At 36.4% G+C, this 72,089-nt stretch overlaps 3 protein-coding genes and 1 long non-coding RNA gene across 4 annotated transcripts; all 4 read left to right on the forward strand.

Annotated features, from left to right (window-relative positions):
* The first annotated feature begins 7,446 nt into the window (after positions 1-7,446).
* On the forward strand, positions 7,447-8,311 carry LOC135150800 (uncharacterized). Its single transcript, XR_010289078.1, has 3 exons — positions 7,447-7,546; positions 7,871-7,941; positions 8,126-8,311. It is a non-coding gene; the product is annotated as an uncharacterized LOC135150800 (long non-coding RNA).
* A 31,508-nt stretch (positions 8,312-39,819) lies between these two features.
* Positions 39,820-40,893, forward strand: LOC108217655 (uncharacterized). Its single transcript, XM_017390521.2, has one exon. The coding sequence runs from the start codon at positions 39,820-39,822 to the stop codon at positions 40,891-40,893; it is 1,074 nt and encodes a 357-aa protein (XP_017246010.2).
* A 1,846-nt stretch (positions 40,894-42,739) lies between these two features.
* Positions 42,740-43,813, forward strand: LOC108217656 (uncharacterized). The gene has a single exon (XM_017390526.2). It carries the CDS (start codon positions 42,740-42,742, stop codon positions 43,811-43,813), a length of 1,074 nt encoding a protein of 357 aa, XP_017246015.2.
* Positions 43,814-45,659: 1,846 nt separating this feature from the next.
* On the forward strand, positions 45,660-46,733 carry LOC135151583 (uncharacterized). The gene has a single exon (XM_064090147.1). It carries the CDS (start codon positions 45,660-45,662, stop codon positions 46,731-46,733), a length of 1,074 nt encoding a protein of 357 aa, XP_063946217.1.
* Positions 46,734-72,089: the final 25,356 nt, after the last annotated feature.

The raw sequence follows: 72,089 nt of genomic DNA on the forward strand, positions 1-72,089 counted from the left end.
AACGTGCAAGTACATCTACCGTCACTGGCATCCGGAGGACAATTTGTTCCTCCACTACCTTTGAACCCATCTCAAGGAACATTGGTAGTATATACAGGTACAGCTGGAGGTGTGAATCAAATGAGTGATGAAAAGAAAATACCGAGCGATACACATGCACGTGAGGAGAGTGAAACAGCTCTGAGTGTACGTGAGGTGAGTGCACACACTGACCCAGCTCTGTTTGAGGAAAGAATGTCAAAATTACAAGCTGAACTTGCACGGATAATTGCTGAGAATGAAAGGCTGAAAGGTGCACAATTGGTCACCTTAGAAAAGAAAGTGGAGGAGGAGCCATCTAGTACTTACAGAGATGAGCTTAAGGAGGAGATTCGTGAATTGTCTATCCAAATGAGGTCCAACCATGAGCCATATATGGCAAAGTTTGATGCAGTTGAGCAAACTCTGGCTCAAGTGCTCACTCATTTGCAATCTTCAAAGTCAACAGCTTAGGAAACTGGAGAGTATCCCTCAACTAAGGGGGAGAATAAAGACTGATTCTGATTCTGCACCTGGCAGAGATACTAAAAAGTCAAAAGGCAAGCAACCCATGCATCAACTAGAAGATAATTATGATGCTTATCCTAAAGAAATGGATGATGATGATGTGTTTGATGCCACTTACTGTCAGAATCGTGAAGATGGAGTATTTGATGAAGCTTACTTGTTCCAGACTAAAGAGGAGGCTGTAGACCCTGAACATGAAGAGCTAGTGAGAAAGTTCAAGTTGGAGTATGAAGCTAGAAAGAGAAAGCTCATGGACTTTCAGAAGCTTCTAGAGGACAAGCTCATTGCTGAAGAAGAAATCAAGAAGGAAAAGCAGAAAATATATGATGCTGCCTGTGTGCAGAAGAATCTTGATATCAAAAGAAAAGTTGGAAAGAGTTGGGACATTGCTCGAAGAATCATCAATGGACCTCATAGGGAACCCTTCGACGACAGAAAGTTCATGTCTCTCATCTACGATCTAAGGGAGGTAAACCCTGATGAGGATGTTTTTATGCATGCCCATTCTCTGAAATTATGGTACATAACAGTTGCTGTCAGGAACTTGTTAGATGAATGGGAGCTTATCATCTACACCAGGAGGAACGGAACATTCAGACTCTCAGTTGATTTTCTCAAGTCATTTACTGTAACTTAGCTCTGGGTGCTTCGTAATAAAGTCAAGAGAAGCTCTAATTTGAATGAACTCCTTCGAGACAAGCTGATGGAACATGCTGAATTCAATAGTCCTCGGGTTGTCAAGAATCCTTACTGTCTGAAGTTCATCAATGACAACATCTTAAACTCCGTGTACTTGAATGATGAAGCTTTTCCCAAGTACCCTGTGAACCAACTGATTCTTTCATCCACTCTCTTAAGAACCAAGGGATTTGCTTCTAAAGCCAAGGCTGATGCTGATAATGTTATTGCTGACTATTGTCTTCGGAATGGTATTTCTAAATACACAAGGAAAACAAAGCAAGTCAGGAAGACTCAGCTTGCTGACTTTAAGGAGGACCCATTAGATTTGGAAGTGATGCACCAGCTGGCTCTGGCTAATGAAAGAAAGAAACGTGGTGAAGCCACTACTATAGAACAGCTAACCAGGGAAGAACCTTCAACTCCTGTCGTTCACAGCTCGAATACTGAGGAAGGAGAAGTTGATAAACAGATTATAGGGTATTGTAATATATGTTCTCAATGAACACCCCTTTTGTAATCTATCATTTATGTTTGAATTCTGGTGAATGTTTAATTAAATACCAGAAACTTTTTGCTACTTATCTTTCAATGTTTAATCCTTTGTCTTATCAGTTAGTTGAGTTATCCTCTCGATAATTTGCATGTTATGTTAACAAACAAACAGGGGTAGATTTAAAGGCATATGTTAAGCCTATTTGTAATTAAGAGGTATCAAATCAACTCTGATAAGAAAGCAAGTAAACAGCAAGTACTGTTAATCAGAATCCGTACAAAGAACGTCAAATGATTTATTCAAGATTTTATGTCAGAAGAATTTCAGGATGCTGCTGCAAACCACTGGAAGAAGTTCATTAATATGTTCAAGCCTCAGTGTACAAATAATCTTTTGTAGCACGTCTAGAAGATCAGAAGGTATAAAGTTTAAATACTTTATTTATTCAGAAGATTCCATAATTGTGTCTACAAATGAAACAGAACTCAGAAGACGAACAATCGACGAACAAGCCACCGCTTAATTGTTTAATTGACAAGGAATATTTGATTCAGCTAGTTACAGATGAACTAGATTGTACATTTGTGTATCAGCTTATTAGATTAAATATTCTATGTCAAAAGAAGGTGGTCGTTCAACCAAGTCGAAGATCAGAATTGTTTAAAGAAGACTGAAGACTCTACTACAGAAGAAAAGGGATAAATGATTATCTAATTAATTATTGGATGTGTAATTTATTTATTAAATTAATTCTATCTCGAATTAATTTAATTTATGATTTATGCATGTAATATAATTAAGTGAATATTAATTGGTTAATTAAGTAAAGGGAAATTGGATTGTCTTGTTGAATTAACAAGGTAAGACAATCCAAACCTATTCCCTCTTCCATCACATGGGAAGACAATCCAAGGGATTGTCTTACTGTTTCTTCAAATTGTCTTGCCATGAATTCCTTGCAAGACAATCTTGAAGATTATCTTGCCGAGCTCTACAGATTGTCTTACCGCACTTTTAATTGTCTTTCCCATGGATTTGATTGTCTTAATAGTTGTAGACAATCTCTAAGATTGTCTTACAAGGCTTAAATCAGCAAGACAATTAGCTTAATTGTCTTAGCAAGCTATAGATTGTCTTTGCCACAATTGTCTTTGTAGTTCATGGGATTTGCCTATAAATATGGCCTTCCCCCTTTCATTTGTTCTTGTTTAAAGTATTGTAAAGCTTTCAAGTTGTGCTAAACTTGCTATTCGTTAAATCCACAATTTACTGTGCTTTGATCATTCGGTTGTTTTAAACCGCTAAGTTAGGATATTTCGTGTCGAATTTATTCTACGAACTAGTGGACTTTAAAACCGAACCATATTAATTATTTAAAATCTTATTAACAAGTTAAACTCCAATCAGATTATTCCGCCGTGATTATTTTGTGACGATTGTATTCAACCCCCCCTTCTACAATCGTTTCAGGACCTATCATGTCTAATTATGATGCTTTTACTATGTCTATAAAATCTATCACCCATATGCTGTTAACTGATGACTATTTTAATATTGGTGAATTAGTTTTGTTTGAAATAGTTTCCAAGATTGGTCCTCATGAGGGAAGGGCCAAGATTTTTTATTTTGCTAGGTTCTTGATGATTATTGCTAACCACTTAATCAAGAATTTAGCTATAGCACAGCTTGACAACAAATTGGAGTGTTGGGTTCAAAGCAAGAGGGTGTGTTGTGATTTGTTAAGGATACTTGTAAATGAGCAAGTGCCCTTGAAATTACCATTACTTATGCAGGTACAATCTTCTAACCCTATAAGATCTTCCAACCGCCAAACTTCTTCTGTTGTCTGTGCCGCTATGGAAGTTGAACACCCTGAATTTCCTAACCAAGCTGTCAAACCCAAGAAAATTGCAAAACCGAAAACTAAGAAGTCAAACTCTGGTGTCTCCCAAAAGGCACCAGTTATAAAATCTACTACTTGACAACCTGAGGGGAATGTGAAGGAAATTAGTGGTGAGGGGAGGGGTGACCATCAAAGAAGCCCCCAGAATAAGGTGGGAGGGGAAAGTGAAAACCAGCCAAGCCATCCCACATCTTCCCAAAAAGATGTGGTGATTAATATGGAAATTAGCACATCTCTGGTGGCATCTTCCCGAAAAGATGTCACTATTGAAAATAGCTCTCCACCAATGGCACAGACCAAAAGAACAAGGCACACAAGCCAAACACCACCCAAAACTTTTTTCTAGAGAACCAAGAAATGGGCACTTGAACCACACACTACAGTCAAGTCCAAAATCATAGATTTTTTGACAGTACAAACTCGAACTCCTCAAAGTCTGGTTGATATGGCTCCAGTAAATGTAGAGTCATAGTCCCTTCCATTTGAAACACAATTCTCATTAAGCTCAGACTTCCAAATGGAGGAAGTTGATTTACTATACAACTTCCCCCACCCAAATTCTCCAACTCTCAACTTGGAGAAGCCAACTTCTCAAACTGGTGATCATCTTCTAAAAGATTTGTTGGATCACCAGTCTCTTCTTCAAGATACAACTGGTGAATTTGTGAATTTTCCTATAAAATCAATCTCCACAGATTCTATGGTTGTATCCACAAACACATCGATTGCTATTCCTTCTACCTCATCGATTGATATTTCTCATCAATCGATAAGTGCAGTTCGATCAACGGCTAAGCTTAACAGCAGTCATCCGTTGATAAGTGACAGTGTACCTTCAATTGCTAACCTTCAACCATTGATGGAAGAGAACCCACTAGCAGTTTACAGCCAACTTGAACATTTTGCGTTTACAAGGGCTGTTGTTGAGGAACTCATTATTGTTACTGCACTCTTAGGATTGAGAGTTGGTGAGTTAGAGGAGAGGCTGACTAGTGAGCAGGCAAAAAGAGAGACTGAGAGTGAGGGGCTGGAAATTTCTTCCTCTCAGGCAAAAGGAGAGAATGTGGGTACCACCTTAGTAGGTGAAGGTGAGGGTGTGGTGAGCCAGGGTGAGTCCCTAATGCTAAAACAGAGAGATGAAGAGAGAAAAGCAGGTACAGGAGAAATAAGGGTGGAGCCTACTGTGGACACCTTAGATGCTGCTTTATTCTCTCATTCAATTCTAGCCTATCAAGTCATGGCTGAACAATCTAATCTCTACACAGAGGAGACTTTGGGCCTTCTTCATACATCTGAAGCTCTGGAGAAAGCTCAGCTTGCTCATGCTGCAGTTCCTAAAGGAATGCTCACAACTCAAGGTGATTCTGAATCTGATGATCCTATTGGTGATGATGATAATGCAGATATGGAGGATGATGCAGCTGGCCCTTCAAAAGTCCAAGACTAGCTGTACAATCACAATTCACTACTAGAAAAAGTAGATACAACATCGGGGCTTTAACATCAGTTGTGAAATTCACTAATGTTAAAAATATTTTTAACATCAAAAATGAAAAAAGTGATGTGAAAGAGTATATTAGACATCGGTAATTATAAAATCACCGATATCTTATCTTCATTTTAAAAAATGAAAAAACACGCGGGTTCTATTCCCCGCTTTTTCATACCAAAAACACACACCATCTCTTTACTTAACCAAAATCTTATTTTCTTCCCCTCTTTTCTATTATTCCCCCTCTTCAGATAGCCTCACTATCTCGCTCCCCTCTCTTGATTTTCTCTCTCCCCGTTATCTCTCTCGTTATCTCACACTCTCACAAACTCACAAGCTCAACTCTCTCACAACTCTCACCTTTCTCCTCTCTCATCATCTCTCGCCTTTCACCTCGTTATCTCGCAAGTTCGCATAATCGAATCTGTAGTTTCAATTGGAAACCCGGTTGTGACCCACCTCACCTTGAAGGAACGCAGCTTGGAGACCTTTGTCGAAGAAGCTAGCTCGATTTGCAGCTCAATTTATAACTCTTTGATTTTAGGGTTTTGAATAAAGTTTGGGGCTTTGATACCGCAACCTCTTTTCTCAGTTTCTTGAAGGTATATATCCTCTTCTCTCAGTTTTAGTGCTACAAATTTGGATTTCATGTTATGATTTTTGTTTTGGATTCATATTTTTGAATATTAGTTAGGGTAATTAAATTATGTAATCTGCACTTTAACTATTTGATGTCAACGGGATGCTTGCCAGTGCTAGTCTCCACGATAGCACTCAGGTTAGTTTATGTTGCTATTGGAGTTGGAGTAGCTGCTTTTGTAGGTAAGCAACTGTAAGTAAAGTCTATTTACTAATCTGTAAAGTCTAATGATGTACTAGTACTATAACTTTATGTGTTTCACAGATGAAATATGTTGGACAAGAACTGCAGAGAGACAAACATCACGAATTAGAGTCGAATATTTGAGATCAATCCTCTGTCAAGAAGCTGTTTTTTTTATGAACACGCAGGTTCTTCTCCACGACCTTTGATGTCATCTATAGCATCTGAGTCAATGCTTATTCTGTTCAAAATGTTATAGCTGAGAAAGTAACCAGATAAGGTGTAAATCCACTACTAAGTGTTTGAGAAGTCATTACAATTAAGTTATAACGTGCTTTTGTGGTTGTGTAATTCAAATACCTTTGTGCATTGCTCAATTCTCAATGTTCATCCTCTGCTTCATATGTGGTTTCATGCTGTCATGGAGACTAGCACTGGCAAGCATCCGATTGACAATTGTATTTATAATTCTTGGGGTAGGTATATACCACGCAATGCTTTTGCAAACTTATTATACAGCATTCCTATTTGGTGCCTAAATTAGTAATTTGGTTATACTAAATTCACAGTGGTCTAGTGAGTGTGCCTACTGAAGTAGGATAGCTTTTCTGATTTGATAAAACTTCATTGCAGGGGGAAGTTCAGTACAACTTTATAAGTCTGTGCATTCCCAACTGATTTTTCTAGTTTCAATCGGCTATAGATTTTTACATTGCCTAATAATACATGGGGGTGTCGTGCTCATGACTGATCAATAATGGAAAAAACAAAAGTATCTGTTGGCTAGCTTCTCATATATATTGCTATCAACTTCAAATAATCTGTACTTCTCTTTTATTATCGGTTCAATAGAAAATGTCTCTCTCTATCTTCTTGATATTTGAATTTTCTTGCTTCCACATATCAAGCCCTTAACTGGTGGGTTTAAATTCGTGCAGCCTTATTGGATCCAATTCCAACACTTGATAAAATCTTGTCTTGTGTACGTATATATAATGCAAATGAGCTATTCTCTTTTTTGCTAGATGACTTATGGTTTTTTCATATTGTGAAAGTTCTTAAAAGAAAATGAAATGTTTATGCTTATGAACATAATGATTTTGCATGACCTCGTACAAGGATTTGATCAAGAAACAGCTGTTGTAGTAATTGCAAGATTAACCTCTCATAAAATGGAGATAGAGGTATTGTTTATCTGTTTATCTCTCTCTAGCTGCTGTGAATATTGAAGTATGATTCTATTATGAGATGAATTAATTATTCTGACGTGCATATTATATGACTAGAGATTATGTCTCTGGCTTTGTATTGGTGAAATGTGAATTAACTTGGCAGAGATTTTAGATGATATGAATCTTTAAATTAGGATTTTAATGAAAGCTTTAGATTTTGAATTAGTGTCCGCGCTAGAAGTGAATAAATTGGAAGTATTATCGGGCCTTTAATATAACTAAAATTATTTCATGTCCTTTTCTTTCATATGTTTATGTTCAAAGTTTTGTTATGACAGGTTTCTTGTACATAGTAGAACTGCAGAGCATGAAGAAAAGAGGAAGCAGATTTTAGCAACAACAAGTGGAGCACTGATTCTGTAAAGCAGCTGTCTTGGTATAGAGATATGCATATTTCTCTTATATCCTTACTGTTGTGTTTTACTTATTCTTACTTTTCAGTGACAACTAAATTAATGTAAATTGGTATGACAGGATGTAATTGAGGCTGATTTATTTATGCGGTATTAATTAATTATTAATTAATGATATAAAGGAGGCAGCATGTGCAATTTCAAATGCTACTTCTCGTGGTAGCTGTCTTGGGACCAGGACATTTCTTTGTTTTATTTTTTTGTATCATGTTGAACTCTGTTATTTTTCCATCTGCATTATTTGTAAATTGAGCAGTGATGGTTTATTTGACATGAACTTGGAACAGCAGAACAGTGGCAGTACCTTTTGACCAAATTTGATGGGGGTCCTCGATCTCCTTCTAACAGCAGTAGCATGGTATGTAATTAAATTTACCTAATACTTATTTCTTTTGTCTTTTTTTCAATTTCCCTTGTTCTAACACACACATGTGGATTGTCTTCATAATCTTTTTATTATAAGAATTAAAATTTTATGGTATTTCTAACAAATTGAAATTAAATATATGAAATATTTGCACTGCTTTTTTACTCTGTAACAGACCTTGTTGTTGAAGATAGTGAACCAGCTAGCCGTGTCAGAATCTGCATGCCGTATTTGGTGCTTCTCGTAATCTTGCACAAAAAAGACACTCCCCGCACTCTTGCACATCTCATTGTAGTTTGTTGTAGTTGGCTTGTGTTGATGGTTTTATGTTGTTATAGAATTACCCCTAATTGTTTTGATATTGGACATGTATTATATTAAAATGATATATTCATTTCAATTTTGTTGGTTTTGCTTCATTTTATACATAACAGATGAAGTATTAAGCAATAAAAAGAAAATGATGTTTTAAATTTTAAACATCGGTTGCCTCTTAGCAAGGCAGCAAGCGATGTCGTAAAGAATCTTTAACATCAATTGTGCCTGAAGAAAAGGATGTCTATTAGATATTTAACAATGTTCTCAACTATCAAGATGATGTCTTTTATATTTCTAATAACACTATCTTATACTAAGATGATGTCTGAGGTATTATTAACATGAGTTCTAACCTTTTAGATGATGTTAAAAGGATATTTTATATGAGTTATTATCTTTAAAACGGTGTTAAAAATGTTATTTTACATCAGTTCTTATCTTTAATACGATGTTAAAGATGTTATTCACATCAGCCACCTTTTGTAGATGATGTCTAATTGTCTTTTTAACATCATTTTTTTTTGGAAAAACGATGCATATGGTTCATATTACCCTGTGATGCATGTGTTAAAGGGGTTCTAAATCTCGTAATAATGCATCATTCATGTTGAAACCAAGCAATATATTTGTAATATTTCAGCAAAAGACATCTAATTTTTTGTGAAAACTGATGTCTAATCATGCAATTTCCATCGGGTAAAGACTGATGTCTAAAGCCCATACATATAACATCACACGCGAAGACATCGGTCGGATTTTGCACAGACATCGGTGTTTGACCGTTGTCTAATGCAATATTTGTAGTAGTGTTATTCAGCTGGTGACAATAAAATAAAAGTTCTAAGGCAATACAAGAGGGCCATTGAGTGGGAGAAAATGAAGAGGAGTTTATCTATGTTTGTCAAGGATAATTTGAGACTTCACAAATCTCATTTTAATCAAGTCAGACAAGAAATCAATGATCTCAAACATTCTGTCATTACCATCAAAGAGGACAATCAGTAAAATCTAGAAGCTAGATTACCACTTGGCACTCTGTCCAGCATTAGATCAAAGCTTAATCAAGAATCCTCTCTTGAAAACTCCATTGCTACTTTGGATAAAAGAGTGTCTAACGTTGAAGGGTAGCTCAATCAAGTTCTCATAAATCAGTGCAATCAACAAAGACTACTTCTTTCACTTTTTGAAGCTCAAGGCATATCCAATTACCCATCTGCTTGATGCTAACAAGAAGGGGGAGAAGTCAACTAAATCTTCTACTACTCTTGCTGCAACTACTTTCACAACCACTGTTGCTATTAATGGTAATGAGTATGCTGTTACTAGTGTGGTTGTTAGAAATGTTCTTAACTTCCCTACTAATTTTACTGATAGGTTGCCTATTATCAAGGTGTTTTCTGGCAAAGTGTCTAATTATGATGCTTTTGTTAGGGTTATACTGAAATATTCGTTTGAAGTATATAACAATTATTTGAGAATCTTCAATGCATGTTTTCACATTGTCTGTATATTATATATTGTAGACAATCTAGTATCAAATGGGATAGCAGAAGATTAGATTGTCAGACTCCTTATATAATATAATAAAGGTTCACAGTGGAGGTGGTGTTAGACAAACCACTGGAACGGCTGAAGTATTATTTGGAAATAGTTTATCTTGACTATTGAATAATACTTATATACTTTGTGTATATTGAACGGGATCAAAATAGTAGAATAATTGTTTCTTTAATTCTGACAATAAAGAACTAAGATTCTATGATGTTATTAATGCTTAAGTTCTTAATCCGCCGGGTATAGTGATTGACACTTGTATTTAATGCACATGCCTTGACTCATAAATTAAGTAATTTATTTTAAATTACGAATTTATGTATTGGGCAATGACATTATATACAGAGTGGGATATTGACTATAAAAGGAAACCGTGTCCGAAAAATATATTCGGGTGATGATGTCCTCTTGAAAGCTCATAAAGATAATTATGCTTTAGTCCTGCAGGCAGATTTGTTCTTGCATAATTATAAGGTTGAGTGGATGATCAAGGATAAAAGATATTACTTAAATTAATTGTCAGAAATTAATTTAATTAATGGACATGCGATATCTTAAACATGGGGAATTTATAAGCAATTAATATGGGAGCCGAATTAAATAATTAATTTACGGAATTAGGAAAGGTATTGCAAATATTAGTTCTTTAGTGGATAGAATTAATATTTAATGACATTGGGCCTGGCCCGGAATGTCGTTGGAAGGCCTAACCTAATGATCCATGATCCCTGCTGTAGCCTATATATATTCTCGTTCTCCTAAAGCTGAAAGACACACCAAAACGAATTAATCCTAGAGTCAGAGAGAGGCAGACGTTTTTCTCAAGGAGACAGCTAGGGTTTTGGGTTTTCGGAGCTTTAAGGAGAGGCACACCTTGGGAGATCGAAGGCCACACTTCGTCCAAGGAGAATCAAGGAATACAGTAGAAGACGTGGATTTGAATCGCTTGCGCCGTAGCGATTAAGGTTAATATTCTTTTCGAACTTTTAATTAGTATCATAAAACGCAGGCCAAGGTCCGATTGTTCCTACAATGGCATCAGAGCCAGGTTGCGGTTCTGCGATTTATGATATGTTGTCCATGTCATGATTATATATGCATGTATATAGTGATTCTGTGATGCAGGTCGTTGTCCACTATTATGGCCGTGTTTTAATTATTCTGTTATGTTTGGATTCCACGTGGTTTATCGTGGCTGTTGTAAATCACGAGGGTTGATCGTGATAGTTTAATCTTGTAATTCAATTTGTAATTGTTTTAGATTATGATCTGATGTAATAGAATAGGCTGGTTCGCCTGTACAATTTGTATGTAATTGTTTGATCAACGGGGCTGCAAGAAACAGAGATCTTCCGCTGCTGCGATCTGTTGCCACTGCTATTTAGGGTAACTTTTGCATACGATGTCCGATTTGGGCGCATAATACCTTTTCGGGGACGGCAGAACTAGACGGACAGGCTTTTACTATGTCTATACAAACTATCACCCATATGCTGTTAACTGATGATTATTTTAATATTGGTGAATTAGTTTTGTTTGAAATAGTTTCCAAGATTGGTCCTCATGAGGGAAGGGCCAAGATTTTTTTATTTTGCTAGGTTCTTGATGATTATTGCTAACCACTTAATCAAGAATTTAGCTATAGCACAGCCTGACAACAAATTGGAGTGCTGGGTTCAAAGCAAGAGGGTGTGTTGTGATTTGTTAAGGATACTTGTAAATGAGCAAGTGCCCTTGAAATTACCATTACTTATGCAGGTACAATCTTTTAACCCTATAAGATCTTCCAACCCCCAAACTTCTTCTGTTGTCTGTGGAGCTATAGAAGTTGAACACCCCCAACTTCCTTCCCAAGCTGTCAAACCCAAGAAATTTGCAAAACCGAAAACTAAGAAGTCAACCTCTGGTGTCTCCCAAAAGGCACCAGTTGTAAAATCTACTACTTGACAACCTGAGGGGAATGTGAAGGAGATTAGTGGTGAGGGGAGGGGTGACCATCAAAGAAGCCCCAGAATAAGGTGGTAGAGGTAAGTGAAAACCAACCAAGCCATCCCACATCTTTCCAAAAGGATGTGGTGATTAATATGGAAATTAGCACATCACTGGTGGCATCTTCCCAAAAAAATTGTTACTATTGAAAATAGCTCTCCTCCAAGAGCACAGACCAAAGGGGCAAGGGACACAAGCTAAACACCACCCAAAACCTTTTCCAGGAGAACCAATAAAAGGGCACTTGAACCACACACTACAGTACAGTCCAGAATCACAGATTTTGTGACAGTACAAACTCGAACTTCTCAAAGTCAGGTTGATGTGGCTCCAGTAAATGTGGAGTCACAGTCCCTTCCATTTGAAACACAATTCTCATTAAGCTCAGACTTCCAAATGGAGGAAGTTGATTTACCAATACAAATTCCCCCACCCAAATTCTCCAACTCTCAACTTGGAGAAGCCAACTTCTCAAACTGGTGATCATCTTCTACAAGATTTGTTGAATCACCAGTATCTTCTTCAAGATACAACTGGTGAATTTGTGAATTTTCCTATAAAATCAATCTCCACTATTTCTATGGTTGTATCTACAAACACATCGATTGCTATTCCTTCTACCTCATCGATTGATATATCTTATTAATCAATAAGTGTAGTTCCATCAAAGGCTAAGCTTAACAGAAGTCAGCCGTTGATAGGTGACAATGTACCATCAATTGGTAATCTTTAGCCATTGATGGAAGAGAACCCAATAGTAGTTGACAGCCAACTTGAACATCTTGATGTTCCAAGTAGGGCTGGCAATTTCGGGTTTCGGGTCGGGTTCGGCTCGGGTTCACAGTCGCGGGTCAAAAATTTTACCCAACCCGAACATGACCCGAAATTTTAATGGGTCAGAATACCCAACCCGAACCCGACCCACACTACCCGCGGGTAACCCGAACCCAACCCGAAAATTAATATTTATTAATAAATATATTTTTTAGTAATAAATAAATATTATTTTAATCCAAATAAATTAATTTTTATTAAATTAAATATTTTTATTAAATTTAACTAATAAATATTATAAAAATAATATAAATATATATCATATTTATATTATATATTAATTCTCGGTTAATTTTGGGTCAATTTCGGGTAACCCGAATTTAACCCGAAAGTGACCCGTTTTTTCTGGGTTGATTTTGGGTCAACCCGAATTCGACCCGAACCCGAGAAACTCTAACCTGAATTCATATTTTACGAGTCGAATTCGTGTCGGGTTGTCGGGCCGGGTTCAATATTGCCACCCCTAGTTACAAGGGCTGTTAGTGAGGAACTCATTATTGTTACTGCACTCTTAGGATTGAGTGATGGTGAGTTAGAGGAGAGGCTGCCTAGTGAACAGGCAAAAGGAGAGACTGTGAGTGAGGGCCTAAGGGGCTGGGAATTTCTTCCTCCCAGGCAAAAGGAGAGAATGTGGGTTCCACCATAGTAGGTGAAGGTGAGGGTCTGGTGAGCCAGGGTGAGACCCTGATGTAAAAACAGAGAGATGAAGAGAGAGAAAAGCAGGTCCAGGAGAAATAAGGGAGGAGCCTGTTGTGGACACCATGGATGCTGCTGAATTCTCTCATCCAATTCCAGCCATCAAGTCATGGCTGAGCAATCTAATGTCCAGGCAGAGGAGACTTTGGGCCTTCTTCATACATCTGAAGCTCTGGAGAGAGCTCAGCTTGCTTATGCTGCAGTTCCTAAAGGATTGCTCACAACTCAAGGTGATTCTGAATCTGATGATCTTTTTGGTGATAAAGATGATACAAATATGGAGGATGATGCAGCTGGCCCTTCGGAAGTCCCAGAGTGGGTGTACAATCACAATTATTCAGCTGGTGACAATCAGATAGAAGTTCTAAGGCAATCCAAGAGTTCCATGGAGTGGGAGAATGATGAGGATACAATGAAGAAGACTTTATCTATGTTTGTCAAGGATAATTTGAGACTTCAGAAATCTCATTTTAATCAAGTCAGACAAGAAATCAATGATCTCAAGCATTCTGTCACTATCATCAAGGAGGACAATCAGAAAAATCTGGAAGCTAGATTACCACTTAGCACTCTGTCCAACATTAGATCAAAGCTTAATCAAGAATCCTCTCTTAAAAACTCCTTTGCTTCTTTGGATAAAAGAGTGTCTGATGTTGAAGGGCAGCTTAATCAAGTTCTCATAAATCAGTGCAATCAACAAAGACTACTTCTTTCACTTTTTGAAGCTCAAGGCATTCCAATTCCCCATCTGCTTGATGCTAACAAAAAGGGGGATAAGTCAACTAAATCTTCTACCACTCTTGCTACAACTACTTCCACAACCACTTCCACCATTGCTGCTATACCTACATCAATTCCATCAACCACAACATCTACTACCACAGTTGTTGCTACCACAACTGTCACTCTTTCAAGTCTTCCACTTCGATCACCAATTTCTACAGAAATGGAGGCCACAACTAAGGGGGAGCCAACAACTAAGGGGGAGCAACTTGCTCTAGTCCCAATTTCTAAAATCCCTGCAGTTGTATAGGAAAAGAAAAAGAAGAAGAAATAGATGCCATCTAAGAAAGCTTCAAAATCCATTCAAGTCAAAAGCATCAAGTCTAAAGGTGAGCCATCCTATGTGAATGAATTTAAACCCTATCTGATTGATTCTCCTTTTCCAAAGAAGCCACATGGCAAGAACAAGCTAGTTGAATATTTCCCTATGCCTAAATCTGAAAAAGATAAACTTCTCAGGCTTGCCATTCATATGGGAAAATTTGGCTAGAAATGAGATGAGGATGAGAAAGAAAAGAAATAAAGAGAAAAGGTGAGAAGGGAAGAGCTGAGCAAGAGAAGAGAGATCTTGATGAAGGAAATCCAATAAAACCCAAGTTGGTCATTGGCAAATTGACCCAAGACACTGTATAGAGATATGAATTTGCCTACATTACAAGGAATGATCAGACTATTTTTGTTCCACCTGGACACCCCTTGTATTATAAAGCAAAAGAAGAGCAAGAAAATTTAAAAGGATCTGCCACAGTCACCAATGATGAGGATTAGAAAGGTTTGTTACTGAATTTCAAGCAGAGATGGATGAAAATTTAAGTGGAGATCAAACCAACCTTGCAATTCAACAGCAAATTCTTGATGTAGCTAAGCAAAACTTGGAAAAGAAAAAGAATAAGCCAAGGAAAGCTAGAGTTGGTGTGAAGAATATAAAGACAAACTTGACAGTTAGAAAATCAAGATGCTGAGATTCAAAAAGCTCAAACTCAAGATCCACCTCCTCCTACCTCTACAATTCACCTGAGAATCTTTTTAATCCTGAAGAAATCAAAGCATAACATGTAGAGCTTGATCTATCAAAGATGATCTTCCAAAAATCTCAATCACCTAGGAAGATGAACCGGCTGATTCTTTAAGGCCAAGGATAAGCAAATCTGGAAAGAGAACAATGCACATGCATGAAAAGATCAATAAACAACATGGTCATACAAAAAGGTTTGATCTAGTTGGCCCTGCCCAAGTTAAATCCCCAACCAGAGAAGTGGTGATTCCTTTAGTGCCTGATATTGTCAAGGTTCCCATATCAACCTATGCCTATGCCTTTCATATTTGTGAAGAACCTCGAATTGAGCTGTATCTAAATGAACTTGAATGGGTAAAGTCTTTGAAAAAGACCAAAAGATATCCAGAAAGGTTGCAGTTTCACTATTCTTCCGGAGCAGGAATTACATGGCCACTACAAAGAATTATGGATCAAGACTACCATATTCTCAGGACAGTTTATATGAAGCTGGAAAACAAAAATTCATTTTCTCAAGGAGTCAGGAGTGAAGTTCCAAACAAAATTAAAGATATCAGAAGAAAATGAATGAGCCCTCTGAACTGCCTTTGAGATTGCCCCTTCCTAACATTGGCAGCTCAATCTTCAATCAGCCCTAAAGATTAATGACCTTCAGAGATGATCAAGGCATTAAAAGATTTTTTAGATTAAGAGATTATGCTAAAAATGCTGACATTGATACCTTGAGGGCAATGAAAAAGAAACTGAATGACAATATTACTGAAGAGGCTGTGTTTATTGAAGACTTGTAGAGGGAGATCGACAAGAAAGAAGATAAGCAAAAGAGGAAATAATCATGAGAAGAATAGGAGAAATGGAAAATCAAATTTTCACAGTCTAGAGGAGCACTCCATCTACTCATTGTAACATTTCTTATCTTTTGTTCTTTAGCACTTTTGGAATTCAAACTATTTCTTTTATGTGTTTTGTGTTTTGTTATCATCAAGCACCTCAAATTTATATCTTAATTTCTTACAGATATAAATAGGGTGAGATTGTTAAGAATATGTGATGCTTGAAGATACAAAGTTATTTTATTCTTACTTAGAATAAAATTGAATGTAGCTGATCAATGGCTAGCATGCTTATGCAGTATCAATTGATCAAATTCACCCATCAACGGTTGATGTGGTACTGTAACAAAGCTGGAGTACCTTAGCAATTGATAGGCTAATAATATGAGCTTTTAGATTAGCAGTTGATCTATCAATGGATGAGTAGATAGGGTGACATAATTGTAAATATTTGAAGTCATGTAATCTATCCAAGTGAAGTGAAGATCGATCGCTAGTCAAGAAGCATCAATGGCTAAATAAACATATTATCAATCGCTACATCAATTGCATTAATGGCTAAACCTGGAAGGCTATCAATCGCTAACTCAAAGAATTATCAATCGCTAACTATTTTTGCAGTTGATGGTTATCAGTTGAAAGCTACAAGACAAGAAAAGGACAAAAAGTACATGGGTTGAGGTGACAGGTGTTCCACCAGTTTTGAAAGCTAAACTAAAAGCAGTTTAGCCAAATATTGAGAACCTTGAAGCCTACCATTTCTGGCAAAGCAACAAGAATTTTAAGCTGCCAAATGCACAATCACGTCCAAGAAATTCTACGTTTGTATCAGCTAGACAAGGAATAGGAAAATACTTTTGCAGACTAGTTCTGTTTGTACACTAGTACAAAAAACACTTTTTGCAACGCACCTTTTGTGTCAGTTTTAGTAACAACCGTCGCTTAAAACTCTTTCTTGCGTCAGTTCAGCACTTGACCGACGCATAAAACACTTTTTGCTTATTTATAGCGTCGGCTCTTTAGAAAGCCGACGCCTAAAGACTGCTTTTTACGTCGGTTAACAAAAAACCGACGCTTAAAAGACATTTTTTGCGTCGGTTTTCTAAATGCCGACGCTGTAAGGTATGTTTTTGTGGCGGTTCACAAGTCACCGACGCTATAGGGTACTATTTTTAGCGTCGCCCCTTGATTTACCCGACGTAAAAGATATTTTTAAAATAAATAATTTAAAAAATCTGAATATTGGTCGCGTTTACAATCAATTGGGTTTTACTTGCCGGCCTCTTTCATTCTCAATTGCTCTCAATTAGTCCATTTGCTCTCGATCAGTTTGTGCGTATAGAATCTCTCGACTCAATCTCAATCTCTCAGGTGCTCGATTTCAGTCTCTAAGTCTGCTGCGAAACTAGGGTCCGTTCATCTTTTAACGAAGCTCTCAAGTCTCTCTCGATCTCAGTCTCTCAGGTGCTCGATTTCAATCTCTAAGCTACAAAACTAGGGTTCTTCATCACATTCATTGGGTTATATTTATTTGTTGGGTTCTTCGCCCTGCTACAGTTCAAGGGTTCCCGGTATGTACTTCTGCAAGGTACTTTGATTTTATTTGCTCATAGCCTGATACTATTACATGTAATTTCTATACAAGTGAATATGTTAGAAAGTTTGGTGACAGTAGTATGAAATGACTTGCACAGATTCCAGACTTGCGTAATATTTTAGTAAGCTCCGCCTATCAGTACTTGAACTAACAAAATCAGATTAATGACGAATTTTTTGTTTATGATGCGGCATACAAAAATTTGGTAAACCTGTTGAAGAATTAGCAACTATAATAAGTACTTTACAAAAATTATACATGTTGTTTTAGAATAGGGGACTACCATCAGGACAGGGTATCTTTCCTCTGGTAGAAACCTTCGGGTAAACTGAAAATTAATCGTTCAAAATGAATAAATATATATGTACTCGATACAGAACCAAATTGTGCTTTTAACTCAAGTGCATAAGAAGTTATATGCCTAGGAAGATCATCCGGTATGTCGAATTCATATGATCTAATGTTCTCAAGTTCTAGCAACCTTTTTATGAGATAAAATGAGCAATCTGTTCAGCTGGTACTGGAATTAAATGAGGATTTTACAAACCTACGATCATAGTGAAGGCAGATATGATTTTACATATCTATCTTTCTTTGTCATTTTTTGTCAACAGGCAATTAGTGAGAAGGCAAAAAAAGCCAGAAACATAATGAGCATGTGCATTCTCTTGGACCGAGTGGATATAAAAAAAAGGACTAAGTGGTGCGTTGAGGACCTCATAGCTAGTCTAGAAAACTCGGAATCTCTTGACTCGTCAATTTTATCGAGTAATCCTAGCAACCAGAGTTATGATTGTGTTAGAGCATGTACAAAAAGAAGGAGGACGACAGTTATTACATACCAAATAGTCAGAAAAAGGAAGTAGTTAATAAAATGGTAAATTATTTAATTTTCTCTTTAGTAAATTGTGATTACCCTTTTGATGTACCCTGGACATCATTGTTTAGTAAACTGTTTGTTATTAAGCTAACTCCCAATGCAGGGACTTGCAGAAGCAAGTTACAGACGGATGTTGGACACCAAAGGGTCATGATGATATATTATAAAGGGCACTTGGACGTAAGGAGCATGGAGGACGTGTTAGAGGTGTTGGAGGGGGAGCAAAAATCAAAGATATCTTTGGACCGGGAAAAAGCAAACAGAGTGGGGTCATCTCGATAGATGAATTGGCCACGATCACACAAGAAATCACTAAGAAAGTTCAGAAAGAGTGTGATGAAAAGATCGAGATGATGAACACCAAACTTCATGGGATCTTTCAGCATTTAAAACAGATGGGTCTGTCACTTCTGGAGGATAATTTCAAGAATGATATCGGTAACCCAATGATCCTGATATTGTTCGAAGCAGCTGCCAGTCAGTAGGAGTTGAAGATCATATATCAGAGCTGAAGGTAGAAACAATTGTCTAGTTACTTTTTATACTGTAATTGTCTTCATTTTCTTTATTAAATCTTCTAATGCTATTGTACTTCTATGAAAATGCAGACACCAACTCTTTGTCAGCTTTGCGTGGTAGATAGGGTAAAAGGTAGAGTTATTGTGGCTAGGGGCACTGTATTTCCATCGAACAATGAAGGGGGTAACATGATTCATAATAATCCAGTTTTCAACAAAATGTTAGAGCATCGGTTGATGATGTTGTACCAGAATTTCAACTGACTCCTCTTTCAGTGCCTTGTTCAGAACATGAAACAATAGGAAATGCTGAGGGTAGTTTTGTGCAGTCGCCTAAGGAGCTCGTGATCTTAGGACAGGTATATATTTTATATTAAGGTACTAATTTATTTCCGCATTCAATTGCTTTTTCTTTTTGTGCTTCTAACTATGATTTATTAGGATCCCGTATCGTTGGAGAAGAAAAAAGGTCATGAAAAAAGCCCTAAAAATGTTGTCACAAAGCTTGAGAGTAAAGGTTCAGCGACTCAAATAAATAAAGGCATCAGTGATGAAAATTCAACTCAGAATTGTCACGCTACTTGCTTGAGCAACCTGCTTGCAACCTTTAAATTTGAAGATGGAACAATTACCATATATGTGACATACGATGATGTTGATCAATTTCTGAAAAAGATCTGGTTAAATATACCCATCTTGGAAATCTATTTGAAGTAAGAATAGTCCTTTTTTTAAAATCTGCTCTTGAATTGTTTATTACTATGCATGTTTATTGTGATATATAATGTTGCAGGTACATTGCGAAATTGTACAACGAACTGAATGATAATACATATGCATTTATGTCACCATCTAGACTAGTGATAAATCACAAGCGTGAATATAAACGTATTGAGGAAGTCACTCAGTATATGACAGAGTTTTTAGTGACGAACAAAGATAAGCATTTTATCTTTGCACCATACATCCAAGAGCAAGAACAAAATAAATTTATTTGAGTATTTTCATTGACATTATAATCTATGTATGCTTATCATATATGTGTGCATTGTTGTAGGATGTTGCTTTTATTCAGTTTGGATGAAAGTGTCATTTATGTGTTTGATTCATTGAGAACGGAGCGGGATATTCGGATGACAACACCTGCACGAACGTAAGTCATATTTAATTTTAATTTCAAGAAGTGAATTACATAAAAGATGTGGATTATATTGTAACCTTTTCTTATTGTACAGGGCATATAAACTGTATGTAGCACAAGGTGGCAGGAAGAATAACAGAAAGGAATTTCTTTGGTGTCATACAGATGTTCAGGTAGTACTTGATAATTTATATGACTTTCTTTCCTGACATGAATCATTTTGATAATGTTTTTGGTTTCTATGTATAGTGTCCTCAACAACAAGGAGGTACGGAGTGCGGTTTATTTGTTATGAGGTACCTGCATGAAATATTCCTACTTTCTCAAAAAAATCTCAATACCAATTGGAAAGAGGTAAGAATAAGATATATAGTTAATGATTCTTAGGAATATTAAACTCAATTTTTTGTCTAAATATGTTATCATCATTTGCATTTGCAAGGGCCTAGGCCTTGGTTCAAGAAGGTATACAAAGAAGGATATCAATGAGATTCGAGAGCTGTGGGCTGAATTTTTTACAATTGAATGTCTATAATGATCAGGTTTAAAAACAACTTCCTTTAATTAAATTATTTTTTTCACCCCACTATATAATGATGGATAAGAAATTATACGTATTCGTTTGTAGTTAATCATAGAACTGCTTATTGATTTACTTGTTTGTTTATACAGATGGTTTGACAAATAAGCTTTTTAGTGATAAGGACAAGAGCGATGACTGAGGCAGCTGACTTATTACTACATTGATTTCACCATTTTTAGTGTTGATGATAAGAAGAAGGGAAAATAGATTTTTTTGCCACCCAACTTATTATTTGTTTAGAAATCTACCACTGAACTATAATTTTTTTCTTTTTTGTCACTAATGTTAGGTTCGGACTTCTTTTTGTCACTAACGTTAGGTTCAGATTTGATTATTAACACTATGTTACTTTTTTAGCATTATTAAAATATTAGTCTGCAATATAATGGCGATCTGATATGTGTCTATATCTTTATATGTAGTGTCCTAGGTAGTTTATCTTGGAGGACGAGAGTTGGACACGCATTTTGAAACTCCAAAAAATTTCAAAAATTATTTTATTTTATTTTTTCTGAATAAAATTTAATGTTGTTTTTTTTTCCTTTAAAAAACGTTGGATTTTTTTTTGTCACTAACGTTATGTTTTGATTTGATTATTAACAATACTAGCTTATAACCCGTGCAATGCACGGGCAGTTATAATATTTGCTATTTGATCGTATTTATTTTAACTTAAACTAATATTATTGTGAGAATAAAATTATGATAGAATAATATGATTAAATAAATTTTTTATTTAACAGATTATAAATTCTTAATAGTTAATCTCGTCAAATGGCTAATTAAAAATTAGGTTGAACATATATATTTTACTGAAAATGTTAAAATACGTTTTTTTTTTCATGTTATAATTTAAGAAGATCTATAAAATCAGATATAAATCAACCAATCAATCTTTTAATATTTCGTTATTGATAATTAATAATATAGTATGGAACATATTAAGTTAAAAAAGGCGCTTAAAACCAAATACCGACACATCATACTAACCTAAATGTTTTGATTTAATAGATAATAAAAAATATAATATAACATGTTGTAAATTAAGCAGGTTCATGGGTTGAATAGTATAGTAGAATTTTTAATGTTTCGGCTCTAATATTATATATTTTTTGAGGTTTGACTTTAGATTTGGTATAGTCAAATAGGTTTTTTATTTGTTTTATGTTTTAATCATATATTTGTTTTATGTTTCTATTTGTTTATATTTTGTTCGAAACCCACTAATTTTGTTTGAAACCCGCTAGTTATAAAAGTCCGTATAAAAGCCCCTTATGTTTTGATTTGTTTATATTTTGTTTGAAGCCCGCTAATTTTGTTTGAAGCCCGCTAATAATAAAAACCCGTATAAAAGTCCGCGTACCGACCGACCAAACTTTTAATGTTTCGGCTTTAATAGTATAGTATAGATGTTAATTTTTTTAGCATTATAAAAACATAGTGGTAGTCTGTAATGTTATGGTGATATGATATGTGTCCATAACATTATATACGAGAGTTTAACAGGCATTTTAAAAACCTAAAAAATTTAATTTTATAAATTATTTTTAAGACTCCGCAAAAATATAGTATCACTTGACTTTATAGTTATTTATAATTACTTGTCACGTATTTTAAGGTTCTCACTTTTTATAAATATAGTTTCATAAGTTAATTTTGAGATTTCCTTTCTGAGTAAAAAAAATATAGATACAGATCACCATTATATTGTAGACTACCGAAAAATAGATTTTCGAAAAATATAGTTTAGATGGTCCGAAAATTTAAATAAAGGTCTGATTTTAATTAAATATAATAGAATTTCCTAAAATGACCCTGCAAAAGTTAACGGTAACGGCAGAAGATAACGGAAAGGGTGCAAAATGTCTACGGGTTAAAAATAAGGGGCTGCATAGTGTTTATTCCAAAACTATTAGGTGCAATGTGCAACATGCTGAAACCAAAGGGGTGTCAAATGCAATTAACTCTAAAAAGAATAACATAATGTTAATAATCAAATCCGAACCTAACGTTAGTGACAAAAAAAAAATCCGAACCTAACATTAGTGGCAAAAAAGAAAATAATTATAGTTCAGTGGTAGGTTTCTAAACAAATAATAAGTTGGGTGGCAAAAAAATCTATTTTCGCTAAAAAGAATTATCGGTTGTAATACATTTTATTTTAATGTACATTGATTAATTCCCATTAAAGATTTGTGTAATATAAGTTTAATTTAGTGCTATATATTGACTTTGGGAATTTGTTGTTGGATTTGTTTACATGCATGAATGATGTGCAGGGTTAATATTAAGTATAATATAATAAAATATGGCTCAACAGCGGAAAACAATTAAAAATTTTAAAAAAAAACTTTAAGCCATGGCATTTTGACAACCGATGATATAAGTTTAAGCTTTAGCGTCGGCTGTTTGACCAGCGACGCATATGACTAACCACCAAACACGACTTTAAGCAACGCCTTCTTGACCAACCGACGCTTAAAGTACGACTTGTAGCGTCGGTGCTTTGACCATTTGTCTCTTTTCCAGGTAGCTATCCACGACTTTGTGTATTCTTGAGCTCCAAGCTGTAGGCTTGATAGCTCTGGTACAAAACATCTTTCTGCAACATTCCTGGGATTGAACATCTTTATTTGCCATAGGATTTGACTTGATGTGGAATCAAATCTAATCCAAGATCTCCAGCGACAGTGACATAGGGACATCAGAACTTGCTGTCAAAACAATGATTGAGATGACTCTGGCTTCCTGAATACGCTTTAGGTAGAAATGCCAATGTTCTGCTGTCATGCGAGCGGAAACTTGCTGTCTGCGGAGCTTCAGCCAAAGTTACTGTGAAGAACAAAACTTGTTGTCGAAACTTTGCAACTGTCTGCCTTATGTAGTACTGCTGTCAAACATCTTGACAGTAGCAATCTTTTAATCTTGCAGTCATTTGTCTTTGCGCCTTGGGGAATGAACAATTTCGAATTGAACTTCTTCCAAGTATGATCATTACATTTCTGACAGTAAAACTATACTACAAAGACATACTCTGCCTGTGATAGTATGTTCTACTTAGATAAATCTAAGTACATGAAAACGTTAAGTTGACTGCTGTCTATTACCCAGAAATCCCAACACAGGTGCTCTTGACTACTGTCCTTTTTGCTCCGCTTCTCTTGCACACTTTCACACTCTATTTTATGAACTCCAACCACCATATAAGCATTGAAAACTCTGTCCTTCCTCCATCTAGGTGCTCTACACAAATCAAAATAAAAACACATCAAAAAACACCATATTCTTGAGGCCAAGTTATCAATTTAAGCCGGAACGAAGTGTTCCAAGTGGATATAAAATCTACTTATCACACCCCCAAACTTAAACATACAACTAAATGCCTATGTCTCCTCGAATCATGAAGTATCAACCTTGTTAACATACAACCCTCAGAATATGCAACATTCTCAGCATTCACCTATCTCACATATTAGCCATGCTTTTTTCAACTACAAGTACGAAGTGCATTGTGTGTGCTTAGCATGCTCTCTAGTGAAACAAAACCGAGACTAAAAAACTACAACAGAGTCCCAACTATGAGCCGTTAATAAGAATAAGGCTTAAACACTTCGTCACATTAGAGTTTATTAGTGTGTGTGCCCTAGAGACAACACTACATTATGTTTTTCTGTTTAAAGATATATGATTATTAATATTGTTCTATTAATTATTCCTTTTATAATTTATTATATCTTTATTTACTGCGATATAAATGTTAGATTAATAAATGTCCTTGGGATATAATATGAATTCTATATCTCTAAGTACGTGACTCAGAAATGAGGTTATAAGAATAGTATTGATGTTCCTAAATATCCATAGTCGAGTATTATTATTATGGGACGATGATAATACACTAAGACTGGTGTGCTTTGTTGATTGATGATCACATCTCATTGATCATAGGTATAGTGATACTAAAGTCAAGAACACAAGCACATGTATGAAATATATATATATATATATGGTGCTGGATGGACCCAGTGTGAGATTCTTCATGTTTGTTGTTTGATAAGTAATCTCACAGTGATAATGATGTAATGGTCCTTAGATTTGAAATCACTATATTTCTATACAATGATTAATATACTTTGATTACATTAAAAGTTGCATTTGACCGGGTAATGATAAAAGTGTATTTCAGGTATATTATGAAGTATAAGAGAAATATGAATGATCTAGATAGGATTTAACCCTCCTATTGTAGGAGAGATATTATTGGCCTCTTGTGTGAGTTAGACTATGAAATGTGTGGCCACACTCAAATGTTGATTTAAAATAATAGTCTACTCATTGATCAAGGCAACCAGGATTAAACTATGATGAGGATGACAAATTACATGCCTCTAGTTTAATCTATAATATGAGGTTAAAGGGACTATATTACATTGAACATTATTCACGAAAGGTTTAATCGATCACCGATTTAATTATTATTACTTGGGTAGAAATGATGTATTACTAGATGCCGCTCATTGTTTATAATTTTAATATTATATATTAAAATTATTGCCAATTTAACAATAACCTAAAGGGTCGCACAAATAAAGCTTGGAGGAATATTTAATTTAAATTAAATAGGAAATCAAATTATTTATCATTAATTAAGTTAGACTTATTTAAAAAGGGTAAATGAATTTTGAATTTATTAATAATCAAATCAGAAATCTAGTTGGTATTTGATAATTAAGTGGGACTTAATTATAATAGGAATAGAATTTCAGATTTCATTAAAAAACTAAAATTGGATTAAAGTTAGGATTTTTTAGGCTTCTCCTATATAAACATCATGATTGCTAGCTAAAGGGCAATGATTTTTATTTGATAAAAATCTTGAACCCTAGTTGCCATAGGTGTGTGTGAGAGAGAGAAGAAGAACAGCTCGTTATGGTGCTACACTAGAAGAAAAGCATCTATTTTCGACCGTAAACGGTTGAAAATAAATACGGTTGAAATTAACCGGTCGAAATTATTTGTTTTGACCAAACTCATTCGAAAATATTTTCGATCGAATTTAGTTGGTCGAAAATATTTCTGGTCGATAATAGACATAAATTCGATTTTTTTTGTAGTTGGTCGAAAATTTTGAGGGGAAAACAAAGGGGGGCAAGTTCCCGCCCAGAAAAATTGTAACTAATTTCGACCATGTTTGGTCGAATTTATTCATTTGGACCAATTCTGGTCGAATTTAATAATTTAGACCATTTTTTGGTCGAATTTAGTTTGATCATCCCTAACAAAATTTTGAGCGGGGAAATTACCGCCTAATTCTGTTCAAAAAAATTTGAACTAATTTGGACCAATTCTGGTCGAATTTATTATTTTCCACCATTTATGGTTGAATTTATTATTTTCTACCATTTCTGGTCGAATTTAACAATTTCGACCAGTTCTGGTCGAATGTAATAATTTCCACTAGAAATGGTCGAAATTATTAAATCGGCCAAATATCATTGAATTTATATTTTTTTTATAAAATCACAAAATGTTGCTAGTTTATTACAAATTCTTGCATAGACCAACATAAAAATTCAAAAACAAACAAGAATATCATTTATTATGTGTTTTCATAAATTTTATTTCATTCAATCATACACGATATGACTAGACTAAGGTTGGATTAGAAATACTAGTTGACTATTAAAATTTTATATCAAATAAATTAATATTTTATCAAAATTTAAGAATATTAATATATTGATAATAATTTTTTGCGATTGGATCAGTGATAATTATTTCATAAAAATTAAAATGACAATTCTGGACTAAAGACTAGAACAAAGAACTAGTCAAATTATCAGTTGACTAAAAACTAATCATATTAATTTAATATTTTTTGAAATTTTAGAAATATGATTAAAATTAATCATCTTAACATCTGTAAGGTTGGATCATCGATATTTATTTTTAAAAAAATTCAAATTACCAAAACACAAGTATACACGATTTAGATGTGATAGGCAAATAATCAGTTGAATGTTAAAATCTCAAATCATATAAATTTAATATTTGTTGAAATTTTAAGAATATGATTAAAATGTATCGATCTTAACATCTATAAGGTTGGATCATTGATAATTATGTTTTTCTTTAAAAAATCAAACTAACAAACCGGGAATGTACAATATTTAGATGGACTGGTCAAATTATGAGTTGAATGTCCAAATCTCAAATCATATAAATTTAATATGTATTGAAATTTAAGAATATGACTAAAATATGTCGATCATTACATCTATAAGGTTGGATCATCGATAATTATTTTTAAAAAATTCAAACTGTTAAACTAGAGCATACACCATTTAGATGTAATAGTCAAATTATCAGTTGACTGCTAAAATCTCAAATCATATAAATTAAATATATATTGAAACTTTAGAAATATGACTAGAATATATACAACTTAACAACTGTAAGATTGAATCATCGATAATTATTTTAAAAAACATTTCAAACTACCAAATCAAGAGTATACACAATTTAAATGTAATGGTCAAATTATCAGTTGACCGTTAAAATATCAAATCAAATAAATTTATTAATTATTTTAAATTTAGAAATATCACTAAAATATATACATGTTAACATCTATAAGGTTGGATCATTGATAATTATTTTTAAAAAATTCAAACTGCTAAACTAGGAGTATACACCATTTAGATGTAATAGTCAAATTATCAGTCGACTGTTAGAATCTCGAATCATATAAATTTAATATTTATTAAAATTTCAGAAATATGACTAGAATATATACAACTTAACATCTGTAAGATTGGATCATCGATACTTATTTTAAAAATAATTTCAAACTACCATATCAGGGGAATAAACAATTTAAATGTAATGGTCAAATTATCAGCTGACCGTTAAAATATCAAATCAAATAAATTTATTAATCATTAAAAATTTAGATATATGACTAAATATATAATCTTAACATCTATAAGGTTATCAACGATGATTATTTTTAAAAAATTCGAAATATCAATATAGAAAAAAAAACTAAGAAATATTAGTCATTTACTAATTGATTATAATTAATATATGACATCAATTCAATTAAATTTAATATTTTTCTGAAATTTAGGGTATGACGACAAATGATAATATTTTTTGTAAAGAAAATTTTCAAGTTTAATATCATGAATATTATCATAAATTTACGTAATTTACACTAAATTGAAACACAAGTTCAATAAATTGGATTTCCACCACCATGCGTCACACTTGTATTGGCCAAGAACAAGCACATGAATTGTGCTTTTAATTATATGAATCCTCACCATCCGTTACTCCCGTTCTTACTCCCACAACACCCTTATTACCCCCACCTCTTTGAATCTGTTCATCTCCTTACCAATTACAACCTTGGAGCCATGAGCCATCACACTCACTGCTACAACGCTAGCTCCAACACCTCGCCGCCACCGCTTCATCTCCACCTTCATTGCTCCGACCAGCCACTATGTCGCTCAAGGCTTCCAAATTAGACCAACCCCTAACTCCAGCTTTATTTAATTATCCCCCATTTCTCGCCTAGCCAATCACCCCATCCTCTCTCACTACGCGGCGACGCCGAATTTCTCTAACGTCTTTACAATTATTAAAAAACTAAAACTGCAAATTGGTTATGGATCATGGGAAGCCTGTATATTAAGGTAATTAATCTTTGATTTTTTGGGTTGGTTAAATTTGTTAGAAATTTACTAGGGTTTTTATTGGTATTTTTGATAAATTTGATGGTGGTAAAAAATGGGAGAAACAATGGGGAGAAAGTGCGCGCAGCAAAAGAGAGAACGATATATTAATGGGAATTGTAGACCATTCTTTGCTTGTTTCTTGACAAATGTTTTGGGCGGAAAATTCTGCTGCTTTTTTAAAAAAATTTGTGGTCTGTTAAATTCGACCATATTTCGTCGGAATTAATTTCGACCGTTAACGGTCGAAAATAATTATTTTCGACCGGATTTTTAAAATCGACTACCTTATATTAGACCACCTTTGTTCCGGTCGAAAATAGCTATTTTCGACCATTAACGGTCGAAAATAGCTATTTTCGACCAGAATTTGACGGTCGAAAATAGCCGCTTTTCTTGTAGTGCTAGTACACCGCCTCCTTCATTCAAGTTTTCGTGTCAATACGTTTAAAACGTAAATCGTCCATTGGCGTGTTATTTGGTGATTGATTAAAGCTAGGACTTCCATTAGACATCTAAATCGTAAAACTTCTCAAGATAAACATCCGAACTACGAATTAAATATTGTTTTCACATGGATTTGCGGTGGGTTTCGAAAATTATGAATTTTTCGCTTTTCAAATTATTATTTCCGCTGTGTTTTATGCCTCGAAACCCAACAATGGCATTAAAGCTAATTGAGAAAGGTTTTAATTCGTTTGTGTGTTTTACCAGTTTTCGATTTATAAGCATGTATGTGATCTATGGTGTTTTGATGTTGATATATGTTTATATATGTATGATTTTGAATATATGATATTCATGAGAGTTGTATGATCATATGATGATCTATATATATACTGATATATACATGATTTATGTTTGTTCTTATTATGAGAATCGCTTAAGATACGTACGGATTCTGAATCGGATGTGGCAGATTTTCTGAAATCTGGGTCTGGTGTCCGATTTTCGCAAATGAATTTGATAGGCAAACGAGCGTCTGAACAAAATTGATGGCTATAACAATCAACGACTCATCTGTAAGGCATTTGACGTCGTTTACGGTCTGAAAACAGCGATTTAATGTTATCAGATTAGATTTCGAATTTTATGATTTATGTCTTATTTGATTTATGTGATTAGATCATGATGTATATGATATGGTATGATCTGATTATATAATTTAACATGTTATTAAGTGTTGATTGAGCATGGTGGATGGTTATGGATTATGACCCATAGGTTAGTGGTTTTGGTTTATAAATACGACTTGCATGTCGTTTGATTCTTGTAATATTAAATCTCAAATGTAACTCGAGTTTTTTCTTGTAAGTCCATTAGATTAGTTTTTGTCTTTCATTGATGTAATGTACATGAAGACTTAAAGAGTTAAAGATGAAAGAATGGTAGTTCTATGGAGGCAATCTAAGGATGCCATAAAAGGAGGAAACTCAAGCTCGAAGACATAATAGTTAGTTTGTATTTATATTGACCACCTTAGATTAACATAGATCTTTGTTATTAACTTGATGAAGATCGCATAGGATGAAGCCATAATCAGCCACATTTACTTTATTACACTTTACATACACACACACACACACACACACACACACACACACACACACACACACAAACACATATATGATCATGTGATGAATGTATGTGTAGACTAGAGTAGTTATATTGATACATGCTTAATTAGAGTAATCATGTATGTGTTAGATACATCACCCATGCCATGCTTGCTACACAAGATAAAATCTATAATGATTTAAGATTTTATAATTAATTAAATGATCATGAGATTCTTGTGTTTCTGAAACACGAAATTAATTATTGATTTTCACTATTTGAGAGGACGATTCTGTCAGATTGAGGGGTTTTAATTAAAGCTGTTGTGCCTTCTCCTCCTATCGGGTTTTCAACCGATCAACGAGTATTGATTTGAAATATTTAATTCAAGGAAATAATTGGCAATCTCTTTATTATGGGATCATGATCATTTTAAATAACAAAACCCTAAACATAAATATTAAGTTGATTGGATGCCTTCTAATGAGTAACACTCGTCATACCAAGATCGATGAGAAGTGGGTTCGCCAAAGCGGCATACTTCCATCAATCGTGGGAAGGCGTGATTAAGTATAGTGATACTTATTTGTAACCATTGGGTGTGACATAACTAAGTTACCACAATAGGATTGTGAACTTAGAGGCATGGAGTTTGGCGAGATTTAATAGATGAATATAAATAAATGGTTGTTCCATTAAACTATCCAAGAGTTATATAGTTGATATAATTGACATTGGTTGTCTACCTAAATAGTCTTGTTTTAGGAGAAAAGCGAAAGCTGACCTAAGACATGATGAAATATGGATCTTGGCTCACTAGAAAGTATATTGGAGATATTCTTTGCGAATTAATAGTTAGGGCTATTAATTTGATAAAAATAATCGGAGATATTTATTATAAATATATATATATATATATATATATGAATAATCACTTGAACATAATTTAATAATTATCTGTAGACTAATTCATTTTATGCATTTTAAATGTTGTCGATATCAAATGACAAATAACTCAAACAACTTCTCTATGCAATAGTTTTTTAGAAGGACAAGCTGACATGAAATAATTTCCTTGACTAACATATGACCTTGAGGATCGTCCTCAGGAACAATGATGTCACTGAGACTCCTCCTTGTTCTTATAGCTGAGAATGCAACATATGCGAAACAAAATGCTTACTGGAAGCAAATTAATGATGCAACTGATGTTTCATGTCTCATGCTTGCAATCTTGAGTGATGCGCTTAAGAAGCATATGAGCAGATGGATGGTTGTGAAGTGATTGAGAAATTTCAAAGAATATTTATGGAAAAGACTCGTCAAAATTGTCTTTACAATGATAAGGCACTATAAATTTGCAAACAGAGAGAGTAAGATTCGGTTGGACAACGTGTTCTTGATATGATAGGTATAAAAAGTACCTTGACCTTTTTTTTGGGTTTCAAGATTGGTCTAGAGACTCAAATTGATTGGATCAAGAAATCTTGACCAACTTCTATTCTCGGATGTTATGAACAAAAAGTGTGAAATAGAAGAAACACCCACTAAGTTGTTAAGCATGTTGAGAACTGTTGAAAACAACATGGTAAAGGGATGAACTACTCCCATATTAATGAGGATATATGGATTGCATATCGAAGGGAAAATGGATAGGTAAGATGAAGATTTGATCTTATACTGTGCCAAACTGAAGTACCATCCCCAAAGGGCTTTTAAGGCCTAATTGAGGTGTTGCTAAAGAAGACAATTGTCGCTTCTGTGGAAATAACCGGATGATTGGAAGTTGAATTGTCGAGCTTATTTGGGAGATCTTATGAGGATGACGAAAAAGGTCAAGCTTCAGGTATCGGGTTAGAATTGGAGCAAAAGTTGTTGCTTTAATTGGAGTAACTCGGTAGTTAAATTTTGCCAACAGGCTAATTTGAGAACTTGGTAAATTGTTATTACTTGCCCCTGTTTGACGGAGATATTATATAAATTTCTTGTTTGGAAAAGAATGGTTTTTCATATTAATTGAATAAACAATAGTTGTTTATTATATCTCAATGATAAGGCTTATAATGTTGCACAATTAGTTAATAATTTAAATGTTCTAAAATGACTCAAATCAAGCATACCTCTGGCATTGTCGTTTAAGCCATATTAATGTGAAACACATTTCTGAGTTACATAAGAATGGATACTTGGATAAGTTTGATTTAGAATCAGACGAAGGATGTGAATCTTGTCTCATTGGCAAATGACTAAAGCTACTTTTACCGGGCAAAGTGAAAGGGTCATCGACAGATTGGGACTTATACATAGTGATGTACATGGTCCAAGCGTACAATGGCAAGGGATGGCTTTTACTACTTCATTACGTTTCCTGATGATTTCAGTAGATATGGATATGTGTATCTTTTGAAGAACAAATCTGATTCATTTGGAAAGTTCAAAGAATATAAGGCCGAAGTAGAAAAACAATTAGGTAGAAGTATTAAGATTCTACGATTAAATCGTGGAGGTGAATACTTAAACCATGAATTTAAGAGTTTCTTGAAGGAGTGTGGTATTGTATCAGAACTTACTCCTCTTGGAACACCTCAATGGAACGGAGTTTCTGAGAGGAGAAATCGTACCTGGTTGGACATGGTGCGATCGATGATGGGTTTGGAGGATCTTCCAATAACTCTCTGGGGCTATGCTCTAGCGCCTACACAAACACTAAACCGAGTTCCAACTAAATAAGTTCAACATACATGAGGATGTGAAGCGTTTGTGAAACGCCTGATCTCTGACAAGCTAGGATCAAAATCAAATAAATGTTATTTTGTGGGAAGTCTAGTTATCATAAGTTCAGGATCGGAACCTGGATCTTGATGAAACTAAAGGGTATCATTTCTATAATCCTATTGAGAACAAAGGTTTTGTTGCTCGAACCGCTGTATTTCTTAAGAGGGAGCTACTTTATAAGAAAAATTAGTGGGAGGACTATAGATCTCGATGAAGATCGAGATGAACAAAATAACATTGAACTAGAGTTGGAAGGTGAGCAGGATGTACATCAAAATATTGAGAGTATTCTTGTTCCGGAAACACAGGTTGTTCGTAGATATAATAGGGTTCACCATGAGTCGGAGAGATATTATGGTTTTCTCTTCACTCAACCTGGTGATGTGATGCTTATGGATGATGATGAGCCTCTGACCTACAAAGATGCTATAAACACTCTAGATTCCAAGAGATGGCTGGAGGCCATGAAATCTGAGATGGATTCCATGTATGAAAACCAAGTATGGACTCTTGATTTACTCGAGGGAGTTAAACCTATAGGGTGTAAATGGGTTTGCAAGAAGAAAACCGACATGGATGGAAATGATCAGACCTATAAGGCGCGACTAGTTGCAAAAGGTTTCAAACAAATTTATGGTATTGACTATGATGAAACCTTTTCACCAGTTGCTATGGTCAAATCCATCAGGATTTTGCTTGCAATAGTTGCATACTATGACTATGAAATCTGGCAGATGTATGTCAAATTCGCTTTCTTAAATGGAAGCCTAGAAGAGGATGTGTATATGACAAAACCCGATGGTTTTGTCTATCCGATATTTCCTAAAATGATCTGTAAGTTGCGTCGTGTTCGCACAAAATCACGCAAGCGTACGTGGTCACAAGTAATATAGAATGTAAATTCAGTTCGATCCCACAGAGACTGGTGTATCAAGTAATATGCACTTATGCAACAATGTATGGTTATTATTCAATGCTTAGTCAAGTAACAAATTGGGGTTTGGTTATCTAACTTAACTAATTCAATTCGAATTATGAACTCAGAATTATACACTAAGAGAATAACGATTTACTAGTGAGAATAAAAACATGGGATTCTAACTTCATTATATACTTCATTCAGAGTTAAGCCTTATCGATATGTGATGGTTGATAACTAATCAGATAACACGAGACTGATACACGCTAACTGTCGTTATACGTGCACCATACTGTTTCGCATCCACAATTAAGATAGAAGGTAAACAGACACCAATTATACTTAGACCCTATATGTCTATAAGATTTGAAAACATAACGGTCGAAGAACAAGTTATCTATCAAGATTACATATGGCGATGCAAGATGGTTAAAATCATATCACTAATCATGTATATCGAATACATAATCCTATGTTCGCATGACAAGTTCTAAATCAATATATCCACTGTCGCTTCAACAAAGATTAACACACAACTTAGATGTTAGTTATGCATCTAAGAAGAATAAGCACAACCATTACGAAGAAATCAAGCATTCATCACACAAATAATTAAGGCAAATCAACTACTGAAATTCGTATATAAATCCGCTAGAATCCCACGATAATGATTAGTTCATAATCGAACCACTCATCATCATGGGAATAAGAGTAAACATGGTACTGAATAGTCTAAACAATGTCCAAAGAGTAAGACAAGAGTTTCGAAACAAATCCGAATGAGCATCCAAAGTTACGCCTACTTCGATGAATTACAAAGTAAAAACTATGAAACTCGATCTTGATCTTCTCTGTAGCCGTCACGTGCTCCTTAGAATGTTTCTAGGTTTTTTTCTAAGTCCCCCAAGCCTTTCTTTAACTTCTACAGTGAACAGGCCTTCAAACGGATCAGAAACGGGCAAAACGGGCCTAAATTCGCGCCCAGATTGTGGGGCGGGTGCGCCAACTCAGCAGCCCTGACAACCAACCTTTGCGCCTCCGTAAGTTTCTCCTCGTGCATCCGATTGCTTCGCCGTTTTTTTTCACTTGAAGCTATGAATCTCCTCTCCATCCTCCTTCTAAGAAACCTACACAACACAACACTAAAACACATCAAAACTATCAACACCTTGAGGCCAGACCATCAATTTAAGCCAAACCGAGGCTTCCAAGTGGATATAAAATCCACTTATCACATCCCAAAACTTAAACCGATTCTTGTCCTAAAGCATAGACAGACACGCACAAATACTACTAATGAAATGCATGAATGTAACTAATATGCCTACATCTAATCGAATCGTGAAGTGTAATCCTTGTGAACATAGAATCCTCAGAATATGCAACATTCTCGGCAGTCATCTCTTTCATGCATTAGCCATGTTCTCTTCCACTACAAGTGTGAAGTGAATCGTGTGTGCTAGCATGCTCTCTAGTGAAACAAAAAAAAGACCATCAAACTTCAACAGAAACCTCATTATGAGCCGTTAATCAGAATCAGGTTTAAACACTTCCTTACTAAAGAGTCATCTACAATTTAGGGTCACTAAAGAATTCTTATGCCTCTCCTATTTTTTTCTCTATTTTTTTTTTCTTGCTAAGTCTAAGGTTGGGACGCTTCTCAGTGTAAGTGAGTCACGACCACCATTCAACTTCGCTTATTCTTTTTTTTTTAAATCAAGTAATTCTCTAGTAATCAAGGGTTGTGAAAAGTCACCAAGAATTTGCTTATTCTAATACATTTGCACTTAATACCAGCACAAGTACATGGATCGTCCCTTTCACATGACATTACATTCTACCCATTGATCTCAAAGGAGCACCTGATAAATTTTATTCTTTTTTTTATTATTAGAAAGACATATTCATCCCTTAACTCCCCCAAACTTAAGATTTACAAACTCTAAGTTCAAAAAGGGAATAATCCAAATTCTACGCCCGACTCAAGCAAGGACTCAAGAAATAAGTTAGTCTAAGTCTTATCTCTAGAGCATAAGTGTACTTACAATTTCCATACAAGCAATTTCCAAGTACACGACATCATATATGATCAAGACTACTAGCCAAGAAATTATGCACATAAAATCATCATAGGACATAACTTGGATAACAACTTCACGATTCATGCAAATGCAACTATATGAAACTACTAACACATACTAAATATAAGCATATAAAAAAAATCATCACTACTATGCAAACTATATGAGATTATACTAAACTATATGCATCATGCAATCTATATGAACACACACAACTACTAGTCCATAGATTACCACCCCCAAACTCAAAATCTTCAATGTCCTCATTGGAGGTGATAAAAAGGATCGAATGTACCTAGAACGAGTCGGAACGATCACTCCCCTCACCCTCATTTGGTGAAGAGTCTGCTGGAGGATGAACCATGTCAGCACCGAACACAGGCCACTCAATGTCTACGCCCCTAGCACGAAAAGAAGTCCCTAAAGCCTGTGTCAAATCTCTAGCAAAACGGCTATGCATATCATGCATAGTATCCATACGCCTAGCGACCCTCCTATACTGTGAATCACTGAAACCATTGCTTCCCATACCAGCGCGCTCCATGATCCGAGAAGGGCCCACTCTAGCCCTATCTGGTGAAACCGGCGCTCGATCTGGTGAAGCCGGAGGTGGTAGCCTGACACGTCTGCCACTGGCATCCCTATAACCCAACCCCCTAGAGTGGGGTATGCCACCATCCCACTCAGGTAACCGCTCTATAATAACATGATCAATAGCAGCACTCGGTATCTGCAACTGCTCCTCAGCCGACCAACAAACGCCCACCGCCGTACACAACTTAGTCACTATTGTCGCATGAGGTATGGCCACACTAGTGCGACTCCTCAGAAATCTCAGAATGTTCTGATGGATGACATATGCAATATCCACATACTCCCTACTCAAAATCCCATACAGCAATATAGCACGATCGATAGTGACATCGTGATGGTATCCCGATGGCATAATACTAGCACAAATAAACAGGTTTCAAGCTCGGGCGTACCTGTTCATAGCAGATGCAGGGAAAGAGACTCTCACATTAGTGGACGGATTGCGCTTCCACTGAGTACCCGAAATACACAACTCATAAAAAATTTGATCCAAATCAATGTTCCTCTTTTCCTTGCGCACCCAATCATCCTGAGTTCGATGCATCTCTGTACCCCCAATAATCCTTTGAATTGCATCCAAAGTGTAGTCCACAGTCAAACCCCGAACTACCGAATACCCATTCTTATCTGCTCGAGCATTGGCACAGAATTCCCACACAATACTCAATGGCACCGCCTCCGGTGCCTCACGAAACGACTCCCACCCCCTATTTCGAATCATCTACAACAACCCACCATCACCCCGTGTAGGCAAGAAACCCCTCTCCTTAGCAATTGGCTTACCCATAAGCCGAGTAAACTCCGCTTGCGCTTCCGGAGTTGTGAACTTGTTAACCTCGGAACCCATACTCGATGAATCCGTGGATTGGGCTTGTACACTACTACTCTCGGATCTCCTAGCTCTCTTGGGTGCCATGGAATTGAAGGTGTGTGTGGTGGTAGAGATTGTTGAGAGATTAGGTGAAAAGAGAGGAAAGTGGTGTTGGATTGTGTATGTAAATGTATGTATATGTATGTATATTTGAAATTGGAAGAAGATGAGATGGGTTTGTATAATGGGTGATTTGGGGGTTTAATTTAGGGCTATAAAAGGGTTGTAGAGGGCTGGGAACTTAAAGAAACGAGTTGGGCGTTGATGGAAAAAACGAGCAAGCAAATTTTTTTTATATTAAACCAGACTGCCGTTTCGGCGCAGGCGCCCCACCACGGCGCGAGCGCGCCGCTCGCGTAGGTGTGCCGCGCGTGGCGCGGGTGCACGGGAATACCAGTGAAAAAAACTGCTTTGCTCGGCATTCTGACAGTTTGGCGCGGCCGCCCCATCGTGGCGCGCCCGCCCCATTCCGTCAATGTGTTTTCACTTACAATTTTTTTCAACTCCTTTTTTTTGTAATAAATAAATAGCAAAACTTGAAAAAACGTATGGGTTGCCTCCCACGAAGCACTTGTTTTACGTCATTAGCTTGACGTGAAGTTCCACAAATCAAACAATAGTGAGGAATGTGCTTACCGACTCGCGATTCACCGGTCCTCCGAAATATGGCTTCAATCTCTATCCATTCACTTTAAATGATTGCTCCGGTGTTGTCTCATAAATTTGTTATTTTACACTAACTATAAGAAAGATTGTAGAAGGGGGGTTGAATACAATCTTTTACAAATTAAAAGATTCAAGAACAAGAACACTTAAAAACAATTAATCAGAAAAACACCAAGTATTAAAAATACGGGTGGATTGATTGATCCACCCGTGAGATTTTATATAGAAGAATCTGTGGATTGATTACAATTCGCACAGCTGCAGGTTCATCACTTGAACAGTTTCTAACTTTCTGATTTTCTCTCAAGTATTCGAACACATTCAACTGATGCTACTAACTTGGTTATATACTCCAAGTTTTACAAAGCTTTTAACTAGAATACAAATTATGCACTCTAATCTAAACTATGCTGCACATCTTTGTCTTATGCAAGCTTTCTGTGTTGTCTTCATCTTTGACCATCATTTTGATTTGACCCAGATTGCATTGCATGAGATAAGAATATTTCTGGTTCTTCTTTATTGCCCCAATCAGGCTCCCATGTCTATTTTAGTATAATTCGATCCATGTGATTTGTCAGACTTAAGTTCTAGTCACTTTCAACTGCTATTTGCTTCATCAGTTGAAAGTGCCTTCATCAGTTGAGTGATAGAGTATATATTTATATATATTTTAGATGATAATTATTCTCATATTAGTTATATTTTGCATTTAATTGGACATATATTAATTATATTTTAATATCTTATTGTAGGGAGCAAGGAATTCTAAATTGGAAAGGATTTGGACAAATTAGAAGAAAATTCGCAACTATTGGGCTACCCGCATTCGGAATATTGTTTGGGCCATATCTTGAGTTCTAGAAGTCGGATTTGGGCGAGTAAACAGCCCACACGAAGATAATTTAATTTTCTATCATTCTAGATGGGTCCAGATATCAAAAGCCTACTGAAACAGCCCAGGAACAGGGGAGAAAGTCAACTGCGAATTTTGACCTTTGTGAAGCCTATTCAGTTTCGGAATTGCCTTGTGTATTCCTATTAGAATAAAAACACTTTTGTATTAGGTTTTATTAGATAGAATATTACATACATATCATCAGGAGGAGAGCCACGGAGAAGAAGAGAAAGGATCGACACTTTGTATCGTATTCTATTCTTTTCATGATTCTTACTTGTCTTATCTTTATTATGCTTGGCTAAACCTCCATTGTTGGAGGGCTGTTTTGAAGCCCTGAACCTTATGACAATTATACAGTTTTGAGTTATGGAGATTTGTTTTGATTGTGCTTATATATACGTCAATGCTTGTAGAGATGCTTGAATTAAATAGGGTATGCGGACATCCCAATTTGTTATGTGATTGTTATCTCTGCAAAGTCAATTAATCTTTCTATGCGGACATGGGATTAATTAATGTATTAGTGTGTAATTCGTTTTAACCTTTCTATGCGGTCCATGGGGTTATGCGAATAGCAGAGCTTGTTTCTATGCGGTCCATGGCAAGTTCTCTATAAGTATCTCTTTTAACATATCAAAGGATTCAGAATTGTGTCATAGGTTTAGTGGTGGATATTCATGCTTTCCAACATATTTTTTTAATTGCTTTTGAGTTAATTTATATTAGATTAATATTTAGATTAGTTATAAAAACAAAAATCAAATCATTTATTTGTTTAAAAAAAACAGAAGAGAAGTAAGCCCTTGATCCTTGGCGTTGAACGATACCCTTGCTTATTCTATATTATAAACGACAGAAAAAGGGTTTAAATTGGTTCACATCAATTTTTGGCGCCGCGCCGCCGGGGATTGAATTTTGCTTTTCTTTTGTTTTGTATTTTTTGTACATATTTTTTCTTTTTTTTCTTTTCTCCTCCGTTGCTTGTTTTGTTTCAGGTATAAGGTGGAACCTTTTGCGTAGTTGACATGGCAATTCCAACACAGCGTGATGATGTTGCGGTGTCGATTGCTAGTTATGGAAATACTTGTATGGTGTATCCTGAGCCGATTGCAGGGAAGAGTAGTAATTTCGAGCTCAAACAGAATCTTCTAATGAGATTACCCGTCTTCCATGATCTTCCAACTGAAGAGCCAAACCAACACCTTTCGAAATTTGTGACTATTGTGGAATGCATGGGACCTGATATGGCGGATCCTCAGATTTTAAAGATGAAGGCTTTTCCATTTTCACTTGATGGAGCAGCTTTGGATTGGTTCGAAGATTTGCCTATGGGGTTCATTACTTCTTGGGAAAAGCTAGTACGAGAATTTTTGCAGAAGTTTTATCCAGCAACTAGAGTGATAAGCACGAGAAGTCAAATAGCTGGAATTCAACAATATGCAACTGAGACGTATGTTGAGTATTATGCTAGATTCCAAAAGTTACAGAAAAGATGTCCTCAACATGGTTTTTCAAAAGGGAGTCTATTACACTTCTTCTATCAGGGTCTGAATGAGTATGAAAGGAGATTATTGGATTCTTCTGCTAGAGGTGCTTTTATTGATTTATCTCATGATGCTGCTGAACAACTAATATCTAAAAGAGCCGCCAATGAACTAGACTATGGGAGTCCCGCAAGGTCGGAATCAATTTTAGGAGTTGAATCTGATCAAAGGTTGACAAAGATTGAACAAAACTTGGAGAGGTTGAGTGCATTAATTCAAATTGGAAGAACACCTCAAATTCAAGTATGTGATTTCTGCGCAACTCCAGGACATTCTACCGATTCTTGCCCATCTTTTGGTTATGAAAATCAGGAAGCAAATCATTTCTTAGATATATATAATTCAAGGATGGGAGATCACATAAGGAATGAAGATACGAATGGTGCTCTATATGGATTTCAGTTTCGGGACAATTCTCCACATTCAGGTTTTCAGCAAAGGGAACCACTCCATCACAATTTAACTAGTGGAAACAATATTGAAATATTATTGACCAAATTAGTTGAGGGACAGTTGGAGATGCAAAAACGAAGTTCCAAAAACGAAGGGCCTTAACAAGGTCCTTTTGATTTGTTCGTGCATATATACAAAGTAGTGGAGATTTGGTGGACAACCAAGTTTATGGTAGTGCATGTCCATATTGATTGAATTTGAGTGAAACACTTACACCCAAACACTTGTGTGAATTGAGAGCAATGTGAGATTTTCTATCCATAGCATGCTTACTTATTGGATGCGACTTTGATGTATATTTCATGATATTTTTGTCTATCTAGACATTGTGTGCACGCTTGGATTGTTGTGTACAATGATGCATACGTGATAGTACTGGTACTTTCACACTTGTTCAGATTGTTATGTAATTGAGGTTTGCATATGTGGAGTACGATGATGTTGTTAGTTCTTGAGACTTGATGATTGAAAATATTTGATTTTGTGGGTATATCCTCTATAAACCCTCACGAGACAACACTCGTCCTACTAGGGCTGCCTAGGGGTTTAACGGCTTGTTGCATACGCTCAATGCAATCGTGTCATCCACGAAAGTGATGTTAGTAGTTAGTTAGTAATATTTGTATTCTTTGTTTGCCCGAGGACGTGCAATATGCTAAGTGTGGGGATATTTGATAGAGTATATATTTATATATATTTTAGATGATAATTATTCTCATATTAGTTATATTTTGCATTTAATTGGACATATATTAATTATATTTTAATATCTTATTGTAGGGAGCAAGGAATTCTAAATTGGAAAGGATTTGGACAAATTAGAAGAAAATTCGCAACTATTGGGCTACCCGCATTCGGAATATTGTTTGGGCCATATCTTGAGTTCTAGAAGTCGGATTTGGGCGAGTAAACAGCCCACGCGAAGATAATTTAATTTTCTATCATTCTAGATGGGTCCAGATATCAAAAGCCTACTGAAACAGCCCAGGAACAGGGGAGAAAGTCAACTGCGAATTTTGACCTTTGTGAAGCCTATTCAGTTTCGGAATTGCCTTGTGTATTCCTATTAGAATAAAAACACTTTTGTATTAGGTTTTATTAGATAGAATATTACATACATATCATCAGGAGGAGAGCCACGGAGAAGAAGAGAAAGGATCGACACTTTGTATCGTATTCTATTCTTTTCATGATTCTTACTTGTCTTATTTTTATTATGCTTGGCTAAACCTCCATTGTTGGAGGGCTGTTTTGAAGCCCTGAACCTTATGACAATTATACAGTTTTGAGTTATGGAGATTTGTTTTGATTGTGCTTATATATACGTCAATGCTTGTAGAGATGCTTGAATTAAATAGGGTATGCGGACATCCCAATTTGTTATGTGATTGTTATCTCTGCAAAGTCAATTAATCTTTCTATGCGGACATGGGATTAATTGTATTAGTGTGTAATTCGTTTTAACCTTTCTATGCGGTCCATGGGGTTATGCGAATAGCAGAGCTTGTTTCTATGCGGTCCATGGCAAGTTCTCTATAAGTATCTCTTTTAACATATCAAAGGATTCAGAATTGTGTCATAGGTTTAGTGGTGGATATTCATGCTTTCCAACATATTTTTTTAATTGCTTTTGAGTTAATTTATATTAGATTAATATTTAGATTAGTTATAAAAACAAAAATCAAATCATTTATTTGTTTAAAAAAAACAGAAGAGAAGTAAGCCCTTGATCCTTGGCGTTGAACGATACCCTTGCTTATTCTATATTATAAACGATAGAAAAAGGGTTTAAATTGGTTCACATCAATTTTTGGCGCCGCGCCGCCGGGGATTGAATTTTGCTTTTCTTTTGTTTTGTATTTTTTGTACATATTTTTTCTTTTTTTTCTTTTCTCCTCCGTTGCTTGTTTTGTTTCAGGTATAAGGTGGAACCTTTTGAGTAGTTGACATGGCAATTCCAACACAGCGTGATGATGTTGCGGTGTCGATTGCTAGTTATGGAAATACTTGTATGGTGTATCCTGAGCCGATTGCAGGGAAGAGTAGTAATTTCGAGCTCAAACAGAATCTTCTAATGAGATTACCCGTCTTCCATGATCTTCCAACTGAAGAGCCAAACCAACACCTTTCGAAATTTGTGACTATTGTGGAATGCATGGGACCTGATATGGCGGATCCTCAGATTTTAAAGATGAAGGCTTTTCCATTTTCACTTGATGGAGCAGCTTTGGATTGGTTCGAAGATTTGCCTATGGGGTTCATTACTTCTTGGGAAAAGCTAGTACGAGAATTTTTGCAGAAGTTTTATCCAGCAACTAGAGTGATAAGCACGAGAAGTCAAATAGCTGGAATTCAACAATATGCAACTGAGACGTATGTTGAGTATTATGCTAGATTCCAAAAGTTACAGAAAAGATGTCCTCAACATGGTTTTTCAAAAGGGAGTCTATTACACTTCTTCTATCAGGGTCTGAATGAGTATGAAAGGAGATTATTGGATTCTTCTGCTAGAGGGGCTTTTATTGATTTATCTCATGATGCTGCTGAACAACTAATATCTAAAAGAGCCGCCAATGAACTAGACTATGGGAGTCCCGCAAGGTCGGAATCAATTTTAGGAGTTGAATCTGATCAAAGGTTGACAAAGATTGAACAAAACTTGGAGAGGTTGAGTGCATTAATTCAAATTGGAAGAACACCTCAAATTCAAGTATGTGATTTTTGCGCAACTCCAGGACATTCTACCGATTCTTGCCCATCTTTTGGTTATGAAAATCAGGAAGCAAATCATTTCTTAGATATATATAATTCAAGGATGGGAGATCACATAAGGAATGAAGATACGAATGGTGCTCTATATGGATTTCAGTTTCGGGACAATTCTCCACATTCAGGTTTTCAGCAAAGGGAACCACTCCATCACAATTTAACTAGTGGAAACAATATTGAAATATTATTGACCAAATTAGTTGAGGGACAGTTGGAGATGCAAAAACGAAGTTCCAAAAACGAAGGGCCTTAACAAGGTCCTTTTGATTTGTGCGTGCATATATACAAAGTAGTGGAGATTTGGTGGACAACCAAGTTTATGGTAGTGCATGTCCATATTGATTGAATTTGAGTGAAACACTTACACCCAAACACTTGTGTGAATTGAGAGCAATGTGAGATTTTCTATCCATAGCATGCTTACTTATTGGATGCGACTTTGATGTATATTTCATGATATTTTTGTCTATCTAGACATTGTGTGCACGCTTGGATTGTTGTGTACAATGATGCATACGTGATAGTACTGGTACTTTCACACTTGTTCAGATTGTTATGTAATTGAGGTTTGCATATGTGGAGTACGATGATGTTGTTAGTTCTTGAGACTTGATGATTGAAAATATTTGATTTTGTGGGTATATCCTCTATAAACCCTCACGAGACAACACTCGTCCTACTAGGGCTGCCTAGGGGTTTAACGGCTTGTTGCATACGCTCAATGCAATCGTGTCATCCACGAAAGTGATGTTAGTAGTTAGTTAGTAATATTTGTATTCTTTGTTTGCCCGAGGACGTGCAATATGCTAAGTGTGGGGATATTTGATAGAGTATATATTTATATATATTTTAGATGATAATTATTCTCATATTAGTTATATTTTGCATTTAATTGGACATATATTAATTATATTTTAATATCTTATTGTAGGGAGCAAGGAATTCTAAATTGGAAAGGATTTGGACAAATTAGAAGAAAATTCGCAACTATTGGGCTACCCGCATTCGGAATATTGTTTGGGCCATATCTTGAGTTCTAGAAGTCGGATTTGGGCGAGTAAACAGCCCACGCGAAGATAATTTAATTTTCTATCATTCTAGATGGGTCCAGATATCAAAAGCCTACTGAAACAGCCCAGGAACAGGGGATAAAGTCAACTGCGAATTTTGACCTTTGTGAAGCCTATTCAGTTTCGGAATTGCCTTGTGTATTCCTATTAGAATAAAAACACTTTTGTATTAGGTTTTATTAGATAGAATATTACATACATATCATCAGGAGGAGAGCCACGGAGAAGAAGAGAAAGGATCGACACTTTGTATCGTATTCTATTCTTTTCATGATTCTTACTTGTCTTATCTTTATTATGCTTGGCTAAACCTCCATTGTTGGAGGGCTGTTTTGAAGCCCTGAACCTTATGACAATTATACAGTTTTAAGTTATGGAGATTTGTTTTGATTGTGCTTATATATACGTCAATGCTTGTAGAGATGCTTGAATTAAATAGGGTATGCGGACATCCCAATTTGTTATGTGATTGTTATCTCTGCAAAGTCAATTAATCTTTCTATGCGGACATGGGATTAATTGTATTAGTGTGTAATTCGTTTTAACCTTTCTATGCGGTCCATGGGGTTATGCGAATAGCAGAGCTTGTTTCTATGCGGTCCATGGCAAGTTCTCTATAAGTATCTCTTTTAACATATCAAAGGATTCAGAATTGTGTCATAGGTTTAGTGGTGGATATTCATGCTTTCCAACATATTTTTTTAATTGCTTTTGAGTTAATTTATATTAGATTAATATTTAGATTAGTTATAAAAACAAAAATCAAATCATTTATTTGTTTAAAAAAAACAGAAGAGAAGTAAGCCCTTGATCCTTGGCGTTGAACGATACCCTTGCTTATTCTATATTATAAACGACAGAAAAAGGGTTTAAATTGGTTCACATCAATTTTTGGCGCCGCGCCGCCGGGGATTGAATTTTGCTTTTCTTTTGTTTTGTATTTTTTGTACATATTTTTTCTTTTTTTTCTTTTCTCCTCCGTTGCTTGTTTTGTTTCAGGTATAAGGTGGAACCTTTTGAGTAGTTGACATGGCAATTCCAACACTGCGTGATGATGTTGCGGTGTCGATTGCTAGTTATGGAAATACTTGTATGGTGTATCCTGAGCCGATTGCAGGGAAGAGTAGTAATTTCGAGCTCAAACAGAATCTTCTAATGAGATTACCCGTCTTCCATGATCTTCCAACTGAAGAGTCAAACCAACACCTTTCGAGATTTGTGACTATTGTGGAATGCATGGGACCTGATATGGCGGATCCTCAGATTTTAAAGATGAAGGCTTTTCCATTTTCACTTGATGGAGCAGCTTTGGATTGGTTCGAAGATTTGCCTATGGGGTTCATTACTTCTTGGGAAAAGCTAGTACGAGAATTTTTGCAGAAGTTTTATCCAGCAACTAGAGTGATAAGCACGAGAAGTCAAATAGCTGGAATTCAACAATATGCAACTGAGACGTATGTTGAGTATTATGCTAGATTCCAAAAGTTACAGAAAAGATGTCCTCAACATGGTTTTTCAAAAGGGAGTCTATTACACTTCTTCTATCAGGGTCTGAATGAGTATGAAAGGAGATTATTGGATTCTTCTGCTAGAGGGGCTTTTATTGATTTATCTCATGATGCTGCTGAACAACTAATATCTAAAAGAGCCGCCAATGAACTAGACTATGGGAGTCCCGCAAGGTCGGAATCAATTTTAGGAGTTGAATCTGATCAAAGGTTGACAAAGATTGAACAAAACTTGGAGAGGTTGAGTGCATTAATTCAAATTGGAAGAACACCTCATATTCAAGTATGTGATTTTTGCGCAACTCCAGGACATTCTACCGATTCTTGCCCATCTTTTGGTTATGAAAATCAGGAAGCAAATCATTTCTTAGATATATATAATTCAAGGATGGGAGATCACATAAGGAATGAAGATACGAATGGTGCTCTATATGGATTTCAGTTTCGGGACAATTCTCCACATTCAGGTTTTCAGCAAAGGGAACCACTCCATCACAATTTAACTAGTGGAAACAATATTAAAATATTATTGACCAAATTAGTTGAGGGACAGTTGGAGATGCAAAAACGAAGTTCCAAAAACGAAGGGCCTTAACAAGGTCCTTTTGATTTGTGCGTGCATATATACAAAGTAGTGGAGATTTGGTGGACAACCAAGTTTATGGTAGTGCATGTCCATATTGATTGAATTTGAGTGAAACACTTACACCCAAACACTTGTGTGAATTGAGAGCAATGTGAGATTTTCTATCCATAGCATGCTTACTTATTGGATGCGACTTTGATGTATATTTCATGATATTTTTGTCTATCTAGACATTGTGTGCACGCTTGGATTGTTGTGTACAATGATGCATACGTGATAGTACTGGTACTTTCACACTTGTTCAGATTGTTATGTAATTGAGGTTTGCATATGTGGAGTACGATGATGTTGTTAGTTCTTGAGACTTGATGATTGAAAATATTTGATTTTGTGGGTATATCCTCTATAAACCCTCACGAGACAACACTCGTCCTACTAGGGCTGCCTAGGGGTTTAACGGCTTGTTGCATACGCTCAATGCAATCGTGTCATCCACGAAAGTGATGTTAGTAGTTAGTTAGTAATATTTGTATTCTTTGTTTGCCCGAGGACGTGCAATATGCTAAGTGTGGGGATATTTGATAGAGTATATATTTATATATATTTTAGATGATAATTATTCTCATATTAGTTATATTTTGCATTTAATTGGACATATATTAATTATATTTTAATATCTTATTGTAGGGAGCAAGGAATTCTAAATTGGAAAGGATTTGGACAAATTAGAAGAAAATTCGCAACTATTGGGCTACCCGCATTCGGAATATTGTTTGGGCCATATCTTGAGTTCTAGAAGTCGGATTTGGGCGAGTAAACAGCCCACGCGAAGATAATTTAATTTTCTATCATTCTAGATGGGTCCAGATATCAAAAGCCTACTGAAACAGCCCAGGAACAGGGGATAAAGTCAACTGCGAATTTTGACCTTTGTGAAGCCTATTCAGTTTCGGAATTGCCTTGTGTATTCCTATTAGAATAAAAACACTTTTGTATTAGGTTTTATTAGATAGAATATTACATACATATCATCAGGAGGAGAGCCACGGAGAAGAAGAGAAAGGATCGACACTTTGTATCGTATTCTATTCTTTTCATGATTCTTACTTGTCTTATCTTTATTATGCTTGGCTAAACCTCCATTGTTGGAGGGCTGTTTTGAAGCCCTGAACCTTATGACAATTATACAGTTTTAAGTTATGGAGATTTGTTTTGATTGTGCTTATATATACGTCAATGCTTGTAGAGATGCTTGAATTAAATAGGGTATGCGGACATCCCAATTTGTTATGTGATTGTTATCTCTGCAAAGTCAATTAATCTTTCTATGCGGACATGGGATTAATTGTATTAGTGTGTAATTCGTTTTAACCTTTCTATGCGGTCCATGGGGTTATGCGAATAGCAGAGCTTGTTTCTATGCGGTCCATGGCAAGTTCTCTATAAGTATCTCTTTTAACATATCAAAGGATTCAGAATTGTGTCATAGGTTTAGTGGTGGATATTCATGCTTTCCAACATATTTTTTTAATTGCTTTTGAGTTAATTTATATTAGATTAATATTTAGATTAGTTATAAAAACAAAAATCAAATCATTTATTTGTTTAAAAAAAACAGAAGAGAAGTAAGCCCTTGATCCTTGGCGTTGAACGATACCCTTGCTTATTCTATATTATAAACGACAGAAAAAGGGTTTAAATTGGTTCACATCAATTTTTGGCGCCGCGCCGCCGGGGATTGAATTTTGCTTTTCTTTTGTTTTGTATTTTTTGTACATATTTTTTCTTTTTTTTCTTTTCTCCTCCGTTGCTTGTTTTGTTTCAGGTATAAGGTGGAACCTTTTGAGTAGTTGACATGGCAATTCCAACACTGCGTGATGATGTTGCGGTGTCGATTGCTAGTTATGGAAATACTTGTATGGTGTATCCTGAGCCGATTGCAGGGAAGAGTAGTAATTTCGAGCTCAAACAGAATCTTCTAATGAGATTACCCGTCTTCCATGATCTTCCAACTGAAGAGTCAAACCAACACCTTTCGAGATTTGTGACTATTGTGGAATGCATGGGACCTGATATGGCGGATCCTCAGATTTTAAAGATGAAGGCTTTTCCATTTTCACTTGATGGAGCAGCTTTGGATTGGTTCGAAGATTTGCCTATGGGGTTCATTACTTCTTGGGAAAAGCTAGTACGAGAATTTTTGCAGAAGTTTTATCCAGCAACTAGAGTGATAAGCACGAGAAGTCAAATAGCTGGAATTCAACAATATGCAACTGAGACGTATGTTGAGTATTATGCTAGATTCCAAAAGTTACAGAAAAGATGTCCTCAACATGGTTTTTCAAAAGGGAGTCTATTACACTTCTTCTATCAGGGTCTGAATGAGTATGAAAGGAGATTATTGGATTCTTCTGCTAGAGGGGCTTTTATTGATTTATCTCATGATGCTGCTGAACAACTAATATCTAAAAGAGCCGCCAATGAACTAGACTATGGGAGTCCCGCAAGGTCGGAATCAATTTTAGGAGTTGAATCTGATCAAAGGTTGACAAAGATTGAACAAAACTTGGAGAGGTTGAGTGCATTAATTCAAATTGGAAGAACACCTCATATTCACCCAAACACTTACACCCAAACACTTGTGTGAATTGAGAGCAATGTGAGATTTTCTATCCATAGCATGCTTACTTATTGGATGCGACTTTGATGTATATTTCATGATATTTTTGTCTATCTAGACATTGTGTGCACGCTTGGATTGTTGTGTACAATGATGCATACGTGATAGTACTGGTACTTTCACACTTGTTCAGATTGTTATGTAATTGAGGTTTGCATATGTGGAGTACGATGATGTTGTTAGTTCTTGAGACTTGATGATTGAAAATATTTGATTTTGTGGGTATATCCTCTATAAACCCTCACGAGACAACACTCGTCCTACTAGGGCTGCCTAGGGGTTTAACGGCTTGTTGCATACGCTCAATGCAATCGTGTCATCCACGAAAGTGATGTTAGTAGTTAGTTAGTAATATTTGTATTCTTTGTTTGCCCGAGGACGTGCAATATGCTAAGTGTGGGGATATTTGATAGAGTATATATTTATATATATTTTAGATGATAATTATTCTCATATTAGTTATATTTTGCATTTAATTGGACATATATTAATTATATTTTAATATCTTATTGTAGGGAGCAAGGAATTCTAAATTGGAAAGGATTTGGACAAATTAGAAGAAAATTCGCAACTATTGGGCTACCCGCATTCGGAATATTGTTTGGGCCATATCTTGAGTTCTAGAAGTCGGATTTGGGCGAGTAAACAGCCCACGCGAAGATAATTTAATTTTCTATCATTCTATATGGGTCCAGATATCAAAAGCCTACTGAAACAGCCCAGGAACAGGGGAGAAAGTCAACTGCGAATTTTGACCTTTGTGATACTATTCAGTTTCGGAATTGCCTTGTGTATTCCTATTAGAATAAAAACACTTTTGTATTAGGTTTTATTAGATAGAATATTACATACATATCATCAGGAGGAGAGCCACGGAGAAGAAGAGAAAGGATCGACACTTTGTATCGTATTCTATTCTTTTCATGATTCTTACTTGTCTTATCTTTATTATGCTTGGCTAAACCTCCATTGTTGGAGGGCTGTTTTGAAGCCCTAAACCTTATGACAATTATACAGTTTTGAGTTATGGAGATTTGTTTTGATTGTGCTTATATATACGTCAATGCTTGTAGAGATGCTTGAATTAAATAGGGTATGCGGACATCCCAATTTGTTATGTGATTGTTATCTCTGCAAAGTCAATTAATCTTTCTATGCGGACATGGGATTAATTGTATTAGTGTGTAATTCGTTTTAACCTTTCTATGCGGTCCATGGGGTTATGCGAATAACAGAGCTTGTTTCTATGCGGTCCATGGCAAGTTCTCTATAAGTATCTCTTTTAACATATCAAAGGATTCAGAATTGTGTCATAGGTTTAGTGGTGGATATTCATGCTTTCCAACATATTTTTTTAATTGCTTTTGAGTTAATTTATATTAGATTAATATTTAGATTAGTTATAAAAACAAAAATCAAATCATTTATTTGTTTAAAAAAAACAGAAGAGAAGTAAGCCCTTGATCCTTGGCGTTGAACGATACCCTTGCTTATTCTATATTATAAACGACAGAAAAAGGGTTTAAATTGGTTCACATCATTGAGCGAATTACAGACTTCATCAGTTGAGTCCTGTTCCAGTCTCATCAGTTGAATTCTTTAGCTTCGTCAGTTGAACGCTTTGTCTTCATCAGTTGAAACAGGATCCAGTCTTCATCGGTTGAATAGTTACATCTCATCAGTTGAATATCCTTCACTTAGATAAACTTACATGGCATTGAATATTTACAATTAGCCATCCTATTTTATCCATCCGTTGATAATTCTCAAGGACAAGAAATATAATAATTACTGAAAGGCATATGTTTAGCCTATTTGTAATTAAAGAGGTACCAACTCAACTCTGATAAGATAGCAAGGTAAATAGCATATACTGTTGAAGGAATCCGTACGAAGAACGTCAAGTAAATTATTGAAATTATATGTCTGAAGAATTTCAGGATGCTGCTACACACCACTGGAAGAAGTTCATTAATATGTTCAGGCCTCAGTGTACAAATAATCTTTTGTAGCACGTCCAGAAGTCCAGAAGATATAAAGTTTTAATACTTTATTTATTCAGAAGATTCCATTCTATTGTTACTAATGAAGAAGAACTACGAAGACAAAGAATCGACGAACAAGCCACATCTCAAATGTTTACTTGATAAAGAATATTTAATTCAGCTAGATACAGATGAACCAGACAGTACATTTGTGTGTCAGCTATCCTAATTAAGTGTTCTGCATCAACTACAAGTGGTCGTTCGATCAAGACAAAGATATACAAAGTTTAATCAAACCGGAAGTCTCTGCTGATGAAGATATACAATATTATAAGTATTTATTTAATTATCTCACTATTCAAAATAATTAAATTGGTTGTATAATTTATTTATTAAATTAATTCACCTTCGAATTAATTTAATTTATGAATTTATATAAATAATATAATTAAGTGGGTAATTATCTAACATTTATATATATTGACTAAACTGTTTATTACATCACCTGACTCGGTATGACATTATTAAATAATGTCATACCGTGCCTCGTCTCCAGACTTTCTCAGAAATGACTTGAAAAAGTCATTCTAATGGCTGTTGGGTGCTCATTCAGTTCGGTATGACATTCTGATTGAATGTCATACCGTTTGCTTGCATACGGAGTACACTGGTATGACATAATAATGTCATACCGTGTCCTGGTTCCAGGGATTGTCGGTTGTGTGTATGACTTGAGTTATAATGACTTAAAAATGTCATACCGAAGTGATTCTAATGGCTTTTGAGTTGTATGTCATACCGAATGACTTAGTGGCCAAGTCTGAAATGTCATACCGTGCCTATGCAGTATGACATTCCTTATTTATGTCATTCCTTTCTTGTTTTAGGGCATGGCTTTGTGTAACAATGTCATATCTTCCTTTGTAATGTCATTCCTAAGCTTAAAAGTCATTCCTTTCAATGTCATACCTAGATCTAAGTGGTTTGCCTATAAATATGGCTTCACTTCTTCATTTCCAAGTGTTCATTGCATTGTAAAAGCTTTCAAGTTGTTTGTAACTTGCATTTGTTATATCCACAGTTTTCTGTGCTTTGATCACTCGATTGTTTTAATCACTAAGTTAGAATACATCCAGTCAAATTTATTCTACGAACTTTAGTGGACATTAAAACGAACCTTATTAATTATATAACGACTTAAAACATTGTTATATTAATTAATTAATATCTGATTAAAAGTTTAATTCAAAATCAGATTATTCCGCCGCGATTTTTAGTGACGATTGTATTCAACCCCCCCCCCCTTCTACAATCGTTTCAGGACCTAACAATTGGCATCAGAGCGGTTGATACCATTTTTCCGTATCAGATCCTATACACACTCTGTAACGTCCAAATATTTTTTATTCGAATTAAGTTTATTCCAAAAATTAATTTTGATTTAAAATATTTTTCTTTCATAAATCCAAATCTCATCCAAACACTATTCACTTCAAATCCTTAAATATGAGTACACAAAAGATCAGTAGCATTAAAATCCCACCGTTCAGCAAGGAACACTTTGGCCTATGGAAGAGGCACATGTTCCTATTCCTCCGCACCGCGAACAGAAAATACATCGGGATTTTGGACAAAGGTGTTACTACTCCGATGAATGTCATATTAGCACACGAAGAGGATGGTGTGTTAATACCTCATCAGATCATTCCGAAAGAACTTTCTGAGTACACAGATGAAGAGAGTGAACAGATGAATTTAGATGATGCTCTTCAACTTATTTTGGTTGAATCTCTAGATCCAGTGATGTACAATGCTGTTGTAAATTGTACGAACGCCAAGCAAATCTGGGATACGTTAGAGATTATCAATGAAGGCTCAGAGGAAGTTTGGGAAAACAAGAAAGAGATACTGATGGCTCAGTATGAACAGTTTGGTTCCCATCCCGGTGAAGGGATTTCAGAAGTATTTATCAGACTTAATAATTTGATAAATAATTTAAATCTGAATGGGAAATTCTACGACAAGAAAGAGGTCAACATGAAGTTTCTCTTAACCCTTCCCGAACATCTGAAACACAGAATCACTGCCATCAGGGAAAGCAGAGATCTGAATGAGATTTCTCTGGAAAGACTCTACGGAGTTTTGAAAACTTATGAACTGGAGCAAGTTCAGAGTAAACAGAGATATGGCTGGGGTAAAACACAGAACCATTCGAGAGCTCTAGTTGTTGAGTCACCTGTACTGGAAGAAAAAAAGAAGGATGTTGTTGTTCCTTCTAAAACCACTCAGGAGTTTGTTGTACCTGAGATGGGTCAGACTGCTTCTTCCAGTGGTGATGATGAGTTCTATACAATGGAAGAGCTAGAACTGTTAGAAGATCAATCTCTATCCCTGTTTGCCAAGAAGTTTGGAAACATGAGATTCCGGAAGAACCCTTCCTATAAATACAAACCTACTGTTAGTAAGTTTCAGAAGGGAGGCTATTCATCTTCAACAAGCAAAGGAGGATACAAGACTGGGATGGTGGACAGAAGTAAATTTAAATGTTTCAACTGTGGTGAACCTGGACACTTTGCAACTGAGTGCAAGCAGCCCAAGGTTCAAGGAAAGAGAAAGGATTCGTATGATGAGCTGAAGCAGAAGTATGATGCCTTAGTAAGAAAGCATCATGGTACTTCTGGAGGTCAAAGCTTCAAGAGCAAATCATATCTAGCAGAAGGGAAAAGCTGGGATGATACAGATAGTGATGAAGAAGAGCATATTGGGAATGTTGCTCTCATGGCTAATGCTGGATCATCTTCACCTCCTCCTGCTGGAAGCTTTCAAATAGATCCTACATGCCCTAAACTGTTTATGCAATTAGGACTTGAAAGAGATGATGCTATTAAAAAGATGAAAGCTGCCAATCTTAAAATTGATACTTTAGTCTTAGAAATTCATGCTTATAAGATAAATGAGATGAAAGTATTAAAACCTAAAATAGAACAATTGACTATGGATTTAGGATTACAATGTGCTAAAGTCAAAGTTCTAGAGAAAGGTGAGATTGCTTTAAGACTTCAGCTAGACGAAGAGAAAGTTAAGTGTAAAGCCTTTAAGGATGCCTCCACTATAGTCAAAGAACTTAATGATAAACAAGAGATCAAGAGAACTGTTGGAATAGGTTTTGACTATAACAAATCCGTAGGAAAGGCTAGTAACATTACTCCTTTTAAGAAGAGTGCTGAGGAAAGAGGGATTCCTTTTGTTTTGAAAGATTCCCTTAAACCTTTGTTTAAAACCTCAGAAGCTGAACCTCTTTTAGAGACTCCTGTTGTCATTGGATATGAACTCAAACTGGAAGACCTTAAATTGAAAGAGAGTAATGAGAAGAGAGATGAGATTTTGACAAACCTGAAACCAATCAAAGTGAAAGGCAATGTTAGGTTGCCTAAAGCTGGTTTAGGTGTCAACTCTGAAAGAACCAAATTCAACAAGCCTAATAGTTTCGTGAACAGTAAGAATAGAGATAACAGATGTCATTCTACTGAGAACTTTAAAACTGTTAACAAAATTAGAGTAGAATCTGTTGATGTTCCTACTGTGATGACTGATATTCCTGTTGCTCCTACATTTGATTCATGTCATAAATTCTGTGGTGTTGATAACTGTATGCTCTGTGCTTTCAATACTATGTCTGCTTATTTTAAAAATTTGCATGCTAAAAATGAAAACACGACACCAAGACAACACACAAACCACAAGCATGCTAGATCAAAGACTGCTAGTCCTCCTCGAGTTAGGAAGGAAACTTATGTTCCAAAGCCTAAAACCAAGGTTTATAAGGCTTTTGTTAAGGAAGTAAGTTCAGTCAAGAGTGAGCCAAATATCAGCCCAAGAGGCTCTGTTGTATTACCTAATAGAAATCAGTTCTTTAAGACTGCCGGACCCAATCAAGTGTGGGTCCCAAAGACTGTCTAATCAAGTTGTCTTTTGCAGGGTGCCAGTGGAGTTGTTCGTGTTACCTGGGTGCTTGATAGTGGAGCGTCAATGCACATGACTGGCAATAGATCCCTGCTAGAAGACATAAGAGAAGGAGCTGGCCCTACAGTCAGTTTTGCTGATAATAGCAAAGGTCGTACTGTGGGATATGGCAAGTACAAAATTGGAAGGATCATCATAGAAGATATTGCAATAGTTGAAGGACTTCAACATAATCTCCTAAGTGTCAGTCAATTCTGTGACAAAGGATATTATGTTCATTTTGAAAAGGAGATATGTATCATTAAACATATCAAGGATAAGCGTCCTTCACTATGTGGCATAAGGAAAGGCAATATATTCGTAGCTGATTTGTCTTCAGGACCAGGAAACGAAGTTCACTGTTTCTACGCCAAAGCGTCTGCTGAAGATAGTTGGTTATGGCATAAGAAGCTCTCACACCTCAACTTCAAAACCATGAACTCTCTTGTCAAGAGAGATCTAGTGAGAGGGTTGCCTTCCCTGGAATTCTCAACTGATGATCTCTCTGAAGCTTGTCAGAAAGGAAAAGCGAAGAGAGCATCTCACAAAGGCAAAACCATCAATACCATTACAGATCCACTTCATTTGTTGCATATGAATCTGTTTGGCCCTGTGAATGTTGCATCCATTGATGGAGGAAGATATGCCTTGGTTATTGTGGATGACTTCTCAAAATTTACTTGGGTTTACTTCCTGGCTTCTAAGGATGAAACCCCGTTGACAGTAATTGATCATATAAAGTTAGTTGAATTGGATAAAGGTGTGCCAGTCAAAGCTGTAAGGTCAGACAATGGCACAGAATTCAAGAATCAAACTCTAATCAACTTCTACTCTAAAAAGGGAATTAGAAGGCAGTATTCAGCACCAAGGACTCCTCAGCAGAATGGTGTCGTCGAAAGAAAGAATCGTACACTGATTGAAGCTGCAAGAACTATGATTGCTGAATCAAAGCTTCCACTGTACTTTTGGGCTGAAGCTGTGTCTACTGCCTGCTATACCCAGAATAGAACTTTGATCAACAAGGATCATATGAAAACTCCATTTCATCTGTATAACAACAAGAAACCTTATGTCAAACATCTTCATGTATTTTGTGCCAAGTGTTATGTTCTCAAGGATGGTGAAGAGAACTTGAACAAGTTTGAGCCAAAGGCATCTGAAGCAATTTTTGTTGGTTATACAAACAATGCTTATAGAGTTTTTGTAATTGATACTCTGTCAGTGAAAGTTAGTGTCAATGTTACATTTGATGACACTAAACTCCCAAGTTTACAATCTGCTGATTCATCTGAATCTCTGAAGTTTGACAACTATCCAGATTCTGATTCAGATGATGATGTGCCACCTGAGGTTGCAACAGGTGATGACAACAATGATAATGATCCAGGCAATGGTGGAGGAAATGGCAATAATGCTGGAGATTCCACTAATGCTAGTGGTGGATCATCAAGTCAACCTGGCAACAGCTCAGGGGGAGCTGGTGGATCAACTAGTCATACACATCAGCCTAATGATGATACTGCTGAATCATCAAGGACACATCTTCCAAGGGAAAGGATTTGGAGCAGAGATCATCCCTTTGATCTGATTATTGGTGATCCTGATGTTGGTGTAAGGACTAGAAGTGCTACGACAAATGAATGTCTATTCTCTGGTTTTCTTTCACAATTAGAACCAAAGAAAATAGATGAAGCACTTGCTGATCCTGATTGGGTTCTTGCCATGCAAGAAGAACTCAATCAATTTGAGAGACAAGAAGTCTGGGCCCTGGTTCCAAGACCAAAAGGAAAGTCTACAATTGGATCTAGATGGGTCTTCCGTAACAAGTTAGATGGTGATGGCATTGTTGTAAGAAACAAAGCCAGACTGGTTGCAAAAGGTTATTCTCAGGAAGAAGGAATTGACTACGATGAAACCTATGCTCCAGTTGCTCGTCTTGAAGCCATCAGAATATTTCTTGCATTTGCTGCACACTCCAACTTCAAGGTTTATCAGATGGATGTGAAAAGTGCATTTCTGAATGGAAAGCTAGAAGAAGAAGTATATCTGGAACAGCCCCCTGGCTTTGAAAATCCAGAATTTGCTGATTTTGTGTACTTCCTATTCAAAGCGGTCTATGGGCTTAAGCAATCACCAAGGACATGGTATGACACCCTCTCTGAATTTTTAATTGAAAATAAATTTACTAGAGGTGTCATAGACAAAACTCTCTTTTACAAATTGCATGATAATGATATGATATTTGTTCAAATATATGTTGATGATATTATATTTGGTTCTACTAACGATAACTTGTGCAAGAGATTTGCTAAGTTGATGCAGAGTAACTATGAGATGAGTATGATGGGTGAGCTGTCCTACTTCCTTGGTCTTCAAGTAAGCCAAAAGGAAGATGGAATATTCATTTGCCAATCCAAATATGTCAGAGATCTTCTGCGAAAGTACAATCTAGAAGACTCTTCTCCGGCAAAGACACCCATGGCCACTGCCACAAAGCTTGACCAGGATAAATCTGGTAAGAAAGTTGATATCACAAGCTATCGAGGTATGATTGGCTCTTTACTTTATCTTACTGCAAGTAGACCAGATATCATGTTTGCAACATGTTTATGTGCTAGGTTTCAGGCTGATCCTAAGGAATCACATCTTATAGCCGTCAAAAGAATCTTTAGATATCTTAAGGGTACACCTGGTTTAGGTATTTGGTACCCTAAGAATACTGGTTTTGACTTAACCGGCTATACAGATTCTGATTATGCAGGTTGCAGGATTGATCGAAAGAGTACGTCTGGAAGTTGTCAATTTCTAGGACGTCGGTTGGTTTCCTGGTACAGCAAGAAGCAACACTCAGTGTCCACTTCTACTGCTGAAGCTGAGTACATAGCTGCTGGAAGTTGCTGTGCTCAGATTCTCTGGATCAGGAATCAATTAAATGATTATGGTATTTCTGTCGACAAAATTCCAATATTTTGTGACAATACCAGTGCCATAGCCATTTCAAACAATCCAGTGCAACACTCCAGGACCAAGCACATAGATATCAGGTATCATTTCATTAGAGAACATGTCATGAATGGTACTGTGGTGTTACATTTCGTACCCACAGCTGATCAGATTGCAGACATCTTCACTAAACCACTTGATGAATCCACTTTCTCTAAGTTGGTTTGTGAGCTAGGGATGTTAAATATGCCATGATTCTCTTTGTATATATTTTATATGAATTTTATATATTATTATATATTTTTGTGAATTTTATGTGTAATTATATCTATTTTATTAGTTTTTATAATTGTTTGTAAATTATCTGATAATTTTCTGTGTAATTATGCATGTTCATATGTGTCTTTATAATTTTCTAAGTGCTGCATACTCCCCTGTAATATTCTCCATGCATTTAGATAATTATATGTATCTAGTTTGTATTTTTCAAAATTAATTAAGCATAAATATTTGATTTTAAGTTAATTCATTTTAATGAATTAAAGTTAAATTCATAAGTATTTATATTTAATTAAAGTTGAATTTTACAAAATATATGTGTAATATATTATATATTATGTGTATTAGATTTTTGATTATATGTGCAAAAGGTTTTATTGTTTTTGAATAATCAAAAATCATAATATTCATTTGTTTTTCTTTTAAATTCTGTTTATTTCAGTCGGTATGACTTTTTTATTAAAAGTCATACCGCTTCTAGCGTGTTCTGTAAGCCTTGCAAACGCGGCATGACTTTCTCTGAAAAAGTCATACCGCTTTTCACCTTCCCCTCGTTCAGAACCTGGTATGACATTACCTGTTAATGTCATACCGACGCTTAAGTAATGTCATATTAGGAATCTCGGTATGACATTCCCGTTATAAGTCATACCGAATTCACTAAGTCCATATGACTTATGTTTGTAAAGTCATACCTCCCCACTTCATCTCCTTCATTCATCTACACGCACTGCCATTGCTCTTCCTTCGATCCTTTTTCAAGTTTTCGTAGTAAAACTTGCTGGTTACTTATTTCAAGCCCTTAAAGCTTGCTGGTTACTTTGTTTTATCAAGAAATAAGTCGAATTGCTGCCAAATTTTTCACCGGGTCTACCCGAGTCGACCGAGTTGACCGAGTTCTCACCGGTTCTGTGATCATTTGGCTGTGGATTATCTGTATTGAACGATTTGTGGTGGTTTTGTTTAGACTGATTTCAAACCCTAATTCTGGACTTCGAATTTTAGGGTTTTTAGAACCATTTTGGGGATTTTTGAAGTAAGTGGAACTTAAGGCATTGATTGGAGTGTAGTTTGTGCCATTCTAAATTAAATTAAGTTTTAATTCGAATTTAACTCTTTAATTCGAATTATTAATTAATTTAATTAATTGATATTCAATTATTAATTGAAATTTGTGAGAAATTTGAAAATTGTTATTTTATTTGAAAAATTCTCACTTAATTCAATTTTTAATTTTTTTTAAAAAAAAAATGGCCGGTCGCTTTGTTATCGAGGAGACAAACTTGAATGGATTCTTTGACCCCGAGGCTAGTTTAGCTCGATTTAGACCGTGGGTCCGGTTTCTGAATAGCCAGTCGCTCGTCAGCACTGCTATTACAGCTCATGCAGACCTCCAGATACAACCAATTCAGGACTTCTACTCGACAGCCCTGAATACTACATTGTTGGATAACCATCGGGTTTCTGGAGATATACATGGAGGGCGTACGATTACTATCAGCACTGATGATGTGAATAGGATTTTGGGGTTTCCAAGGGAGAATTTTGCTGAACTCCCTACCGAAGCTGAACTCTCCAATTTCTTCGAGACAATCTTATATCAGGGAGAGATCAATTTGCCTAGAATGTTGAAAGGCAATCTGAAGCCTGAGTGGGATCTTTTCTTCGACACTTTGGCTAAAGTGTTTGCTCCGACCACTCGTAAGAACTTTAATGTAATAACCTCGCTGCTTCAGAAGATTGGGTTCAGCATTGTTTATAATCGTCGGATTAACTTTGGAAAGCTTATTCTTCAAGCCATTCTCTCCAAGTTGGGACCTCTTAGGAACAGATCTGTTGAACAGAACGCAAAGGTTTCCTGTTTCTATCCAAGGTTTATTATGCTGTTTCTGAATGACAAATTGACTGACGCTGAGAAGGAACACTACTCCAACTCTCCTGTGGCACAAGTTCCTCGTGCCTGCACCAAACTTATGACTCAGTTGGATAACAAGAACAAATTTGCAGCTATTCCCCTTGTCACTACTCCTTACATGCTACAAATGTTCAATGCTCCTCTTCAACCGTATCAACTTCAAGTGGCTCCTCCACCTCAACCTCAGCAACAACAACAGCAGCAGCAACCTCAAGAACCTCAACCCCTGCAGATTCAACAACCTACACAACACCATCAACAACAACTTCTACAACAACAACAACAGCAGCATTCACCTCAACAATCCCAAGAAGCACAATCTTCACACCATTCATCCAACCAATCATCATATCACTCCCCTATCCATCAACAAGAACAATCTAACCCTTCATTTGAAGATCAAACTTTGGATTATGATCTCTTCGAGCATCAACCATCTTCATCTGAACCTCTCCCACACCAAACACAATTCCAAATCATCCCACAAACACAATCTACCTCACAACCCCTTCCCTCTGACTCTCCTATCAACCCAGAGCTGCAGTCCTTCCGTCAGGACCTACAGGTAGCTCAGGTACTTTCTAACTTATCATCTAATTTTAATGGTTATACGTCAGATTATGGTTGTGATCTTGTTTGTGACCTTGATTTTGTTTTCCAGCATACCAGCAATGAACCTGACAACACACAGGTTCATAACCTAGCTGACGATTCAATTCAACAAACTCTCGTTTCTCCAAACACATCAATCAACACTTCTATGCAACCTGTTCGTAAAGTTGCGAGGAAACGGAGTTCGAGTAGTTTAATGAGTCAACCCACAGCTCTGTCTCCCTCAAAGAAGCAAAGGGTGGAAACCTTGGAGACAACTGTAGCCTCATCTGTACCTTCCCAACAAGGCTCAGATTTTGAAATGGCAGATAAACAGTCTCTGGACCCATTCTCTCTACAGGATGTGGCCATTGAAATTGACCGTCCGGCCGCGGTAACTTGTACAGAGTCAAGCACTACGCTAGCACTCACGCTAGTGCCAGCCCAAACAGATACACAGGTTACTATGTTTACTGAGTGCACAGATTTTCAAAATCAATGTATTATATATGAAAACTTTGCTGATCACCCTTTCTTTTCTGATCAGGCGGAACTTGGCAGCGTGCAAGTTAATCTGCCCTCACAGGCGTCCGGAGGACAATTTGTTCCTCCACTACCTTTGAACCCATCTCAGGGGACATTGGTAGTATATACAGGTACAGCGGGAAGAGTGACTGAACAGAGTGATGTAAGGCAAACACCGAGCGATACACATGCACGTGAGGCTAGTGAAACAGCTTTGAGTGTACGTGAGGTGAGCGCACACACTAACCCTGCTCTGTTTGAGGAACAAATGGCAAAGCTAAGAGCTGAGCTTGCCAGAATGATTGCTGAGAACGAGAAGCTCAAGGGTGCACAGTTGGTGACCCTGCAACAGAAAGCTGAGGAGAGGCCATCCAGTTCTTACAGGGATGAGCTTAAAGAGGAAATCCATGAATTGGCTGTTGAAATGAGGTCTAATCATGAGCTTTACATGTCCAAATTTGAGACCATCGACAGCAAGTTAGATCAACTCCTCAGAAACTCCAACAAATCTGATGATCAACCCTCTGGAGAGGATCCCTCAACTAAGGGGGAGAATAGAGACAAAGGTGACAGGGATGATAGAGGCAATAGCTCAAATCAAAGCAACAAAGATAATACCACTTCTGGATCTGCCCCTGACAAAGAAACTCATAAGTCTAAAGGCAAAGAACCGTTACATCAGTCCGACAATGTTTTCAATTCTGATAGTTATGATGACTATCCACAGGATATGGATGATGATGACATCTTCGATGCTACCTATCGTCAAGCAGAAGAAGAAGAAGGTAAATTTGATGAGGGTTATTTGTTTCAGGATGAAGAACCTGTTGACCTAGAACATGAGGAGAATGTCCGGAAGTTCAAAGCTGAAAATGAAGCTAGGAAGCGTAAGCTTCGTGATTTCCAAAAACTTCTAGAGGACAAGTTGATCACAGAAGAACAAATCAAGATCGAGAAACAGAAAATCTATGATGCTGCAATCAAGCAGAAGAATCTTGATATAAGGAGGAAAGAAGGAAAAAGCTGGGACATTGCAAGAAGAATCTTTAATGGACCTCAAAGGGAGCCTTTCGACGACAAAAAGTTCTTATCTCTGATCTATGATCTTAGAGAGGTAAACCCTGACGAGGATGTCTTTATGCATGCCTTTGCTTTGGAATTAAATTATGTGACTGTGGGGGTCAACAATTTGCTAGAGCAATGGGAGCTAATTGTCTATACACAGAGGAATGGTTCTTTCAGACTATCTGTCGAATCTCTGAAATCATTCTCTGTATCTGAGCTCTGGGTGCTTCGAAACAAGGTTAGGCGAAGCTCCAACTTGAATGAACTCCTTCGTGACAAACTGCTGGAACAAGCTATATTCAACAGTCCTCAGGTTGTCAGGAATCCTTACTGTGTTAAGTTCGTTCACAAGGAGATCTTCAGCACTGTCTATCTCAACGAAGAAGCCTTGCCAAAGTATCCAGCTAAACAACTTGCTCTTGCCTCCACTCTGTTAAGAACCAAGGGCTTTGCTTCTAAAGCTAAGTCTGATGCTGATGATGTGATTCTTGCTTACTGCACTCGAAAGAATGTTGCACAGTACTTTCGAAGGATGAAAAATGTTACAAAATCTCAGCCATCAGACTTCCGCGAAGACCCTGTGGATTTGGAAGTACTTCATCAACTGGCTCTGGCAAAGGAACGAAAGAAGCGTGGTGAATCCACTACATCTAAAGTGCCAACCAGGGAAGAACCATCAACTCCTATCCTTCACACTTCTGATATCGAAGAAGGAGAAGTTGATCTTTAGATTCATTAGGGATTTGTAATATATGTTCAGTAAGAACATCCTTTTGTAATCTAATGTAATCTTTTTGAATTCTGGTGAATGTTTAATGAAATACCAGAAACTTTTTGCTATTTACAATTCATGTTTAATCCTTTGTCTTATCAGTTAGTTGAGTTATCCTCTCGATAATTTGCATGTTATGTTAACAAACAAATAGGGGGAGATTGAAAGGCATATGTTTAGCCTATTTGTAATTAAAGAGGTACCAACTCAACTCTGATAAGATAGCAAGGTAAATAGCATTTACTGTTGAAGGAATCCGTACGAAGAACGTCAAGTAAATTATTGAAATTATATGTCTGAAGAATTTCAGGATGCTGCTACACACCACTGGAAGAAGTTCATTAATATGTTCAGGCCTCAGTGTACAAATAATCTTTTGTAGCACGTCCAGAAGTCCAGAAGATATAAAGTTTTAATACTTTATTTATTCAGAAGATTCCATTCTATTGTTACTAATGAAGAAGAACTACGAAGACAAAGAATCGACGAACAAGCCGCATCTCAAATGTTTACTTGATAAAGAATATTTAATTCAGCTAGATACAGATGAACCAGACAGTACATTTGTGTGTCAGCTATCCTAATTAAGTGTTCTGCATCAACTACAAGTGGCCGTTCGATCAAGACAAAGATATACAAAGTTTAATCAAACCGGAAGTCTCTGCTGATGAAGATATACAATATTATAAGTATTTATTTAATTATCTCACTATTCAAAATAATTAAATTGGTTGTATAATTTATTTATTAAATTAATTCACCTTCGAATTAATTTAATTTATGAATTTATATAATTAATATAATTAAGTGGGTAATTATCTAACATTTATATATATTGACTAAACTGTTTATTACATCACCTGACTCGGTATGACATTATTAAATAATGTCATACCGTGCCTCGTCTCCAGACTTTCTCAGAAATGACTTGAAAAAGTCATTCTAATGGCTGTTGGGTGCTCATTCAGTTCGGTATGACATTCTGATTGAATGTCATACCGTTTGCTTGCATACGGAGTACACTGGTATGACATAATAATGTCATACCGTGTCCTGATTCCAGGGATTGTCGGTTGTGTGTATGACTTGAGTTATAATGACTTAAAAATGTCATACCGAAGTGATTCTAATGGCTTTTGAGTTGTATGTCATACCGAATGACTTAGTGGCCAAGTCTAAAATGTCATACCGTGCCTATGCAGTATGACATTCCTTATTTATGTCATTCCTTTCTTGTTTTAGGGCATGGCTTTGTGTAACAATGTCATATCTTCCTTTGTAATGTCATTCCTAAGCTTAAAAGTCATTCCTTTTAATGTCATACCTAGATCTAAGTGGTTTGCCTATAAATATGGCTTCACTTCTTCATTTCCAAGTGTTCATTGCATTGTAAAAGCTTTCAAGTTGTTTGTAACTTGCATTTGTTATATCCACAGTTTTCTGTGCTTTGATCACTCGATTGTTTTAATCACTAAGTTAGAATACATCCAGTCAAATTTATTCTACGAACTTTAGTGGACATTAAAACGAACCTTATTAATTATATAACGACTTAAAACATTGTTATATTAATTAATTAATATCTGATTAAAAGTTTAATTCAAAATCAGATTATTCCGCCGCGATTTTTAGTGACGATTGTATTCAACCCCCCCCCCCCTTCTACAATCGTTTCAGGACCTAACAATTACAACTGAAAATTTGATAAAGATTCTAAATAAAACATGTTACAGAGTGTTTATGTTATCATCAAAATTATTGATTCCTAACAATCTCCCCCAATTTATGACTGGAGAAGATGCAGACATAAATTCTACACTTGATGATAACAAAACACAAATAAAACAAAATACAAAATTTAAATGCAAGAGATAAAAAGTTTACAGATGATTTTGCTCCTCTAGACTGAGCACTTTACTTATTCCTAGAAGATCTTCTTCTTCTGGACTTAAGCTTTTCTTCAAGAATATCAATCTATTTCTGGAATATCCTGTAGAACCATTCTTCATCACTATCTTGTCTGTTGAGCTTGGATTGGAGAGTCTTCAGAGTGTTCAGGCTAGCAATTTTGAGTTGATCTTTAGGTGTGAAAAATCTCCAAACACCTTGGCTGTCCCTGAACTCCATAATTGGGGTTGGCTCATGGTGAATTTTCTTTAGAGTGTAGGGGATTTTCAGCCTTCTTTGCAGGCTAGCATCTGAGTTCCATTCTTTCCTGATTTCAAGAATTCTCTTTAACACTATTTGTTTGGCTGGTGGTGTAAATCCTCATGTTCTCTTCATGGCAGCATAAATTTTTGTGAGAGAGCTGAGTCCTTCAGAACTCAGAACCCTGTGAAGAGGCCAGGTGACATCACCTTGACTTTTATATGAGAAAATCAATCTTTCAGGATGCTTAGAAGTTGGCTCTATTCCTCTCACTTCATGAAGATCATTCAAATCCAGCTCCAGCTAAGAAATTTCTTCAATATTTGCTATGACAAGATAGTCATCTGCATTCTCAGGTTCCTTAGGAGGTTTTGGAGGATTAGCACATTTCTTTGCTACTGTTTTCCCTTTCTTCTTTGGCCTTGAGGTTTCTTGGACAAGAAAGGTTGAGATTGGTATATTTTCAAGTTCAATTGCCCCCTCCTTAGGTATAATTGGCTCTTCATTATAATTGGTGTCTGAATGTATAACTGGGGTGACCTTGGTTGGAGAAGAAGGCTTTGATAATGGTACAGACTTTTCTGGATCTTCTTCTCTTCTCTTGGCAGCCTCAGGCATCTTTGATCTAGTTTTGACTCTCTTCTTCTTTGGAGGATTTTCAAGAACAATCATGTTTTCATTTCGAAGAAGTTCAGCTTCCAACTCCTCTTACAGCTCAATTGCATACCTTTCATCAATCTCTATTTCTTGATTCATAGAGAGTTGTGATTCAAATTCTTTTCTTTCACATTCTCTAGCCACCTCTTCAGCTTTTGCAAATGAGTAATGAGGATGGCCAGTTCCAATAAACAACTTTTGGCCTTCTCTGTAGATGATGGCAAAATTAGCTTTTAAAGCCTCATCTGTAGAATTTTTGTAGCTTTTGATTTCTTAGCCTAGAAACTTGTATTCATTTTTGTCAGGCCTGGCTGGAGGAAAATAGATTGAGCTTGAATCTTTGCCAGGCCTTGAATAACCATAGTTGATTGAAGATAGGATGGCCTTGAATTCATTCAGGCTAGATGGCTCACCCTTCTCTTTCTTTGAAGGAATAACAATCTCAAGTGTGATTTTCTGAGAATTTTTGTTGTGGTTGGAAAAGCGGTTGGGACTGTTGTGGATGTAGATGAAGATTATGAAGATGAAGAGGTTTTCTTTCCCAACAGTGCCAATCTTTCTTCAATTGTGTCCAGAGCTGCAAGCCTCTTCTTTTCTTTTTCAGTATAGAAGGGAGGAGGAATTCTTCTCACCAACTCTGCAGGAGAAGGCAAGGGCTCTTCCCCCCCCCTTTTTGTTAGCAGCAAGTGTAGGAGGTCTAGGAACAGAGATGCCAGATGCTATGAGAAGATGTTGGAGAAGATCAATTTGCACTCTTTGGTGTTGAAGCATCTCATGCATTCTTGAGTTGAGAACTTTGACATTTCCCTCCAGAGCCTCCATTTGCTTTTCTAACTGAGCTTGTTTCTTCTCATAAGCAGACATTGCAGATATGACTTTAGCAGGAATCTTCTCATCAATCTGTTTGGATAGATCAGTTTTGACATAAGTGATGAGAGAGTTAAGATGCTCTACTTCTTTCTGAAAGTGGAGAGACTGATATTTGTGCAATCTGAGATTGTCAAGAGCTTGGCTGACATAGGTTGCAGTTATGGAGGAAGAGGAGCTGCCAGCTTGAGAATTGAGAATTGATGTAGCTTGTCTTTGCAATTCCATACTGACAGTTGTGGCATTGGCTGACTGCATTGAGAGCCAAGAAGGAAGAGAAGTAGAGGGCTCTGTAGACTCTTCATTGAGTGAATTTCCAAGAGCTTCATTGAGGTCCTCATCACTCTCATCTTTATATTGAAAATCATCACCAGCATTGGCAGGCAGAGCTGCAAGTGCCTCATTTGCTCTGAGCATAGATGAGGTGGTGTGAATGAGATTTAGACTCCTCTCAGCTGCTTGATTATCCAATCTTGCCAAAGCTTCAATGGAAGGCATTCCATGAGTGAAAGTCTCAGGATCAAGTGGCACACTGTCCAAGATGGCTCAATATTCAGCCTGAAAATCTTGCTCACTTGATCCTTCATTGACGCCTGCATTTCTCTCAAAATCTCTCTTTTCTTGCATCAAGGGCTCCCTTTGGCTCACCACACAACTCACCTCTCCCTCGCTTACCCTTTCTAAAGGGGCACTCAATGCCTCTCCTTTTTCCTGGCTGGAAGAAATAGCCAGACCCTCCACACCCTCTCCTTTTGCCAGCTCCCAAGGCCGCCTCTCCACACTTTCACTCCCTTCCCTCAATCCTAGAAGTGTTTGTGCTATATGTGATCAACTACTGTAGAGGATGGTAGATCAGTTGAAGTACCAGTAGTTGTCAACTGATGAGGGACATCAGTTGAAACATTCATAGAAGAGGTTTTCAACTGATGAATGCTGTTAAGCGCATCAGTTGAAGGACAAACACTGTTCAATGGATGAAGGAGATCTGTTGAAGATGAAGAAGAAATAGGCAAAAAAGCTGTGATCATTGAGTCTCTGGTGATTGATTTTAAAAAGAAATCCACAGAACTCATTGTCACAGAGGAAGAAATTTTATGAGAAAGATCCAACAAATCATCAATTTGATGATGATCAATCTCAGAGAGGGGCTTCTCCTTGAAGTATAAAGATGGAGAATTTACAATTGTAGTGTGAATTAACTCCACATCCACAGAAGAGGTGGGGGAAAGTGTTTGAGGTGTAGAAATAGTAAGATCAAAAATGTAAGAAATAGGATGAGAAGTAGAAGGGGGCTGTGACTCCACATTTATTGGAGTCACATCAAGCTGACTTTGAGAAACAGAAGGCATAAAATCAATAATTTTAGCCTGAGAAGTGTGTGTAGAGTGCTTAGATTGATCACCCTTGAGCTTCTTTCTCCCATAGGATTTTATGGGTGATTGAGTGTCCCTCCCCCACTTTTGTTGTGTCCCTGGATGGGGACTATTTTCAATAGCAACATCCTTTTGAGAGGATGCTGCTAGGGATGAGCTAATTTCCTTATTAATCTCTACAGTCTTTTGGAAGACTGCAGAGTGGCTAGGTTGGTTATTACTCACCTCTCCAACCTTATCCTTAGGGGTTCTTTGATGTTCACGCTTTCCCTCCCCCTCACTACCAACAATCACACTCCCCTCAGGTGTGTGTTTCTTGGTTTTTACAACAGGTGCATTTTGAGAGACACCTGAGGTTTGTTTCTTTGACTTGGATTTTGATGGTGGTGCCACTTGGGAAGGCTGCTGTGGGTCATTACCAACAGCCATTGTGACAGAAGGCAAAGAAGTAGGTGGTTGAGTAAGAGTTGAGGGAAAACCAAATACCTGTTTTTCCTTACCACCTTCCATGATTGGCAGATAAACCACCTCTTGAGAGGGGTAAAGGTTCATCCTTAAGAGGTCTTTAAACACTCTCTTTTCCTGCACAAAACTTGGAAGCTTGGCTTCCTGGTTAGTGATAACTAGCTTCTCATTCACATGATTGGCTAGCATCATGAGGAACCTAACATAATATATGTTCTTAGGTCTATCAGTTTTATAACCTAGTTTCTCCATCTTTGACCATCATTTTGATTTGATCCAGATTGCATTGCATGAGATAAGAATGTTTCTGGTTCTTCTTTATCGTCCCAATCAGGCTCCCATGTCTATTTTAGTGTAATTCGATCCATGTGATTTGTCAGACTTAAGCTCTAGTCACTTTCAACTGCTATTTGCTTCATCAGTTGAAAGCGCCTTCATCAGTTGAACGAATTACAGACTTCATCAGTTGAGTCCTGTTCCAGTCTGATCAGTTGAATTCTTTAGCTTCATCAGTTGAACGCTTGGTTTTCATCAGTTGAAACATGATCCAGTCTTCATCAGTTGAATAGTTACATCTCATCAGTTGAATATCCTTCACTTAGATAAAATTACATGGCATTGAATATTTACAATTAGCCATCCTATTCTATCCATCCGTTGATAATTCTCAAGGACAAGAAATATAACAATTACAACTGAAAATTTGATAAAGATTTTAAATATAACATGTTACAGAGTGTTTATGTTATCATCAAAATTATTGATTCCTAACAAAATTTCTATAGCACCATGTGGAAACACCGTCTTTACTATGAAAGGACCAGACCATCTAGATTTTAACTTCCCCAAAAATAGTCTGAGACAAGAGTTATAATGTAGAACTTGTTGGCCAATGAAGAATTCTTTTTGCACCAACTTCCTATCATGCCATCTCTTGACTTTTTCCTTGTAAAGCTTATTGTTCTTGTACGCCTGAAGCCTGAACTCGTCGAGTTCATTAATATGAAGCATTCGTTTCTCACCAGCAGCTGTCATGTCAAAGTTCAATTTCTTTAAAGCCCAATATGCTTTATGCTCTAATTCCGCCGGCAAATGACATGCCTTTCCATAGACAACTGGAAAGGAGACATCCCCAATTGAGTCTTGTAAGCTGTTCTATAGGCCCAGACGGCCTCATCCACCTTCAACGCCCAATCTTTTCACGAAGGACTTACCACTTTCTCTAAGATTCACTTGATTTCATGATTAGATACCTCAGCTTGCCCATTTGTTTGACGATGGTAAGCAGTGGCAACTTTATGATTGATACCAAACCATTCCATCAGCGATGTGAACTTGCGATTGCAAAAGTGTGATCCCTCATCACTAATTCTAACTCGAAGAGTACCAAAGCGAGTGAATATGTTCTTCTGAAGAAAGCTGATGACTACTACAACTGTGTTGGTTGGAAAAGCCTTGACTTCAACCCACTTAGACACGTAATCCACGGCAAGAAGAATGTAGAGATTATTGCAAGACGAGATAAAGTGTCCCATGAAGTCTATACCCCACACATCGAAGATTTCAACCTCAAGAAGTACATTGAGGGGTTTTTCATCCTGTTGAGAGATATTACCAACCCTTTGAAAACGATCGCACTTCAATACAAACTGATGGGCGTCCTTATAGAGCGTAGGCCAAAAGAAACCCGCCTGTAGAATACGAGCATCTGTCTTTTGTCCTCCATAGTGTCCTCCATAAGTAGAGTCGTGGTAAGCTTGCAATATTCCTTCAATCTGACTGTAAGGAATGCACCTTCTGATGATTTGATCTGAACCTTTGTCGAAACAAGAATGGTTCATCCCAACGATACCACTTCGCCTCATGAAGAAACTTTTTCTTTTGAGCATAAGACAAATCGGGAGGAATGACAGTACTCACAAGATAATTCACTATATCTGCAAACCATGGCTCCTCTTCTTGGATCCCAAAGAGCTGTTCATCCGGGAAAGACTCGTTGATTAAAGTGGTGTCTTTGGATGCTCGCGCTTGATTTTCCAACCGAGAGAGATGATCAGCCACCTGATTTTCAGTGCCCTTTCTATCCTTGATTTCCAACTCGAATTCTTGAAGCAAGAGAACCCAACGAATCAAACGAGGCTTCGAGTCTTTCTTCGACACCAAATACCGAATGGCAGCATGATCGGTGTAAACCAACACCTTCGTCCCATGCAAATAAGACCTGAATTTCTCGACTCCATAAACAATAGCCAGCAGCTCCTTCTCCGTAGTAGTGTAATTCAGATGAGCACCATTGAGAGGCTTACGAGCATAGTAAATCACATGAAAGATGTTATTCTTTCTCTGACCAAGCACGGCTCTCACTGCATAGTCACTAGCATCACACATCATCTCGAATGGCTCATTCCAATCAGGTGCAGTAATAACAGGTGCTGTAGTTAATTTCTTCTTGAGAGTTTCGAACGCAGCCAAGCATTCTTCATCAAATTTGAAGGGCACATCCTTTTCTAATAAGTTGCACAAGGGTTTGGTATTTTAGAGAAATCCTTGATGAATCGTCGATAGAACCCCGCGTGACCAAGAAAACTCCGAATCCTCTTTACTGAGATTGGTGGAGGAAGATTTTCAATTGTCTCCACCTTAGCTTTATCTACGTCAAGACCCTTGTTCGAAACTTTATGCCCAAGAATGATGCCTTCTTGAACCATGAAGTGGCATTTTTCCTAATTAAGAACGAGATTAGTTTCCACACATCTTTTTAACACCACTGTCAAGTTGCTCAAGCATTCATCATAAGAAGAACCGAACACAAAAAAGTCGTCCATGAATACCTCAACATTGGTACCAATCATCTCGGAGAAAATAACCATCATACATCCCTGAAAAGTTGTTGGTGCACCACAAAGTCTAAAAGAAAGATGACGGAAAGCAAATGTGCCAAAAGGACAAGTGAAAGTAATCTGCTCCTGATCCTCTGGTGCGATACAAATATGATTATACCCTGAATACCCATCAAGAAAATAGTACTCATGACCGGCCAACCTACTAAGCATCTGATCAATGAAAGGCGACGGAAAGTGATCTTTTCTAGTGGCTTT

The sequence above is a fragment of the Daucus carota genome, chromosome 1 (assembly GCF_001625215.2).
Source record: "Daucus carota subsp. sativus chromosome 1, DH1 v3.0, whole genome shotgun sequence".
Classification (NCBI taxonomy): Eukaryota; Viridiplantae; Streptophyta; class Magnoliopsida; order Apiales; family Apiaceae; genus Daucus; species Daucus carota.

Excerpts from the sequence above, each read along its gene's own strand:
- LOC108217655 (XM_017390521.2), top strand. The coding sequence starts at position 39,820 with ATGGCAATTCCAACACAGCGTGATGATGTTGCGGTGTCGATTGCTAGT.
- LOC108217656 (XM_017390526.2), top strand. The coding sequence starts at position 42,740 with ATGGCAATTCCAACACAGCGTGATGATGTTGCGGTGTCGATTGCTAGT.
- LOC135151583 (XM_064090147.1), top strand. The coding sequence starts at position 45,660 with ATGGCAATTCCAACACTGCGTGATGATGTTGCGGTGTCGATTGCTAGT.